The sequence below is a fragment of the Lactuca sativa genome, chromosome 7 (genome assembly GCF_002870075.4).
Source record: "Lactuca sativa cultivar Salinas chromosome 7, Lsat_Salinas_v11, whole genome shotgun sequence".
Lineage (NCBI taxonomy): Eukaryota > Viridiplantae > Streptophyta > Magnoliopsida > Asterales > Asteraceae > Lactuca > Lactuca sativa.
Window position 1 is genome coordinate 207,795,588 of NC_056629.2, and position 72,089 is coordinate 207,867,676.

Sequence of the window (72,089 nt, forward strand, 5' to 3'; positions counted from 1 at the left end):
ATCATTTTGAGACTTTTTTCATAGCAAACAGGCTGGAGAATTATTTAAATTGCTCATTGCGTACACTAGCTAAAGATCTTTGTTTCCCAACACCATTCTTGACACTAGCCATGTCTTGTGTCATTTTAATAAACAAAACCCTAATCGTTCCTTCTTCTAATTTTCAATTTCCGACCACTATTCTGGGTATCCTACGTCGTTAAAACACCCGTTGCGGTTGTGCCCATCCTTCCCACAAAAATCACAGTTCTCAACCTTGTCGTTTCCTCCTTTCTTTCTACTTCTAGGACCTATTTTGGCTTGTGACCAACTGTACGCATCACGCTTCATGTAGCCTCAAAATGCTGTTGTTTCACTGGTGGTTCTCTTTCTGTTCGAAACTGCCCGTTGTTGTTCATCCTCAACCACAAAGTGGTATGCTTCTCCAAAGGTGGGAACATATTTCATCTCCAATACTTGGGTTCTGATTGTGGATAATTAATTATCGATCCCAAGTAAGAACTCATATAATCTCTCATTGTCTCTCAATTCTATGAGTTTCTTATTGATTTCGCAGGTACAACTGGTGCAAGAGCACCTTCGCATGGAAAAAAATAAGCTTATCTCATCCCAAAGTGTTGGCATTGTTTTCAAAGAACCTAACCAAGACGGATTTCAAGGATGAAATCCAGTTTAAGTGGGGGAGAGTTGTAACATCTAGTTTCAAGAAGTTTCTTATTCCACGATTGTGGACAATAAGTGGATCAAGTAAAAGCCTCGGGCTTCAAAGGAATGGGGTATAAATATTATTGGATGATGATAATGTTCGATAAGTGTTTAAATCCTTGGTTTGTGTCTTGGGGTCGAAGGGTAAAATGGGAGAAGTTTTGTTTTAGACTTCTTTTATGAATTAATGATTTTAGTTAGATGTTTTTAAATGAAAAGTAATTAGATAAGGTTGTGGGGCTCGTTAATACCTTTTCGTTAATATAAAGAACATCTAAAACAATGTTGAAATGAAGAAGTTATGACTATTTGAAGTTGGAATTCAATTTGGTGAAAATTTGTTCTCATGAGATGAGAAGTAATTCTCATGACATGAGAGTCCTCATGAGGTGAGAATACCTTCTCACGACATGAGAAATGTGCTGCGCCAAGCCCATATATTTTTTACGGTTTTCAACATATTTATAGGTAAGGATTCATTTTTAGGGTATTTTCTTAGCGTCCATCATACCTAGAACCTCATGAAAGAAACCACAACCTCTATTTTCAAGGTTTGAGCCTCCGCTCTCCTCTCTCGTCTATTTTTGGAGTTTTTATGGTTTTGGAGCAATGTTTTCATGTAATATTGATCCTTGAAGCTTGGTAATTGAAGATCTCAACTTTCATCTACCTTCTAGACGTTTGTAAGTTTTAAGTTCCAAGCTTTATTACATTTCATCTTTCGATCTAAGTGTATTTGGTGTTTTTGTCCATTTTAATGAGTTTTGAGTGAGATTTGGGAATAAATTTTGCAACTTTATTACTCTCCAAGGTCGGAAGAACATTGTATGTTTCAGATATAGACTCAAACACCTTGTTGATCAGTTTAGAATATTTTTTAGACCTCATGGACTAGGAAAGTTTTGATCTTTTGCCTTCTCTTTCATCCATGCAAGTTATTTTGGTCATTTAGGCCATTTTGGTGTATTAAAGTTTTGATCTTGAAAGCTTGAGACATTATTACATATAAATTTGGAAATTTTATCCATCTAAACATCATATTGATTCAGATCTGAAGTTTGGAGACTTGGACTTAATGGATTTACTTGAGAAATATGCATTCTTGATCCTTTGAGACTTAAAGAGTAAATCTTGGTTGTTTAGACCATCCTAATGGATAAAGTTGGAAACTTTATCCATTATGAAGCTATTTAGGAACTAGATCTTAGATTATGGGCCTTGGTATGAAGAGATTAAGCACTTAATGAAGATTTTGGCCTTCTAAAGAGAAGTCACAATGTGACATAAGATGTGTCGTGACGTGACAAGGTCCTAAATCACGATTGTTTTTTCGTTTTCATTCCCACGACGTGACCACATAATGGTCACAACATGATGTTGACTTTGACTAAACTGAACGTTGACTTTTTGACAAATTTAACTTTTGGTCAAACTTGGGTAGAATGTTGTATTCAGCTAAGGATTTGTTTCATTTTGGCTTTAGGAAGCATAGGTTGGATGTTTTGTTGTAGAGGTAGCTATTGGTATTTACATTGAATGGTTTAGGTGAGTCTCCTCATAGTGTTAGTGGGTCGAAAGCACCAATTTCGACCCATGATTTATTATGATTAGGATGCTAGTTGTCTGTGTGACTATTGCATGTGTAGTATGTAGTACGTACACCGGGTGGGGCCCGATGCCAGGCGGGGCCTGATAGTATATTGTATGCTATTTATCTTAATGATTCTTGCATGTGTTTGTATGTATACCAGGTGAAGCCTATTGAATGCACTGGGCGGGGCCCGATGCTCGGCGGGGCCCAATGACAGGCGGGGCTCGATGTATTTATGTGTACATGATATGTATGGTCTGTGGTAATTTGGGGAACTCGCTAAGCTTTGTGCTTACAGGTTTATGTTAATGGCTTACGGTACTTTTGTTTTAAAATGAAGGGTTCGACTTGATCGCATTGCATCCCATGGAGGTTTATTCTGCACTGACTATTTAGTATTTTACTCTGATGTTTTGATAATACTTTTATTATGACTGACATTTGGATAATGAATGAATGTTTTGACTTATTTAAAATGAAATTTTTACTCGGAAAATTTAGGACGTTACAAATTGGTATCATAGCCTTAGTTTGACAGATAGGGGCACACTCTCGGGTGTTTCTGAACTCAAACTGAGGATTTCTAAAATCTTAAAAAAATGATTTTCCAAAAAGGTTTTTAAGAAAAATGGGTGTGATGCGTGCAATCAGCCGAGCTCAAGTAAGTATTTTCGAAAATACCCATACATGTGTTATGCTTATTGTTTTGGTATGAATATATGAGAATTGCATGCTAGATTAGGGCTAATGGTCTGCTTAGGGTTGCATGATAGAATGCTAAGAGGGATGCCTTTTATATGCTTGTTGGTTGAGCGTTCTGAACTGCATGCTAGTATGGATTTTAGATTGTTCGATAGAATGGTCTGATTAGGTGAGGCACTGGTTAAATTACTCGATGCTCGAATGCTGCTTGTTTTGTGCTTTTAGGGACCTTAAATAATATCGGCCAAATATTAAGAGAATACGTTAGGTTACATGTTGCGGAGATTATATAATTTTAGAATGTTAGGTTTAACTCTATTGCACGACTCTTGTTTGAGTCCAACTATTCTAGTGTGAGACCTTATAGCTGAAAATTTTTCTAGTACCTGTAACATGTAATTGTATTTGTGAGGTGCTTAGAAGGTATTAGAGGGAGTCTCTTATGCAACTGATGGCGGAGAGCAGTGTGAAGGGAACCCTAGGACAACCTAGGAAGCATGATAGAATGTGTTTGCATGAGCATTTTCGTAAAAGGAATCTGAGAAGGAGATTCAAGGAATCTTAGCAGTGTTTTCTCGTCTGAGTGTAGGTATATGTGGCTGGATTGGATGGTAGTGTACATGAGTAGTTACTTAGAGGATCTGGAATGATTCTTGAGGAAAGTAAGGATAGGTATGGAAGGTATTATTGAGCCCATACTACTGCAAGCACATGATCTGTACTCGAATCAAGGAAAACTCTGGGGATTCTAAGGAACTAGTTGACGGTAGATAGCATGGTATGACACCATGATTCATTGTAGTTTGTTCCCATCTTTATTGGCCTTTCGGTTATGGTTGTTCATACTGAGGATGGGTCAGAGGATTGTTTGGGCATTAGTGGCCATGTATTATTAGGTTCGAATGATGCAGACCTTGGTGAGTTAGTGGATTTGAGGACTCGATGGCCTTGCTCGAGGTGGTGCCCGATGAGTCACATGACTCAAGAATGAAGCAATTGTGATGACCGGCTCGAGGAATGCAGCCGGAGGCTAAGTGATTGCCAAATGGATTAGGATATCACTATCCACGACGGGGGTTATGTTCTTCTAGATTTCCGTGTTCATGGGAAAGAGAGAGCAAACATGTGATTTTCAGAGTTAGGATGTAAACCTAGCATGGGGGTAGATAGTTGCCGTTTTTAACAACATGTATAGCAGTGTGGGAATGCACAAGAGGATCCTTATGGTATGGTTTCCTTGAGATGAGATCAAGGGTCTGATTTCTTTGAATATAGTCAAGTCTGGTGCTAGTTGATTGTTTCATGTGATCAGGGAAGTGAATCGGGAATGACGACTTTTGTTGTCTCTGATGTATCCCAACAATGAGAATGATGCATCTTGTATTTATGAAAGATTCACACAATGAATTGATGATTAACTATTTGTAGACGAGGTGTGTGGTAGTCCATTTGTTTTTAGATATATATAATTGGTGTGATGAATGGACAAAATTATTGCTTGTGTATCTGCATGGGATTTTTGATGTTAGAGGCAGGTATGATTGGGGAGTTTCCAAGGTCTCCTTCTAACATTTGGAATCTCTTGGAGTTTGCTTGGTCTTTATCTGGAAGATCATTCTGTGTTGTGTTATACATTCCATGGTTTTGGGATGGTATGCATTTGGTTGAGCCGATGTGAGTTTTAGCTTGTTTGCAATGTCAGTTGGTGGTAGTTTGAACTCTAAGTGGGGGAGAACTGGGTATTTTGCTTGGAGGATCATCGATATATTAAATTTTATGGTTTCAGAAGAATGGGTCACAAATATTTGTCGGTCGCGAATGCGAGATTTTGGTTCATGATTTGGTGAAAATGGGGTGCATGCCAAGTTGCCATCATATATATGTGCTTAGGAATGTACGAGTTGTCTTCGCTATAGGAAGCTTTTGGACAAGGAACTCTTTGTAGCCAGTGATTCCTTCTGATAATTCCGATGAATAGAGCAAGAGGCGTTTGGGTTGCTCAGGTTGAGAATCGGTTGGTGAAGGATTTGTCAACTTGTTTTATAGATTGCTATCTATAGTCTAGACTGGGCAGATGTTGATCAGAAAATAAACTTCAGAGTTGGGTATGTTTAGTTCCACATGGTTTTTGTTCAGTAGTGTATTGGATCATTGGATTAGTTGTGAATGCATTCTTGATCGTTAGTCACTTGGTTCATCGTCAATAGCTGAGGTTCTTCTAAGGTTTCCAGCTATATCAGTGGAGGTCAATGGATGCGTGAACCTATCTTCAAATTCTGTACATTATAACTTTTTGTTTATGGGTTTAGGTACCCTCAAATGTTAGTTTGGAAGTATTGTTTATATCAAGATCGAGTTTGACAGTTGTCCTGGGTTATTGCGAGTTTGGACGTCGAAGCAGTATTGTTTAAGTTTTCAGGTGTGGCTTGGGATTTATGCAAAATCCAATTTTTGGCATGTCGTGTCCACAGGGTTGGTATTTGGATTGATCCGACCAGGGTTTTAGTAGCATTTTTGGATAACTTTGGAAGTTTTATCTAGCTAGTTACTTGTTGGTGGAGCCTGTTTAGTTTAAATCAAGATGTGGGATCATGTTTTAGTCATTCATGAGGATGATTCTGTTAACGATTGAGGTTCTCCATGTTGTTAGATCTACTAGTACTTCACCCTTTAGGTAACATTGTGAGGAAGAAGGAATACAGTAGATCTAGGGATTGGTTATGGGTTCTCTTGAAGATGGATATCATGGTAGTTCTTCGAGTATCACAAAGAGGGGTGTATATGTGGAATGAGTAAGATAACATGAGAACACTTGGTCCAAATTTATTAATATGGTTTTGTTATAGTTTATAGCTTCTGAATTGGAATAAGCGTACGACCTCCTATCTCATTCTCTGGTTATGTGCAACCATGTTTTCATCCGATTTTGCTTTAATAGCAAACTACACTATGAAGGTTATTATGCACGATAGAAGAGTGGGGACCGTGTTGTGTTTGGTTAGTGTTGATAGGGATGTTTATTGGGTTCCTGGATGTCAGTGGCTTGCTGGCTGAGTATCTTTAGGTCCCTGTGGTGCTGGTCGTGAGTCTTCAGGCTAGTAAAGGAATGACGACATGATCGGTGTAATATCGAGAGATTATCATTTTAGTGGTAACGAGGTGTTACGATGTATTGTGAACCAGTAGCTAGATGATTCATATGGGTGGGACTCGATAGTCATTTGATTGCGACTCTTAGGTCTCAGATCGTTAGTTTTATTGGCATGTTTAGGTGTTGGTACTTTGTTGGGAGTCGGGAGACTCAGTGAACAACTAGCTTGGAACATGCGGATTGTAGAAGTTGGTTGGGAGTATTAACTGTGCATCAGATGTCTCCTATTGAATGTTTAAATTATGAACCCTGTTGCTTGTAGGGTGTCTATTAGGAGTTGGGTGCCACTTTTGGGTATCGATTATGATATCTCAAGTTATGAGGTTCAGTTGAAATGTCTCAAGTGATTTTTTAGGTGGAGGTACATATGAGCTGATAAGGGATTTGGATGCAAAGTGAATTTCTTGGATGAACCATCATTATGCTCGTGGGAGCAGTGGGTTGATGATTACATGTCGGGAATTCAAGTGTGTATTTATGGTTTTTTAGCTTAATTTTTAGATTTGGGATTGTGGAAATTCACGATCGGTGTCTACGAGTACTCTTTCTGCATGATTTGGCAGTGTTCCTAGTCAGGGAACTAGGGGTAAGTACGATGAATGGATGATCATCAGACTTAGGGTATGGTTTCTGAAGGTTAGACTGACGAGTTCCTGTTATCAGGAAGTATATTGATGGAATTGGTTTATGGTTGTGGTTTTTAGAGTTTCCAGTTTGAGTCATTCTCACTAGAAATTTGGTCTTCATTTAGGGAGAGAAAGATGGACGTTGTGGTTGAGTGTTTTAAAGTTTTTGGCTTGTTTGTTGGCAGTTATGGGTTTCCGATTGGTCTCTTGAATTTTATTTATAATATGCATTGATTTCGAAGTGGTTTGTGTCTTGGAGTAGAAGGGTAAAATAGGAAACATGTTGTTTCTGAATTCTTTTATGAATTAAGGATTTAGTTGGATGTGTTTTAAGTTAAAAGTAATTATATAAGGTTGTGGGGCTCCTCAATACCTTTCTGTTCATCTAAAGAACGCCGGAAACGGGGTTGAAATGAAGAAGTTATGACTGTTTGAATTTTGAGTGAAATTTGGTGAAAATATGTTCTCATGAGATGAGAAATAATTCTCACGATGTGAGAGTCCGCAAGAGGAGAAAATATATTCTAATGACATGAGAACTGTGGAACCCAAAGCTCATAAATTTTGTAGGGTTTTCAAGGTAATTAAAGGTAAGGATTCATGTTTTAGGGTATTTTGTTAGACTCCATCATACCTAGAACCTCTTGAGTGAAACCCTAGCCTCTATTCTCAAGATTTGAGCCTCCCCTCTCCGCTATCATCTGTTTTGGAGTTTTTGATGGTTTTGGAGCAATGTTTTCATGCAAGATTGATCCTTGAAAGTTGGTAATTGAAGATCTCAACTTTCATCTACCTTCTAAACCTTTGTAAGTTAAGTTCCAAGATTTATTGCATTTCATCTTTGGATCTAAGTGTATTCGGTGTTTTGGTCCATTTTAATGAGTTTTGAGAGAGATTTGGGAACAAAGTTTGCAATTTTATTACTCTCCAAGGTCTGAGAAAGACACATTCTTGGTCCCTTTGAGACTTAAAGACTAGATCTTGGTTGTTTGGACCATCTTAATGGATAAAGTTGGAAATTTTATCCATTATGAAGCTATTTAGGAACTAGATCTAAGATTATGGGCCTTGGTCTGAAGAGATTAAGCACTTAATGAAGAGTTTGGCCTTCTGAAGAGAAGTCACAACGTGACATAAGATGTGTCATGATTTGACGATTTCATGAATCGCAATTGTTTTTTCGTTTGCATTCTCACGACGTCGCCAAGGAATGGTTATGATGTGACGTTGACTTTGACTATGTTGAATGTTGACTTTTTAACTAGTTTGACTTTTGGTCAAACTTGGGTAGACTTAAGTATCTGGCTAAGGATTTTTTTTTTTTTCAATTTGGCTTTAGGAAGCTTGCGTTAGATGTTTTGTTACTGATGTAGTTGTTAGGCTTCTGTTAAATGTTCATGTGAGTCTACTCATAGTGTTAGCTGGTCGAAGGCACCAATTCCGGCCCACGACTTATTATGATTAAGATGCTAGTTGTATGTGTGACTCTTGCATGTGTAGTATATATACCGGGTGGGGCCCGATGCAAGTCCGGTCCTAATGAGTATATTTTATGCTATTCGTATTAGTGATTCGTGCATGTTTTCCATGTGTTTGTATGTATACTGGGCGGGGCCCGATGCTATGTGTACATGATATGTATGGTAGGTGGTATTTTAGGGAACTCACTAAGCTTTGTGCTAATGGTTTTATGTTTATGGTTTCAAGTACTTCTGTTTTTAAATGAAGGGCTCCACTTGATCGCATTGCATCCCATGGAGATTTGTTCCGCATTAACTATTAATGATTTTACTCTAATGTTTTGATAATAATTTTATTTTCACCGATATTTGCATAATGAATGAATGATTTTGACTTATTTGAAATGACATTTTTACTCGGAAATTTTGGGACATTACAGAAGTAGAGAATTCAAGGTTTGGAGAGATCGTGAGTGTAGAGCAAGTTGTCGTTAGGTGTTTGTGTTGTCCTCACAATAAAAAGTTGATGGGTAAGGAACTTGTTGTGGCGAGTAGTTCCTTTGTAGGTAGCTCTACAAATATGGGTGGTGCGACGTTGCACCACTCTTTTGTGCATCGGATTTGGAGATCCTTGTTAGATCGTAGTATGGGTAGGTCATTTATAACCGAGAATGGGTAGTCATTGATGTTTTGAGTAGCTTCAGAGTTTGATAAGATTATTTCACGGGCTTTGTGTTCAGTATGTGTGGGGTCATCAGATGTTGTTCCTAACCCATTTTCAACCGTTGGTTGTTTCCCTATCAGTAGCAGTTGAGGTTATTCAAATGATTCAAGCTGTATCATCTAAGGGTGCACCTGAAGAGTCAAATCTTAGTCAAGTTCAGTAAAGTTTGTATCTTGGTCCACGTGAAGGTGTCCTCTCAATTCCTTGGTTGTGAAATTTTTGCTTCTTGTGGTTTGAGATCGTTGCTGGCCTTAGTTATTGGAAGATCGGATATCAGAGAAATGTTGTTCAGTTTTTCAAGTATCATGGTGGTTACACAAAGTGCGATTCTGGCAGGTCGTGTCGGTTGGGTTGGTATTCAGATTGTTTCAACCATAGCTTTGGTTACATTCCTGGATAATTGAGGTGTTCTCCTCCGATATTGGAAGTTTTATTTGTTATTTTTGCATTGGTGGGATCTCTGCAGCTTCATTAGGGTGTGGGATCTAGTTGTGGTCGTTAGAAGAATGTGTATGATAGAGGTAGAGGTTCATCGTTTCGTTTGATTCACAAGTACGTCGCCTTCTAGGTAAGGTTACGATTAAGAAGAAACACATTTGACTTGAGGAGCGTTGTGTTCTCTCCTGGGGAGTATGTCATTTTAGGTTTACAAGTTGATGTAGGCGCTTGGTGGTGTATTTTGTTCCCTTATTGTGTGCAGTCATGTTTTGTCTGACGATATGTCAGCGACAATTGGACTGTGGAAGAGTGTGTGTTTCTAGATGGTATGGCTCCTGTAGTTAGGCGAGTGTAGAGTGGGACGTTGACTGGGTTCCTACCGGCAGTGAGATGGTGGCAGTATGTCCTTAGACCTGTTAGGGGCGGGTCGGTAGTCTTCATGCTGTAGTAGGATGATGGCAAAAACGGTGAGGATCGGTGAGCTTCTCACCCCAATGGTTGGATGACATCACGGCATGCTATGGGTTATCGTGGGTTTCACATTTATGAAAGAGATCGATGGTTATGTAGCGTAGGCTCGTGTGTTGATTAGTTAAACGTGTCTCAGTGATCAATGTTTGAAGTAGTATAGTGGTGTCACTAGTGTCTCAGTGACCAGCACGTTAAGTTAGACTGATGCAGAGTGTTGACTTGCTAGGAAAAGCATGGTGGTATTTTGGCGGCTCGTTGCTAGGAGTCTTCCTATCGGAGTAACATTCTTTTTATGATGAGGCATCATGAGAATTATCTCCTTATATTACCTATGTCATAGTAGGCTATCTGCTATACTAGCCGAGTCTTAGTAGTTGAAGGTTGTTATGAGTATTTTCGGAATTATTGAAAACTCTAGGACTGTTGATAGTCCTCGGGACTGCTGATAATACCAGGGTTGCTGATAGCCAATAGATGTTAGATTAACATAGGGGTAGTAGTATGTTAGCCGGATTTCTAGCAGGCCGGTGATGCAGATGGTGATAAGTCTCTTGGCAGATGATGGTGCGCCTATGCAGATCTGGGAGCTTAGGCATCACACAAGTCTTAATATCGCCCATAGTTGTGCTTAGGGGATCAGTTGGTTGGTTATAATTTGTTAGGAAGTCAGGTGTGTATTCGAGGACCTACATCCTGTTATCTAATTTTGGAACGGGATGATCAAAACCGTTGCTATTCAGTTGACTTTATCTATGTCTAGATGCAGGGTCTTTGAACCAAGGGGGATGCACGGTCTAGTCTAGCTCTCACTTGTTTTATTTCGCTTGGATGTCATTAAGCGAGGGTGTTAGCTTCTATAGTTAGTATTGTTTCATGTCTTTTGCTATCAGTGGGACTTTATATAATTGGGGAGGTTTTGTTTTGGGTCAGACCTTTGAATTTTGGTTAGCATGGTTGATACTGAGGGGGGCCTTGTCCGCTGGAGAGACAGGCATGTTCCCGGAATTTTAATATTAGGGTGGGGGAGCCAATTTTTCTTGTTTCAGTTGATTGTGAGGTATTAATCCTAATTCTCTGTCAGGGGACGTGATTTTGACTCCCGGAAGTCTCTGCGTAGGTTTGGCGTACGTGCCTGGTTTTGAAAATTTTTGGGTTTTCTATTCGCTGATATGAGCATCCGGGGAGGCGATGGCTCGAGTAAGAAGTAGTTGGTTTGGGAAGATCCCTCGAGGAGATTTAGGAAGGGACAGTCTTAGAATGATTAATAAGGGCGGATTTTGAGGGCGAAATCTAATTTAAGTGGGGGAGAATTGTAACACTTGTATTCCAGATGGAACAAATTAGGTTTTAAGGAGTCAAAAGATTACTTTTATGGGAAGATCGAGTGTCACGACGTGACCATAGGGTGGTCACGATGTGATAATCCAATTTGAGAAACAGGTTTTTGGAATTGGTATCACGATGCGACACAAAGGTGGTCACGCTGTGAAGCCTACTACAGCCCAAGCCCATGATCTTTTAGGGTTTCCTTTGTATGTAAACCCCTTTAGGTCAATTTTAGGGTTTTAATGAGCCTCTATCACCCTCTAAACTCAGAAAAAACCTAACCCTAATTTCCTTGGTGGTTCTTGGCCTTTAGGTGCAATTTTTTAGCTTGAAGAAGAAGAGAAGAAGGTGTTTTGTTGATGGAGCCTGCAAGGAAACATCATCATCATCACCATCATCATCTCATATTGTTACTGGACCTTTTTAAGTAGGGATGAAAGTGGGTCCAAACCCGGACCGGATAGACCCGGACCCGGAAAACCCAAAACCGGTTAACGGGATTTTGTAGAACCTAAAACCGGACTGATATATAGGAACCGGTTCCGGTTCGGTTCCGAGTAAAGTGGGTCTAAAACTGAAAAACTCGGAAACATCAATACGGTTAGGTTAGAACCGAATAAAGTGGGTTTAGAACCGGAAAACCCGAATAACCCATAATTTTTGGTAATTACTTACTATTTAGTGGGTTGAACTTTAAAAATTTTCATATTGACATCCCGACTTCGGGGGACTGTAAGCCATTGAATATGAAACCAAAATTGACAAAATTATAGTCAAAAATCATGTACAAACTCTAAACAACACTCTGGAAAAAACCACATGTCAATCTGAATTTAAACGAATGAGATATACATGTGTTAACATTTTCACATAATTCAAAGTACAAAAATAAATAGCTGAAAAGTTGCAACTTTTTAGCTTTGATATCCCAACTTTGGGGGGCTGTAAGTTTTTGAATATTAAACCAAAAATGACAAAATTATAGTCTAAAATCATGTATAAACTCTAAAATACAATTTGGAAAAAACCTCATATCAATCCGACTTCAAACGAATTAGATATTAATGTTTTAAAAACTTTCACAGAATACAAAAAAGCTGAAAAAACTAAAAACTTCCAGCTTTGATATCTCAACTTTGAGGAACTCTAACTCAACGAATATAAAACTAAAAGTGACAAAATTATAGTCTAAAATCATGTACAAACTCTAAACTACACGTTGGAAAAAACCGTATGTCGATCCAACTTGAAACGAATGAGATATGCATTTTTTAAATGTTTAACAAAAAACCGGTTCCGACCCCTAAAAATGGTTCCGGTTCTTAACACCGGTTCCGGTACTTAGACCCGGTTTGCCCGGACTCGATGGACCTAAACCCGGATTACCCGAAACCCGGATAAAACCATTTTTTTAAACCCGGAATCGGATCCTGTTCTATATATTCCAGTTCTAACGGTTCCGGTTCCGTTCCGATTCTGGTTCCGGTCCGGTTTTTCGGTTTTAAATCTCATCCCTAATTGTAAGTGTCAAAGGCTCAAACTTTATTACCTTATGTTTCCAGATCTAGGATTTTGTCCCATTTTCTTCATATTTGAGCAAGTTTGAATGGAAGATGTCCATAAAGTTGGGCAAATTTGCGGATTTTAACGTTCCTTGAGTATTATAGAGTCCAAATCTATAAGTTGGTGGAGTATTGGGGTCCTGCATGGGAGTTATGGTGGTATCTCTTCATTTTTTACGTAGAATGGATAGAGTACATTAATGAGGCATGCATGGCCATAATGTAATCATTTTTATGGACCTTTGGAGTCCCTTTAAGCTTCTCGAAAAGTTAGGGTTGGAGACCTAATGGCTTAAGGACTCAAATCATTAACGAGATGGTTCAGACTGAAGTCACGACATGACACTAAGGGTGTCACGACATGACCAAGAAAGGAGTCCATGACTATTTTGTCTTATTATGCTCACGAAATGACAAAGGAATGTTCACGTCGTGATGTTTGCTAAATAAGTTGTCCGTAACGAGTTAGTTGAGTTGTAACGGAACAAGTTTAGGATCAGGCTGGGTGAGTTCTCACGATGTAACCAAGGGCTGGTCACGACGTGAGGCTTAATAGTTGAAGTTATTGGCCATTAAATTCCACCTTAAACGTTGATTTGTTGATGTGGGTTGACTTCTGGTCAAACTAAGAGTTTTGGAGTGTAGATGGAGAGGGTACTCTTTATTGTTATTAAATACCAGGTCGGATAAGTATTTGTTGGGTGGGAATTGTGGTGTTTAGCTGCTACTTGCGAGGTGAGTCTTCTCACTATACTTTCCTATATGGTAGTATATGCACGTTGACCAGATGGGTCTTAGTTTTTGTTTGTTGTTATATGTGGATTGAGTTGTTGTTAACTCCTGGACTGTTGATAGTCCCCAGGGTTGATGATAACCCGCGAGGTGTGCTGTTAAACCACTGGGCGTGCTGTTAGCCTAATGGGACTACTGATTGGCCCCAGGGTTGTAGATATCCCACAGTTTTTTATATTGTTGTGTTGTGTGATATTCAGGACTTCTGATAGTCTGAGGGCTACTGGTAAACCTTAGATGATTGTTATGCTATGTTGTATGTGGTATTTTGGGGAACTTAATAAGATTTGTGCTTATAGTTATGGATTAACTATTTTGCAAGTGTTTATCGGGTTGCGATGGTGGGACTATACACACACATCGATAGTTTTATGATTCGAGATTCCACATTGTCTTCATTAAAACTGGATGTTATATTATTTTAAAAATGAAAATTTTAGCCTGAGTTTTAAGGATGTTACATTTTGTAAAATCGATAATGTAGTATTATAACATGTATTCTTACTCTCCCTCCCCCCCCCCCCCCCCCCCCGACATAACTTTTAAAAACCCGTAAAAGTGGGGCGTGAACTCACCCTAGTAGCATGAATCGTGGTAGTAGGGTAGCTTCGGGACTCGGGAGCTCGGATACCTCTTACGAACTAAACGATGTAAAACAGAGGGAGAGAGATTTTTGGAGAGGTGTGTAGAAATACTTCTACAGACACTTCTGTTTTTAGAAAGGTTTTAGTCTGCACATTACACCTTTTCGCTGTGCATGCCGCTCAAAGTGTATCGTGGCTCCAATCGGGCGTTGCCACGTGTCACTCTTTTGCTGGTCCATGTAATCTGCAATATTTGCAAATCCGGCATCAGTGTGCATGCCGCGCACACAAAAATAAAGTTGAAAATTTCTTATTTCTTGAATATGAACTCCGATCTTTACCCTCTTTATACCCACACAATGTTGTTGACTAGTACTACAACTTTGGTTTAGGTTGTTTTGAAAAATTTTCACTTTCGCCTTTTGGCCTAACAGGGTATCCATAAATGATTTTACAAAAATCATAACTCCCCCATATAGGCTTCATTCTTGGCGTTCTTCATCTCAAAATTCTTATCTTGAGGAGTACTATGACTTTCCTTTTTGTGAAATTAGTCAAAACTTAACCAATCTCTTCGTACTATTTTTACATTGTAAAATTATTTACGCGATTGATTTTTATTTCTAGTAAAAACCATAAGTTCATCATAAAAAGTCAGATTTTTACGAAGTTTATATTTTTGGAATTACGTTGTCGTGTACTTCCCGAATATGTTAAACTGTCCTAATGATGACACAACTTTTTGGAATTACATTGGTATTAACATGAATTTCATTGAGAGGAATGATATGTGTGTCATCAGAGAGACACTTCTTGAGATTTGACACATGTAAGACTTCTTGCACGCTGCTGAGCTCATGGGGCAACTTGAGCTGGTAGGCTACTGGACCGAACCTTGCAAGGATCTCGAATGGTCCTTTGTACTTTAGGTTAAGCTTACCCGCTTTCCGAACCTTATGACTTGTAACAGCCCAGAATTTCAGGTATTTCTTTAAATCATTTTTGGGGCACATTTAGGAGGGGACTCGGCGAGTTGGTGCACGACTCGCCGAGTAGGGCCCTGGTCTGGGTCGCAGACGCGCGACTGGACTCGACGAGTCCAATAAGGGACTCGGCGAGTCGACGCTGTTCAGCTGAACCCTAGCCGTTTCGATTCTGAACCGTATATAATGATATTATGGCCGTCATGTCGTGTCTTTTGGCCGATTGAAGATCCCCTGGGAGTGTGTGAGCATCTGAAGCAAGAGAGAGGACTTGAGAAGGCTTGAAGAGATTGTTAGACAAGGAGGAGCAAGGTGGTGATCAAAGGAATTGAGTATTGGAGGTTTGGAGACACAGGAAACACGTTCCAGGTAATTTTCGGATCGAAATCTGTAACTTTTACGTTGTATGCGAGTTTAGGGTTTAGGAAACCCAATTAAGGGTTAGTTAGATTATATTGTTGTTATAAGTGTTTAAAAACCCCTGAAATAGTATATGTGAAAGTCCAGGAAGCCCTATATCTATATACTTCGAAATCATGCGAAATACAGGAGGCAGCGGGTTGACTGCATGGCGGGGACTCGCCGAGTCCAATGATCCGACTCGGCGAGTAGCTTGAAGGTTCACTAGGACTCGTCGAGTTGTTCTTCCGACTCGGCGAGTAGCTTGAAGATCTACTGGAACTCGTCGAGTCGTTCTTCAGACTCGGCGAGTGGTGTCAGGATGCCTATACTCGTCGAGTTACCCTTTGCACTCGACGAGTCCGGTCAAAATTGACCGTTGACCTGCATATATCTTAGAGGGGTCAGTTGTCTTGTTTGATAAGATCATTAACTAAGGCTGTGGTATTATAGGGAACCTGCGGACTAGCGGATTGTGTGCGAGTAGCTCGAGGAGGTTACAGCCTGCGTACTACGAGGTGAGTCTTCTCACTATACTTCACCCGGAAGGGTTTGACTGTTAGACCGGAAGGTCGCGTGTGTTATATTCATGCTATGTCTAGAGAGATAGATGCTTTATATGCGATGTGTGCTTATATGTGTTGTATGATTATACGGGCCGGAAGGCGAGACTTATGTGTTAGAAAGAACGGTATGATATATGTGCTTTATGTGTTAGAGTATTTATATTATGTGTTATATATGTGTATGGGCCGGAAGGCAGTTATCTTGTGGATCGAAAGATCCGGGCCGGAAGGCAATGTTATGTGGATCGAAAGATCCGGGCCGGAAGGCAATGTTATGTGGACCGATAGGTCCGGGCCGGAAGGCAATATTTTGTGGACCGAAAGGTCCGGGCCGGAAGGCGTATGTGGGTAAGTCGTATACTGGGGAACTCACTAAGCATTTATGCTTACTAGTTGTGTTTATGTTTTTTCAGGTACTAGTGATGACCGTGCGAAGGCGCCGGCGTGACACGTACACACTGCCACTGTTGGAGATCCTGGAGATTTATTATTTTTATTTTGAAATAAACTTGGAATAAACCCTTTTGTCGAATAATGATGTTTTATTTTTAACAAAAAAATTTATTTGAGAATTTGAGCTATTACAATTGGTATCAGAGCCTTGGTTTGAGGGATTCGGGTGTACTTTTGGGTGCAACTGAACTCAGACCGGGGATTTGAGGAAAAACTTTTTCTTAAAAATAATAAGGACATAACATTTTATAAAGGGCAAGGCGGTAAAAACAAGGGTGGAACAGTGTGTACGAGCAGCCAGCGTCCGAACGGTAAAGATCCCCAGAATACCTTACGATGTTATGTTATGCACTGAATTATGAATTGTTATGCATGCTAGAAGACTAGGTATACATGATAGGAATAGAATTGCCTGTTTTGTGATGCCTTAGTCTAGGGAGATTGCTTATATGAGATATTTGGTAGCGTGCAAGTAAATAGTACATACTAGAAGTAGAGTACCCGTTATTCGGGATTTGGGGAGGAAGATTTGGGACGAATACTGATACGGTGTGGTCGGTAGTATTGGGCCCGTACTACCGAAGGCACCGGATCAGTGGAAGACTCAAATAAGAATCCCTGGAAATCGGAGACTGGGTAGGGCGCGTATTGAGTACAATTGTACTTGGTGGAGTCTCTGATGATTTTATGTTGTATTTCAGAGACATCATGGTTGTCACACGCAATGGGGCGAGTTCGAGCGGTGCGAGTGACGAGGAGATTCGTCAGATTATTCAGTAAGAGGTAGCTGCGGCGGTCCGGGCTGAGATCCCGGAGATGTTTGGGTCTATTAAGACCACGTTGATGGAGGAGTTTGAGGAGCGGTGCGCCGCAATTTCTGAAGCTGCAGTTGCTGCCGCTACCGCAGCGGTGGCTGCTGCCAGGCCGCAAGGGGGTGATTCATTACCATTCAGGGAATTCAGCAACACGAAACCCCCTGAATTTGATGGGACGCAGGATCCGATTGCAGCCATGAGGTGGATCGCCGACATCGAGGGGTGCTTCTATACTTGCTCATGCCCGGAACACTTGAGGGTACGGTTCGCCTTGAACCAGCTCCGTCTGGGAGCGAAGGATTGGTGGAAGTTCGTGACGGTGAACTTCACTCAGGCAGAGATTACGGCAGTGACATGGGAGAGGTTTACGGAGATGTTCAGGGATGAGTACGTTCCCCCGGTAGAGAGGGAGCGGTTGATTCAGGAGTTCTTGACCCTTAAGCAGGGTACTGATTTCGTGGCAGTGATCACACGGAAGTTTCATGAGAGGGCAATGTTCTGCCCCGAGCTGGTATCTACGGAGCAGTCGCGGATGAGCCGCTATTTGGGTGTTTTGAAGAGGGAGATTCGGGAGTTTGTGTCAAACTCCACCTATCGCACTTTCACTGAGCTTCAGGCGAACGCCAGGAAGCGCGAGATTGAGTTGGAGACTCAAGCGAGGGAGGAAGCTGAGTCTCGGCAGGTGGATCGACGGCCGGCCCAGTCTCAGCCGGCAGCCAAGCGGATTAAGTTCGCTGATTCGAGGATGGGAGGTTCGAAGGGTCGCACTTGCGCGAAGTGCGGCAAAAGTCACGAGGGGGCGTGTCGAACTGGTGGTTGCTACAAGTGTGGCAAGGACGGACATATTGCCAGGGATTGCCCTAAGGGGTTTATGGTTTGTTTTCACTGCAACCAGACAGGCCATCGGAAGGCCGAGTGCCCGCAACTTCGTCAGGGAGCTACACCTACTACCCGGACTACTGAGACCCGACCGGTGAAGGTCGAGGCGCCGAGGGCTCGCGGGAGAGCCTTTCAGCTGACTGCGGAGGAGGTCCGCGCTGCGCCCGATGTTGTGGCAGGTATGTTATCTTTCATGTATTTAATTAAAGGTCGAAATGTTATGCTTATGTTAATATATGTGTAGGTACTTTCCTTGTGAACTCTATGCCTGCTCTAGTATTATTTGATTCGGGTGCGAGTAGATCGTTTGTATCGTTAGCTTTTAGTCAGCACATCGGCATTAGTCGTGAGCCGTTAAGTCGGCCTTTGAGCGTTTCCATTGCGGCTGAGAGGGTGATTTGTGCTACGGAGGTTTTTCGGGGATGTGTGCTAGAGATCTTCGGGGTCGCATTTCCGATTGACCTAATTCCTATTGCGATGGGTGATGTCTGTGTCATTGTAGGCATGGACTGGTTGAGCCGATTCAGCGCTGTCATCGACTGCGAGCGTCAGTTGGTGACTATACGAGACCCTAGTGGGGGAGTTCTTACGGTGTACGGCGAGGGTACCCGTTCGAGATCAGCTTTTTGTTCGGCTGCTAGGGCGAGGCAATGCCTACAGCGGGGATGTAACGGTTTCGTGGCATATGTGATGGATACGCGGGAGAGTTCCGAGAGACCGAAGACATTGCAGGAGGTTCCAGTGGTGCGCGAGTTTCCAGATGTTTTCCCCGAGGATTTGCCAGGAATACCTCCTGCGAGGCAAGTGGAGTTTGGTATCGACCTAGTTCCGGGGGCGGCACCTATTGCGAAGGTGCCTTATCGTCTTGCACCTCCAGAGATGCAAGAATTGTCCTCGCAACTTCAAGAGTTGTTGGGGAAGGGATTTATTCGGCCGAGTAGCTCGCCGTGGGGAGCACCGATTTTGTTCGTCAAGAAGAAGGATGGTTCACACCGGATGTGTATCGATTACCGGGAACTGAACAAGGTGACAGTTAAGAACCGCTATCCGTTACCAAGAATCGATGATCTATTCGATCAGTTGCAAGGGGCATCTTGGTTTTCCAAGATTGATTTGAGATCAGGGTACCATCAGGTAAGGGTGCGGGATGAGGACGTCCAGAAGACAGCCTTTAGGACGCGGTATGGGCATTACGAGTTCGTGGTGATGCCTTTTGGGCTCACCAATGCCCCAGCAGTGTTCATGGATCTCATGAACAGGGTATGCAGGCCGATGCTGGATCGGTCTGTGATTGTGTTCATCGACGACATTCTGGTGTATTCGCGGTCTAGGGAGCAGCATGAGGGACATTTGAGGGAGGTCCTCGAGGTACTGAGGTCGGAGAAGCTATATGCAAAATTCTCCAAATGTGACTTCTGGTTACGGGAGGTTCAATTTCTGGGGCACGTTGTAAATCAGGCAGGGATATTGGTCGATCCGGCCAAGGTGGAGGCGGTGATGAGATGGGAGGCACCAAAGTCACCTTCGGAGATCAGGAGTTTCCTTGGGTTGGCAGGGTACTATCGAAGGTTCATTAGGGACTTCTCCAAGATCGCAGTGCCACTTACCAAATTGACCCGGAAGGGTGTTACATTTTCATGGGGACCCGAGCAGCAGACTTCCTTCGAGACACTTCGTCAGAGACTGTGCGAAGCACCAGTATTAGCCCTTCCTGAAGGGATGGAGGATTTCGTCGTATATTGCGACGCATCGATTTCAGGACTGGGTGTAGTGTTGATGCAGAGGGGCCATGTGATAGCCTATGCATCGAGGCAGCTGAAGCCTCACGAAGCGAGATATCCCACGCATGACTTAGAGTTGGGGGCAGTAGTGTTCGCCCTCAAAATTTGGCGTCACTACCTGTACGGGGTTCGTTTCACCATATACACGGACCATAAGAGTTTGAAGTATTTGATGGATCAACCCAACCTAAACATGCGTCAGAGGAGATGGTTAGACGTGGTTAAGGATTATGACTGTGAGATCCTATACCACCCAGGCAAGGCTAATGTGGTAGCCGATGCATTGAGTCGTAGGGCGGAGGGTACTCCGTTGCGGGACGTATGTTTGAGATTGACGGTGGTGACTCCGGTATTAGATACTATTCGTGGGGCACAGGCCGAGGTTGTGAAGTCTGGGATGCAGAAACAGGAGCGGGTCGTCGGGTTAATTTCAGAGTTCGTTACGGATGGGCGGGGACTTCTGACATTTCAGGGTCGGATCTGGGTGCCATTCGTGGGCGGTACGCGTGTCATTTTGATGGAGGAGGCACATAGATCAAAATTCTCGATCCATCCCGGTGCTACGAAAATGTATCTGGATTTGAAAAAGGAGTACTGGTGGCCTTGCATGAAGAGAGACGTTGCGTGGTTCGTGGAGAGGTGTTTGACTTGCCGTAAAGTTAAGGCCGAGCACCAGAGACCGCACGGTAAGTTGCAACCCTTGGAGATCCCTGAGTGGAAGTGGGATCAGATCACGATGGATTTCATCACCAAATTGCCGAAAACTGCCAGGGGAGTCGATGCGATTTGGGTGATTGTGGATAGACTAACAAAGAGTGCACATTTCCTTGCCATTAGTGAAAGTTCATCAGCAGAGAAGTTGGCGGAGTTGTACGTGAGAGAGATAGTATCTCGGCATGGAGTGCCGACCTCGATTGTTTCGGACCGCGATGTACGTTTCACTTCCAGGTTCTGGAAGAAATTCCATGAGGAGTTGGGTACTAAACTGCATTTTAGTACCGCATACCATCCCCAGACCGACGGTCAAAGCGAGCGGTCGATCCAGACATTGGAAGATATGCTTAGAGCGTGTGTGTTAGACTTCGGGGGTAGCTGGGATGCGCATCTGCCGCTGGCTGAGTTTTCCTACAACAACAGCCATCATTCGAGCATTGGTATGCCACCTTTTGAGTTGTTGTATGGAAGGAGGTGTCGGACTCCCATTTGCTGGGGAGAAGTGGGACAGAGAGTAATGGGCAATACAGAGATCGTACTTCAAACGACTGAACAGATCCAACGGGTGAGGCAGAGGTTATTGACCGCCCAGAGCCGACAGAAGAGTTATGCGGACAGACGCCGGTCCGAGCTCGAATTCCAGGTCGGCGACTTCGTTCTCCTAAAGGTTTCTCCTTGGAAAGGGGTGATTCGGTTCAGGAAGAGGGGCAAATTGGGGCCCCGGTTCATAGGTCCATTTCGGGTAATTGCAAGGGTAGGTCGGGTAGCTTATCGGTTGGAGTTGCCAGCGGAGCTGAATCAGATTCACAATACCTTCCACGTATCGCAGCTGAGGAAGTGTATAGCCGATGAGGCAGCAGTGGTTCCGTTAGAAGATATCCAGGTAGATGCGAGTCTGAATTACGCCGAGAGACCAGTAGCTATCAGAGATCGGAAGATGAAGGTTCTTCGGAACAAGGAAATACCTCTGGTGTTAGTTCAGTGGCAACATCGGAAGGGATCGGAGATGACTTGGGAGCCGGAAAGAGAAATGCGGGAGCAACATCCGGAGTTATTCGCAGAATGAGAGACTTCGAGGGCGAAGTCTAGTTCTAGTGGGGGAGAGTTGTAACAGCCCGGAATTTCAGGTATTTCTTTAAATCATTTTTGGGGCACATTTAGGAGGGGACTCGGCGAGTTGGTGCACGACTCGCCGAGTAGGGCCCTGGTCTGGGTCGCAGACGCGCGACTGGACTCGACGAGTCCAATAAGGGACTCGGCGAGTCGACGCTGTTCAGCTGAACCCTAGCCGTTTCGATTCTGAACCGTATATAATGATATTATGGCCGTCATGTTGTGTCTTTTGGCCGATTGAAGATCCCCTGGGAGTGTGTGAGCATCTGAAGCAAGAGAGAGGACTTGAGAAGGCTTGAAGAGATTGTTAGACAAGGAGGAGCAAGGTGGTGATCAAAGGAATTGAGTATTGGAGGTTTGGAGACACAGGAAACACGTTCCAGGTAATTTTCGGATCGAAATCTGTAACTTTTACGTTGTATGCGAGTTTAGGGTTTAGGAAACCCAATTAAGGGTTAGTTAGATTATATTGTTGTTATAAGTGTTAAAAAACCCCTGAAATAGTATATGTGAAAGTCCAGGAAGCCCTATATCTATATACTTCGAAATCATGCGAAATACAGGAGGCAGCGGGTTGACTGCATGGCGGGGACTCGCCGAGTCCAATGATCCGACTCGGCGAGTAGCTTGAAGGTTCACTAGGACTCGTCGAGTTGTTCTTCCGACTCGGCGAGTAGCTTGAAGATCTACTGGAACTCGTCGAGTCGTTCTTCAGACTCGGCGAGTGGTGTCAGGATGCCTATACTCGTCGAGTTACCCTTTGCACTCGACGAGTCCGGTCAAAATTGACCGTTGACCTGCATATATCTTAGAGGGGTCAGTTGTCTTGTTTGATAAGATCATTAACTAAGGCTGTGGTATTATAGGGAACCTGCGGACTAGCGGATTGTGTGCGAGTAGCTCGAGGAGGTTACAGCCTGCGTACTACGAGGTGAGTCTTCTCACTATACTTCACCCGGAAGGGTTTGACTGTTAGACCGGAAGGTCGCGTGTGTTATATTCATGCTATGTCTAGAGAGATAGATGCTTTATATGCGATGTGTGCTTATATGTGTTGTATGATTATACGGGCCGGAAGGCGAGACTTATGTGTTAGAAAGAACGGTATGATATATGTGCTTTATGTGTTAGAGTATTTATATTATGTGTTATATATGTGTATGGGCCGGAAGGCAGTTATCTTGTGGATCGAAAGATCCGGGCCGGAAGGCAATGTTATGTGGATCGAAAGATCCGGGCCGGAAGGCAATGTTATGTGGACCGATAGGTCCGGGCCGGAAGGCAATATTTTGTGGACCGAAAGGTCCGGGCCGGAAGGCGTATGTGGGTAAGTCGTATACTGGGGAACTCACTAAGCATTTATGCTTACTAGTTGTGTTTATGTTTTTTCAGGTACTAGTGATGACCGTGGGAAGGCGCCGGCGTGACACGTACACACTGCCACTGTTGGAGATCCTGGAGATTTATTATTTTTATTTTGAAATAAACTTGGAATAAACCCTTTTGTCGAATAATGATGTTTTATTTTTAACAAAAAAATTTATTTGAGAATTTGAGCTGTTACATGACTCCTTTGGGATGAACATCGGACCCTAGAGAGTTTCTCTCACACTCATTCTAGAAGATGGTGCTGCAAATGGAATCAATTTCTTGGATTTTTTGGTTAGTTGGCAGTATATACTTTATAACTTTCAATTTAGGCCCCTTAAGTATGAGAAAATGACCCCATGACCCATGTATACATTTATGTATCACTTTCTTGCACTTTAGCCCCTTAAAGTTAACTTTAGCCATGTCAAAAGTAACTTAACAACAATACATAATGGAAAAATAACCTCGATAATGGAATGGAAAAGTTTGGGTCGTTACACTCAAACTCCAAGAGCATCCATGAATGGAACCAAAATCATCCAAAATGAGATCAAACTTGCATCTAGAAGAAAAAAGGTCAAGGTATGAACTTTATACCTCAAAAGACTCAGAAACTTGTAGAAGATGATGGATCCAAGCTATTTCCTTGTTTACTTGCATCACAATTGGGTTCCTCTTTCCTCAAGCTTCACCAAAATCCAAAGAACAAGCTTTCATTTAAGCAAACAAGCTCTCAATCATGCATGCATGCTAGGGTTTCGTGTTTGATGGTTAGAGTGTAACGCCCCATTTCTGGTATGTAATTTAATTAAAGTATCTTCATTGCTTAAGGGGTACTCGACGAGTCTGTAGCCCGACTCGTCGAGTAGAATCGAGATGATCATGCGATTTAAGTTGGCTACTCGGCGAGTCCATATGATGGGATTCGGTGAGTCTGCTTGTCTGGATGAAGCCCTAATTTCAAGGGTTTGTACCCTATTTAAACGTCATTATAGCCTCCCACCCCAACCTCCAGCACCTTTATAGCATTTCCCATGTAAACCCTAGCCCCCATTGTTGAGCTTGAGTGTGTTTGTGCTAGTTTGGAAGCTTTGAAAGAGAAGGAAGGAAAGAAAGTTCGTAGAAGAGGAAAGAGATCTAAGAGTTAGCTTCCATCTGTTTCTCATTCAGGTAATAAAGTTATTACCTTGTGTATTCCTCCATTAAACCCTCTTTTATGCTTGTTATGTCTCTTTTGGAGCCTTATATGATTCAAACTCGGGATATGGACACTCTTTTGGATGGAAACCTTAGATCTGGACGTTATTGAACTCTAAGAGCTTAATATAGCCACCTTTATGCAAACATGGCTTTGTTCCAAACCCTAAGTGCTTAGTATTTGATGATTTTGGTATTTTAGCCTCATTCTCTTGTGCATGCACGTAAGGTTGGAAACTTCATGTGTAAAACCAGTCCTAGAAGCTCAGATCTATGATTTGGAAGCACTGAAATCGACTAGAATCAATTGTATAGTATTAGCATGCATGAGACTCGACGAGTTGTTCTTAGGACTCGACGAGTTGGTTCATGCTCAAGAACAGACTCGATGGGTTGTTCATACGAATCGACGAGTCACAGACTGGACGTGTTCATATGATGAAGGAGAACTCGATGAGTTGTTCATACAATTCGATGAGCCGGATGAAGTTAGACTCGATGTTAGCATCGAAGAAGAACTCGTCGAGTCTTTTTCAAACTCGACGAGTAGAAGCAGGTAGAGGGCAAGGCCCTAGTTAGTTCTGGACTTCGGTCCGATGCCGAGGGCAAGGCCCTGGTTAGTACTGGACTTCGATCCGATGCAGAGGGCAAGGCCCTGGTTAGTTTCGGACTCCAGTCCGATGCAGTGGGCAAGGCCCAATATGTGTTTATATGCTGTTGTATGGTATGTGGTAGTTTGGGGGGAGATCACTAAGCTTCGTGCTTACAGTTTCAGTTTTGGGTTTCAGGTACTTCCGCTAGCAAAGGGAGGAGCTCGGGTTGATGGCATTGCACCCACCATAGCTTCAGTTTTATCCTGAGAGTTTTATGCAGATATTTTGTTATAATTGATACAACTTTGTTTTGACACAGTTACTATGAATTTTGAGTACTCATTCGATGGTTCTTATTATATATGACATTCGATGATGTAATTTTTAGTAATATTAAACAAAAAAATTTGGGTCGTATTTTGGGTCTTTACGTAGAGGCTAAGGAGGATGACCTAATCCATGAGTTTAAGCCTTTAAATATGAAAGAAACCCTAAATTTCATGGGCTTGGGTTACAACGTTCACCATGTCGTGGCCATCGTGGCTATCCTCTTGCCATGTTGTGGCGACCAATTAAAACTTGTTCTTCATTAGGCAACGTACCACATCGTGGTCGTCAGCCTACTACGCCGTGGTACGCCTGGGCTAACAAACCCAAAATATGATTTAAGCCCAACAACACTCTAAGCCCAAAGTTTTAATACCAAGCCCAAGAATCTTATTCCTTAAGGTCCAAAATTGATTCTTTAGGACTTAAGACCTTTATCAAATCAATTACCGCCCGAACCTTCAAGTTAAGATTATATCAAAACAAGATGTTACAAAACCATTTCCAAGTAGCTTTAGTCTCAACATTTATGACAACCCACGCGATAGGGTGGATGTGGTTATTCACATCTCTACCCACTGCTGCAAGAAGCTCACCCTTAAAAATGTCTTTAAGGAAGCATCCATCTATCCCTATCACCTTTCTACATCCTTTTGTTAACCACCCCTAACATCTTTGAAACAGACTTAGTACTTTGAAAAATATGGGTTCATTATACCAATCAATGTACATAATGAATCTTTTATTTTTTTTGGCTTCCATACCAACCTCAATGAACTCTTTGTAATCTCCTTAATTTGAATAACCCCTAACCCTTCACTCAACCATTCATCTGGTAGACTGTAGTAAATGTCCTTGCATCTGGTCTTCATAAGTTTTTCAAGGAAAGTTATAAATTCTAAGAAGACCATCCCACTGAAGTCGAGTTCCCGTACCGAATCCCTGTCTGGTTGAAATACACAAGTAGGTTGGGGACAAAAGAAACATTATAGTAGACATCTTGTGAAGAACCCTTTGTCATTATAGCTGAAGAAATGAAGGGGGTGTTAATTCACTTTTGAAGAACCCTTTATGATTTTGGAGTGTTGTATCGAGCCCTAATCGAACGTAATGAATGAATGGGGGGCAATTGAGCCCTAAATAGGATTTAATACCCACATAATATCAATAAAAGCTACATAATGTCAATAAAAAGCCACATATTTTATTTTAATGTCACGTAATATAAATTAATGCCACTGTTAAAGTATGGTCCATTAACATGACCCATAAATTAAGACTTAACGCGCCAATCTTACTTGGCGCTCACCTGTCAGCCTTGTCTAGCGCCCGTGTCTGGCCCTCCCTCGCCTAGCGCTCGCATGACGACCGCAGGAGACGTTACCCAGCTCCTTACTAGCTGGGCCTAAGTTGGGTTGGCCAAAGGTCTAGCCTAACCCTCTCCCTTGACCTAATTGTCCCCCATAAATAGAACTTAATCTCCTCTAGAGAGGAAGAGCTTCCCTTGGACCTTTCTTGGGAACTAAACCCTAGAGCATCAGCCTCCACGATGCCGAAACACACACCCCACACACCATGATGGTTCTCTCTAGTTAGGGAGAGCCATCTCTTCTCTACCAACCGATCTAACTTGAACGTCGGAGCTTGCTCCCGGGGCACAGTCCCTAGGGCAACGCTAAAGACTTTGATGTGATGTTTGCTTAGGTATCTTGCTGGAAACTCGTTGACGACACCACCTCCAGATCTCTGATCCGGATCCAACACAGAAGACCCGACGGCCTGAGCATATGTTGCAACATTTGGCACTATCCGTGGGAGTCGAACCCACGGCCACGTAATTCATTTGGAGCCATAAACCTAAGATTACCGGTCATATTACCTTAATTTGAACAGGTCAAAAAATTCGATTGATAAATCTATACGAAAAGACATTGTTACCTAAATGTGGACAAAGGCTAAAGCACGTTACCTTTCTACGTCATTAACCATAGATAAAAACTAGAACCAAATCAACTGTATGATGTATATCGCTAGTTTAAATAGACACATATGCATAAATGCTAAAAAAAGTAAGATATTCACGACATAATCTAGAATTAAAAGACCAACTTCAAAGAGTTGACTGAGAGTACAAGAATTTATATATAAGCTAAAGATAAAAAAAAATACGAAGAAACGAGCGTGTATGCAAGAAAAGTAAATGACATGAGCACCCGTTGGGCATAAAAAGAGCTTGATCTTAAAGGCTGTTTCAGATCATCTCCATCTCGCACAACAAAAAAAAGCCTCCATTCATCACCTTTGTAATCAATCTGAGAATGCGCACAAATATTTCAACAAAGGTCTTTTAATGAACCTCAAGTGAATTTTGCTTCTGTTATCCCCTCTTGACTTTTCATGGCAAATCTTTTTCTTTCATTCACATTATTTTCCCTGATGACATGTCTCTTGTATGTCTAGTAGAATTATATTTTCCGTAAAGAGTGATCCTATGGCAAGTCGGTGTTGCGTGGTGGCCCGCCAAATATAGGCCTCATGTAAGTGTCATCAAACCTCCTCCAGTATGAGTGAATTGTGTAAACAGGCCTTTCTATTAGCATTGATATGTTCTCCTTTGCTCTAGATAGATTTTCAGAAGCTGATTCTTCAAAAGAAAGCAATGGAAGTGTCATATCCTCTTTTAAAGATCTAGTTCGGTCGATGTTGCTTGTGTTAGGAGGAAGTAGGTAGCTAATAAGAGGTTTTGTCAAGAAACCAAACACCTGAAATACAACAACACGTAAATCGCTCCAGAAGAATACTTTATCATGTGTGTAATTACCAATATACTTACAATAGTACTGAATAGCACTACCACAATGGTAGTGGTGATCATTGTGGCATCAATCGGATCCAGTGTCACACCAGAGAGTGTAAACTAGAAAAGAAAACAAATCAATTTGCACGAAGGATAGTTATTAGACTAAAATGACAACTCCAAAGTGCAAATGGATCAATGAAAAAGAAGTACCTGTTTAAATGCCAAAGCCACAGAGACAGCACCTCTCATCAGACCAGCCCACCATATTACTACCTAATTAAACCAAATAGCATATGATAACCTACTTCATCATAGGAAGGTATAGTTTATTCTTCATTCAATCAGAAGTAATGTTTAAACTCGAAAAAGTATTTGAAGCTAAGAGAAATTAATTTCACATAATGCACAAGTCCAATGAATAGGTTAAGTTACCTGGTGTTTTGCTGTAATCTTTGATGAACCATCCCCGACTCGATTCATGTAATTAGAAATAATAGAGAGGGGAAACACAAAAGCAGCACGTCCAACCAATATTAACAACATCACACTGCTATACATGCCAATTGAAGCCCCAAAACTGCATCAAGAAATAGTCGGGTATGCAAGTTATAAATAGGATAATGTGTAAAGTTAATTGGAAAACCAATATATATATATATATATATATATATATATATATACACACCTTAATATGCTCATTTTCCATTGCTCATAGTCCAGAGCATCCATTCCCACATACAGGAATATGAATGTTTCTGCAATAAAAGACATGGCTGCAAAAGTATGCCTGCAATTGTACAAGTCCCAAAAGAATTTATCAAGAAAGAGGACGACACATATTAACAAAACTTATGCGCACAAGTTGAAGTATTCATAAACATACTTGGTAGTGATTCTGGAGCTTTCTGTTACGTTATGCCATGCATAGTGTGACATCAAAACTCCAGCAAAGAAGACAGTCAGAATCCCACTGAGTTCAAATAGCTGCACAAAAACAAAGAAAAAAAGAAACTGGCCTTAAATTAATGATTATTCTATGTATTCATGTGAAGCGCATATTGAGAGCTTCTCACTATATATACCCCTATGCATCATTACCTCTGCCAACATGTAGGACAAATATGCAATTAAAATCATCAAAGCGATTTCACGAACACTTGAATGCCTGTAAAAGCAAAGCAATCAAACTACAATTATTGATAATATACCAATCTAATTCAGGCGTTCCAGGTTTCTCCAACTAATTAAGCTTTTATTTTTCACAGCATACAGCGTACGAGTATTAACCTGCCAAAGCCCAATCCTCGAAGAATATATGATGTCAATAGCCCAGCCTGCACAAGACAAAACAAGGTGTGAAACAGGTTCCAACTGTATACACAAATGGAGATGGGGTCAAACTCACTAAGATAAGACTTATGATGATAATGCTTTTGAAAATATTTATTTTCTGAAGAGATTACATGATTTATCATGCTACATTTATTAAAATAAAAAAGATATCATAATTCTGGAAGGACAAGAATCCATTGTTAGACATCTTTATTCACAGTTTGAAATAGTGATCCTTCATCCTTGTTAAGCATTAATCCAGAAATGAATTCGATGCATAAATGATCAATTCGATCATGGATATTAATCCAGAAACCAAAGGGGCAAGGGGAATCAGAAAGAAGAGAAAGGTCAAAGAGATGACAGGCCTCTTCTACAACAAACAACATAAGCAAAGGGGGAAGGGTACGTACGTGTTAAGATTTAAGAATCAGATGAGAGAGAAGACAAGTTTAAATGAACTATATATTCATATCTCTTTGCCTTCATGCATCAATTATATTATATTATATTATATATATATATATATATATATATATATATATATATATATATATATATATATATATATAGGGATGGCTAGTTAAACAAAGAGTTAAGAAAGTGGTAATTAATTAAGAAGAAATTTGAGTTACCGTGACTCCAAGAATGGTGCTGGTGGAGAACAAATAGAAGAAATCAAGCAAGATGCGAAGAGCAGCCTTGCCACCGAGTGTATCTGCATTGATCTTCTGAACCGCATTGAACAGAACAACGGATGTCGCATCATTCACTACTCCTTCACCAAAAACCAGACTGTATAGCAAAGGAGTCTCATCTTGGTGCAAAACCTGTGCATATATATATTAATAGTATTAATTAAATTAATAACCAACTAAGAAGCAACAAGCTCTGCTTATTTGTTCACCAACGTACGTACCTGTAACGTACATACAGTATCTGTAGATGAGAAAATGGTCCCTACACCTATAAATTAAAGTTAAGTTATTCAGTCAAACATTAGCTCCGATCCCAGGAGGTTAACTTTAATGTGATGAAAGACCAAGACATATATATGTCATACTAAGATACTCGCTGATTGTCAAACCCTTGAGCCCAAATTTCGGAAACACCCACCAGCAACCTATATAGGTTGAAACAATCACATTCAACTTCAATTTTGATGCAATCATTTACTGTTTATATGAACACGGCAATTTTTTTTGATAAAAAGATTATATTTACCAGCGGCGACGATCGATGTTGATATGAAAACACCAGTGACTCCGAACAGCATAATCGGCAAAAAGTTTTGGAAAAACTTTTTCTTCTTGACCTGAAATCTGTGGAAAGTAGAAAACGTAGCTCCAAAAGTAAATGAAGAAACACAAGGGAGGGAGGATGGATGTAAATTAATCCAACAAGCTACTGGGGCTTACCCGGCATTGAAAATAATGGGTGGGAGTAGATAAATGAAGAAGAGCTGTTCATCGAACCTCAGAAAATGACTGCTTTTCCAGTTGCTTATGATTAAGATGATTGTCCCAACAACACACCCCTGTTTAGTTGAACAAGAACACAAATGATTTAGAAATTATAGAAAAAAAAAACAAAGATGACGATATCGGAGCATGGGAATATATATACGATGATGATGGCGGTGATGGACTCATTAACCCAACGATTCTCGTCAAGCAAGTGGCCGATTACCAAGCACAGACAGAGCACGGCAACGAACAAGGTGATGGGGACGACCTGAGTATCGAGGTTCAGGTTGACGTCCATTTTTATCGATAAACGTACTAGGATCACGATCACCTCTTGTTATCCTGCTGCTCCTGTAGACGTAGACGAAGAGTTTTGTATGACAAGGATACACGTGTTATTCTTTTATGTCTCAGTAGTGTTTAGTGTTTATAGTTGTTTGTCTCTTTCTCTCCCTTCCTCCCTCCCCCCGTATAAAACAAAACACTAGTATATAAATTTGTTTTAATTTCATAAGCTGAAAGAGTTTTATGAGGCTACCAATCCTTCGAATTATTATATTAAAGATGTGTTTGAGTAGAGCGTTTGAAAGTTTGTTTGAAAGTTTATAGTTTTGAACATTTAATAAAATGTTTGGTGTTAAACAAAATGCTACCAATTAACATTTATCTAGCTAGTTTTTCCAAATACGCCATAAACGTTACTGATTATTATATCTATATTAATAGTTTTCACCGATAAAAAATTTTAAAATACGTTGTAAAATATTTATTATATCCCTATTAATAGTTTTCACAAACAATAAATTTTTTAAAACACTTTGTAAAATAATACTTTTATTTTACTAATTTCTAAAAATTTTGTTTATTTTCGTAGTATACAAAATTTATTTTTCTTAACTAAATTTTGTTCGTTAACTTAAAAAATATTAATTTCTTTCGTGTTTATTTTTATATATGTGTTGGTATAAATTCAAGGTGATCAACGTTTTTATGAAAAATTAGAAATTTTGTTCGTTATGTAAAAAAACTTATTTGCTTTATATATATATATATATATATATATATATATATATATATATATATATATATATATATATATATATATATATATATATATATATTAAAAGAGAAACCTGATTACATCATTTTCAACAATCATGTCCATTAATTGACTTTCTTTTATAGTTTTTTACCATTGGATCAATTTGATGATGTCATTCTCATAATGTTAATATGGTTTTTTTTAAATCCTTGCAGAATGTTGATTAAGGAAATAATTATTTTTTCGAGTTTCGACATTTATGATTAAAATGTTAATTAAGGAAATATTATATTTAAATCATTCAAAATCATTGAACCTTATAAAGTTCAAAACCATCATTTAATCAAATCCAATTAAATATGCATCTAATTCATCTATTTTAGACAATTATTTGAATTTAATATAAAATCACGTCTCCAATTTTTCAATTATCTCTTGAAAATCATTAATCGGCTCTCATTCCTTATTATCTTCATTCTCCACCAATATCATATAATTCCAAGCTTTATAATACTAAATAATAGATAAACATATTGTCTCCAATTTAAAGTAGATTTTAAATGATTGTGTTTCTCATTGTCCGCGTTTTGAAAATTATAAATAATTCTCACATTTCTCATTTGCTCCTTCACATGTCTGTTCTTATATCAATGCGCTATAGAAATTGAACAAAACAATACATCAACTGTAGCACCTAGTTCCTGGTATGTATTTTGTTTAAGTATTTGTGCATTTTTGGCCTTGGACTCGGCGAGTTGAAGGACCAACTCGCCGAGTAGAAGCGGGACGAGACGCGGGGTTTAAGTGATGGACTCAGCGAGTCGGTTCCTGGACTCGACGAGTAGGCTCTGTCTGGACAAAAACCCTAATCTGAGGGTTTGCACCCTATTTAAACAACCTTATGCAGCCCCCATCGCCCCTTTATGCTTCCAGAAATCCCTCATAGCAAACCCTAGCCGTTTTTGAGAAGAACTAAGACATTTTTTGGTGGATCTTGCTAGTTGTGACCATAAGGAGAAAGAGAAAGACTTGTGGAAACAAGTAAAGACCAAGGGAACCCGAGTTTGTGCACCATCTACAGCTCATTGAAGGTAAAAAGTTGTAATCTTGCTCATTTATTTGTTAGATCCCTCTTTGAGGTGATTTAGGGCTTTTATAAGTCATTTTTGGTGGCCAACCATGTTTGCAAACATGGTTGGGGGTTTGAGCTTCTGAATCACGTCATTAAAGGAGTCACAAGACATATTTAGGTTGCTTTTGCACCCATGAAAGGTCCCATGCACCATAGGAGCTTGTTTTATGTCTTTTGAGCTCATTGTCCCATGCATGCACGTAAAGTTTGTAACTTTACATGCTAGATTGATTTTAGGGGCTTGGATCTATCATTTGGTCAAGCGTTGTACATCAGAAATCAAGGATTTAGACTATAGACATGAATCACTCGGCGAGTCCATTCTTGGGACTCGGCGAGTCCAAGACTTTGAGTCCCATATCTGTTGGGGGTCAAAAGAGCTCAGTGGGGTGTTAGAAAGGTTGTAGCAGGACAGAAAGAATGACTCAACACTTTGGACTTAGTTTAAGAGCTGGAGTTCATGGGATTTGACGAGTGCTAGAACGAACTCGGCGAGTCCAAGGCAATCTTCTTAAGGACGAAGATGAACTCGGCGATTTGTTCATCAACTCGGCGAGTCGAGGATAGAACTTGTTCTTCAGTTGAAGGTGAACTCAGTGAGTTGTTCATCAACTCAGCGAGTCGGATGAGTTTCATGAAATTTTCATGTGAGGGTGGAACTCGTCGAGTTGACGGCCCAACTCGACGAGTCGGGCCATGGATAAGGACGAGTAAAGGGCGAGGGACTCGGCGAGTTGACGACTCAACTCGGCGAGTCGGGTCAACTTGAAGTTGACTTTAACTAGACTTGGACTGACCCTGTTTGGGGTGGTACTTGCTGTGTATTGACTTGAAGGTTGTCGTGTAGGGATCTAAGAGTCGAAGGGAGTCGACTAGTGTGCCGAGGATAATTCAAAAACTGCATGACATTAAGGTGAGTTACCTTCCAGTAGGGGTGGGTCTAAGGCCTAATAGAGGTCCGTAGGACCCAAGGGTAGGTCAGTACCTGGAAATGCCTGACTGTATGTCTATGTCTGTTGATTGTATGCTAGTGATAAGGGGTGAAATAGTCCCCAGTTACCGGTTGAAAGATACCAATGTTGATTACCGGTTGCAAGATATCGGTGTTGGTTACTGGTTGCAAGATGCCGATGTTGGTTACCGGTTGAAAGATACCGATGAAGATTACCGGTTGAAAGATACCGACGATATTGTATGGTGTGTGGTGTGATGGGGGAACTCACTAAGCTTCGTGCTTACAATTTTGGTTTTGGTTTTAGGTACCTCTTCGTCGAAGGGGGAGGAGTCGGCGATGTAGCAACGCATCACATACACACATGGTTTCTGCATTGAACTTCTGGGATTGTACTCTGATTTTTATTACTTTTGATGTGATGATTTGAGACGTAACATTATGATTTTGCAAGGTGTTGTTTTATCGACAGTGTTTTGGTAAAATGTTTTAAATTCAAAAATGAATTTTTTTGGGCTTGAATTTTGGGATGTTACAAGTTGGTATCAGAGCCCTGGTTTGAGGGATTTGGACACACCCTCGGGAGTGTCTGGACTCAAACTGAGGGACTAAAATATTTTTACAAGGAAAATGGTTTTCTAAAATCTAAACGGAAGGATTTTGAGAAAGACTAAGTGTGTGATGCGTGCGACCGGCCGGGCTCAAGTAAGTTTTCCCCAAGATACCCATACTTGCTATGTTATGCTATATGGTTCTGATTTGGAAAACTGCATGCTAGAATAGGACTAAGGATCTAGGAGGATGCCTTGTATGCCTGATATATGATTATGAGAATTGTATGCTGGTTAGGGATAAGGGTCTAGGGAGGATGGCTTATATGTCTGTTGTATGAGCTGTATACTAGGACTGTTTAGTCAACAGTAGGATGGGTTGAGTAGGTCAGGCCTAATTTTTGGTTACCTAATACACGAATGCTGCTTGCTTTGTGCTATGGGGGTTCTGGCCATCTTGAACTAACTAAGGAACAGATATTTAACAGTATCCACAAGCTAGTTAGGGGGAGGTGGTGGGGACTCCTAGTGCAGTTGATGGTGGAGGGTAGGTCGGAGAGTGCCCTAGGGAGGCCTAGGATGAGGTCGGTGGAAAGGGTATCGGTAAAAGGGACTTGGCGAAGTCGAAGCAATCCTTGAGGAAAGCACGGGTAGATGTGGAAGGTAGTATGGGGCCGTACTACTGAAAGCAGAGGACCCGTACCCGAATCAAGGAAGGCTGAGACAGAACCAGGAACCTTGGGAGTGTGTTAGACCTCTGGAGAGTATGTATGATCCTGACATTTTATGCGTGTATTTTCAGCATGGTGACTACGCAACATGGAGCAGGAGGTTCCGGATCAGGATCAGGATCAGGCTCGGGTGCAGGATCCGAGCAGGCTGATGACGGGCTGCACGAGTTCATCACGTCTAAGATCACGAGAGGCATTCTTGAGTCGAACCCTGTCATTTTCGGGTCGATCAAGGAAGGGATTATGGAGCTGATGGAGGATCGCCATCGAGCATTCAGGGGTGATATGGCGTCTAGCCAGGCGGGTACACACACGCTGTCCTTCAAGGACTTTTGAGGGAGCGGTGCGCCAGATTTCCATGGGGCGAAGGACCCCATTGCTACCAGACGATGGATTGTAGACATTGAGTCTGCACAACTGACTAGTTTCTATCCCGAGGGATCGAAGGTGAGGTATGTAGCAGGATGTTTGAGGGACAGGGCCAGAGATTGGTGGGAGTCGGTTGGTGACTCTCTGGGAGCCTCGGCTGTTGAGGCTATGGCATGGCCGGATTTTGTTACCCGATTCAGGGTTGAGTTCGCACCTGCGGTGGAGCTTCAGCAGTTGGCCATGGAGTTCCTGGATATCAGACAGACGACTGAGACAGTGGCGGAGATCACCGCCAAGTTCCGAGAGAGGGCGCTATTGGTGCCCCAGTATGCGGGAGATGAGGACATAAGGAGGACCCGCTACCATGATATGCTACGAGCTGACATTCGGGAGCATGTTAGTTTCTCAGCTTGCCCTACCCTGGATTCCATGATTGCAAGGGCTAGGGAGAGGGAGATTGATTTGGAGTACATTCGGAAGAGGAAGGCAGTGGAGGGGCTGACGATGGGGGCTTCGGGGAAGGAGCCCAAGGGATCCGATGGTAGGCCAAAAGACCAATCAGGGCGGGACCACTATGGGTAATGCGGTCGGACACACGAGGGAGCTTGTCACACTAGGTCGGGTTCTGGCTGCTATAAGTGTGGCAAGGTTAGGCATTTTGGCAGAGATTGTACTACCCCTAATCTTGAGATTCAGATATCTGACCTGATTTGCTTTCATTGCAATTAGAAGGGCCATAAAAAGGCCAATTGCCCTAGATTGACAGCAGCAGCAGCGCCGACGGTGGTGCCAACTTCAGCGACAGCACGAGTTGTGGATGGCCAGAAGGCCAAGGTGGAGGCTCTAGTGGTTCGGAGCCGCGCATTTCAGCTGACTGCCGAGGAGGCACGAGCTGCACCCGATGTGGTGACGGGTATGATTTCTTATTTTATGCTTTTATGATATGTCGCTGTGGTTTTGATATATTATGTGTTTTGCTTAGGATCGTTCCATGTGAACGGTATCCCAGTTCAGGTGTTGTTTGATTCGGGTGCCACTCGATCATTTGTCTCTCTTGTGCTCAGCAAGAAGTTTCCGGAGTCTTCGGTCATGTTGGATTGCCCTCTAGAGGTCAAGATTACGGACGACTGGTCAGCACGAGCGTCAAAGGTTTACCGGGATTGTGTTTTGAGGCTGTTCGAGGAATGTTACCTGGTGGACTTGGTTCCCATACCTTTACGGGGGAACAAGGTTATTATTGGTATGGATTTGCTGAGCCCTAATGGGGCAGTGATTGACTGCGTGCAACAGTCGTTACGGATTAGGACCCCAAGTGGGGGAGAGCTGGTGGTTTAGGGTGAAGGGCCACAACGAGGACCGGTTTTATGTTCGGCAGCGAGGGCTAGGCGCTACCTCCAGCAGGGTTGCGCAGGTTATGCCGCTTATGTTATGGATACCCAGGAGGCGGGCAGGACGACGGTGGGCGATGTGCCCGTGGTACGAGAGTTCGTGGACATATTCCCCGAGGAGTTTCCTGGGATACCTCCGGAGCGACAGGTGGAGTTCAGGATCGACTTAGTCCCTGGTGCAGCTCCGATAGCCAAGGCACCATATCGGTAGGCTCCTCCTGCGATGCAGGAGTTTTCTTTACAACTGCAGGAGTTGTTAGACAAGGGATTCACTAGACCGAGTAGTTGTCACACCCCCAAACCAGAACGGCAGAATCGTTCGAGCGCGGATGACTTCATGTAGTATCGAAACAGTTGAATACATAGTAAAGAAAGTAACACAACGATCATATATAAAATTTGAAAGTTTACATTATAGAAAGTACTTGTTTCAAAAGAAATTACAATATGATGTCATACTGAAATTAAACTAACGCCGCAGCGTCTGTAACGCCCGTGTTTCTAGGCTTGCCATTTTTAGCAATGTAATAGTCTGGGTTAACCTTTGTAACCCCAATTTGAAATAATAAAATGTATTATTTGTGAATTATGTGAATTATGTGATTTATGTGTGTGTTCTTAATTATTATAATTTAATGAATTAAGAATAAAATAAGTGTCAAAATTAAAGTGTGAGATAAGCCCGATATCTTTGCATAAAGTTGTAGTGGTTGAAACAAGGATTCCGGAGATATAAGGAATGCCAAAATCCGAGTTATAACAAAGAAGTTATGACCTGTCGAAGTTTCGCAGCAGAACCGGCATGACGCCGAGTGACGTAAAACATGAATTTAAGATAGAGCGATATTTAGCCTTAGCGATCTAAACGAAAGTCGTAGATTTCGTTAAACCGAGAGCGTGCATAAAAGGAACGCCCAAATCTGACTTCGTATGAAGAAGTTATGATTTTCTGAAGTTTCGACGTGGCAGTGTGCAGCCCGAATACTCGATTTGAGATCGAACGATTTCTAGCCGAAACAATCTAAATGAGAATCGAAGATCTCGTTGTTAGTAGCGAAACGATGAAAAGATAGGCGAGAACGGACGTCGGACGAAGAAGTTATGATTTTATAACGAAGTTTCCTGTCCAAGCCTTCTAAAAATAATTAATAAAAATAAAAGTCAAAATTAGCCGACGGAGTCTAAACGAAAGTTGTAGAGCGTAGTCTCACCTTCGCGTGGATATAAAGAACGTTGAAAAGGGAGTTCGTATGAAGGAGATATGAATTTTTGAAGTTTAATAAATATTTAATATTTATTTTTATTTTACTCCGATATTATCCGAAGAAGGATGAGGCAGTCTATCCGAAGTACGCAGCGCGTACTGCTGTACGCCCCGCGTATAGCGAGGTGCGCTCGAGTAGTCCGAAGTCGTAAGCAATGACGTAGAGGGCCCGACGACGTAAGCGTTGACGACCACCGAGGCGTACGCCCCGCGTAGCCTCGTACGCCCCGCGTACGTGCGAGGGTTCAGCACCTATAAAAGGAGGTCCGAAGCAGCCGAGTTTTCTTTTACAAATTCTTCATCTTCTCTCATCTTTTGCCTCGATTTGCGTGCCGATTATACCCCGAAGCCCCGGTATTATTCCCGAGCCCCGAAGCGAGATCCGAAGCCCCGAGAATCCCGAAGAGCGTTATTCCCGAGCCGAAGCCCTGCCCGCGAGGAGCCGGTTTTTGTGAAGATCTTCCAGATCTACGGAGAGACGCTACTTCTATAAGCCGTAGTACTGTCGGATCATCTTCTGATCAAGTGAGTGTGTAGTTATTTTCTCTCCAACGCAATATTATGAAGTATTTAATATAAAATACGTGCTATATGTATATATTTTGTGGTTATATGTGTGAATGTATATTCTCTATGAAATACGTGTTATGTGTGTATGCCTCATCTGTTATGTGGAATATGTATTGATTAAAGCATGCTATACAGGTTTTTAAACAGTGTATAAAAATGTATATTTTTATCTACTAATATGTTGGGTAGAACATGGGTAGATAATTGGTGTGTAATAAACAGATGAGAGGCCTCGGTGTTATTGGTGTTATTCTAGTCATTCAGCAGAGTATGGATGACGACCACGGACTATTCTAGACTGTCCTGTGGAACACTAGCAGGCTCATTACCTGTAGGTGTTGTGAACGACGTGTTCACCGGTGTACTCTATCCCCCACATGGTTGCCTTTAGGACACTTATTGTTGAGGAAGCCCCTCTGCAGTAATGTCCGTCCCGATGAAAATCCTGAAATAAGTTCCTTATAATAGACGTTATTTTTAGGAACGTAAGGTGAGGATAACGGGAATGGGTAATCGGGTTTATTGTTGATTGATGAAATTAAATATAATTATTGTGGGTTTGAAAACCCTATATGCTCACCAGGCTCCCAAGCCTGACCCACTCAGTTTAATTGTATTACAGGAAGTGGCGCAAGAGCTTAAGATGGGCGAATCATCAAGTCATTTTTGTTTACAAGTCTGCATATGTATATATTTGTTGAATGACTTGTAATGTAATCGTTTATGCTTTGTGATCTGTATCGGAACATGACATCCCGACTTTTGATTATGAAATGAAATCATATTTCTATATGAAATGTTTTGATAAATATCTATCTTATCATGTTTTGTTTTTGGGAACAAATTCCGCATCTCTTTTAAAAAATCAAATGGATTTACTCTGAAAATGTTTTAAAAAGCATAAATGAAATCGGTCTTTTCTGGCCGAGATTTTGGGGATGTCACAGTTGGTATCAGAGCATTACTTTAAGCGAACTAGGAATTTGTAGGATTTCTAGACTTAAACTTAGTATGCTAAGTGGAGATTTTAAGGTGTGTGTCTGATAAATTTTAGACACGAGCACTAGTTTATTTTAGGAAGGTTTCCTAAAATGCTTTTATGTGCTAAATGTTATATGTTGCCATATATGATATTGTTTGTTCGGATCTACGGTTTGTTGCCAACCGGATCTGAAGGTTTATGTGTTTAGGATTCTAAGCGTATGTATACGATATTAGAACTAGCATGTAATCGTTTGGAGTAATAAGGTGAAATTATTCGGTGTGTAGATCAAAAATGGTGAGAACAAGAAGCGGAGTTGGAAATGCTGATGAAAACAGGAATCAACCGCCTGTAATTCAACAAGTACCTGTCGTAGCTGATGCACCTGAGCCGATAACAATGGCTGGTGTACAAATGATGATTCAAATGATGTTGGATCGTCTGATGGAAGAAACAAGACGCCTGCTTAGGCAGAATCGTGAAGAACCGTCAATTCAAGCGGAAGAGCCCGAGGAGAATGGAGGGCAGTCTGAAGGAGAAAACTTTAGTGGAATCATTGGTCAAGACGAACAACCAGTGGTTAGACGCAATAACCAGTATGGAGGAAATGATGGTCGTGGGTGCAAGTATAAGGATTTCATGGCATCCAAACCACCATGTCTATCCGGAAGCCCGACGCCGGTGCAAGTTATGGACTGGGTCTCCGAAATGGAGACTATGTTTGAAAGTTGCGAATGCAGCAACAGGCAGAAGACCGCTCTTGCGATCCCTCTGCTAAAATCTGGTGTGTTGAGCTGGTGGAAGCTGTTAGCTGACTCTATGCCCAAGGGAGAAGCAAGCAAAATGTCTTGGGAAGACTTTGTGGAACAACTAAAAATGCAATACTGCTCCGAGCAGGACCTTCTGGAAATCAGTAATGAATTTCAGAATTTGAAGAAAGGGAAATTAAGCGTTACTGAATACGCTGCAAGTTTCACGGAAAAGATGAAGTTTATCCCATATTTGGTGCCTACAGAACTCTCTAAGGTCAACAAGTTTGCCCTTGGACTACCAGCGGACTATGGTCCAATGGTTAAGCAAGTAACCACATTAAAAGCCGCCATCTGGGCTGCTAGAAATGTTGAGACCCAGATCAGGGAAAAAGGTCTGGAAAGGTCAGAGGTTGGCGAGAAAAGGAAAATCGATGGATTTTCAGGGTCCAGCAAGAAAAGTAAATTCTCGAAGTCTAGTTCGAGGGGAAGCGGAGGAAAGGTAGAAGCGAAATGGTGCGACAAGTGCAAGAAGAAGCATTATGGGAAGTGTGGCGGGGAAACCACATGCTTCAAATGTGGAAAGCTAGGGCATTATGCCAATGACTGCACCTTCACCAAGAATGTTTGTTATGGTTGTGGTGAAGAGGGGCACATCTCAAGAGATTGTCCGAAAAAGAAGGAAGTAGCAAGACCCAACATTCCGCCAAAGCCAAAGGCGAGAGCATTCCAGATGACACTGGAAGCTGCTAAAGATGAAGCTGATGTCGCTTCAGGTACCTTTCTCGTTAACAAATTGCCTGCCCAAATTTTATTTGATTCTGGAGCCAACTACTCCTTTATATCGCATAAATTTGGTAGAAAACTAGCTTTTCCTGTTGATAGACTAGATAATGCTTTATTAGTCGAAGTTGCTAGTGGAAAGTTTGTACCTGTTAGCTATCGTATGAAAAACATCTTAATTGACTTGAACGGGAATAAGTTCCACGAGGAATTATTGCCTATCGAACTTAACGGTTTCGACATCGTTTTGGGAATGGATTGGCTTAGCGCCAATGATGCTGAAATTTTATGCAAGAAGAAAATAGTGAAAGTGAATCCACCTGGGAATGAATCGTTTATGGTGTACGGAGATAAACGCAGAGTAAACTCTGGAATCATTTCTCTAATGAAAGCCAGAAAATGTTTGACCAAGGGGTGTAAATCATACTTAGCATTTGTGATCGATGCTAAGAAGGAAAAGAAGGTGATACAAAATATTCCTGTTGTGTGTGATTATCCGGAAGTATTTCCCGAAGATCTTCCTGGATTACCGCCCGATCGACAAGTAGAATTTCGTATCGACTTGTTGCCTGGAACAACGCCAATTGCAAAAGCACCTTATCGATTAGCACCGACGGAGATGAAGGAGCTAATGATGCAACTTCAGGAGTTATTGGACAAAGGTTTCATTAGACCTAGTTCATCACCCTGGGGAGCTCCGGTGTTATTCGTAAAGAAAAAAGATGGAAGCATGAGGATGTGCATTGATTACCGAGAGCTGAATAAGGCAACAATAAAGAATCGATATCCGTTGCCGAGGATTGATGACCTATTCGATCAACTACAAGGTTCAAGTTATTTCTCAAAGATCGACTTGAGGTCAGGATATCATCAGCTGAAAGTAAGGGAGCAGGATGTAGAGAAAACTGCATTCAGAACGCGATGTGGACACTACGAGTTCTTGGTTATGTCGTTTGGACTAACCAATGCTCCGGCAGCATTCATGGATTTAATGAATAGGGTTTGTAATCCGTTCCTTGATAAATCTGTGATAGTATTCATAGATGACATTCTGATTTATTCGAAAAGCCAGGAGGAGCATGGCAGACACTTGCGAGAAGTGTTGGAAGTTTTGAAGAAGGAGAAGCTGTATGCAAAGTTCTCCAAATGTGATTTTTGGATTCGTGAAGTCCAATTCTTGGGTCACGTAGTCAACCAAGAAGGGATAATGGTTGATCCAGCGAAGATCGAAGCTGTGATGAAGTGGGAACAACCGAAAAGTCCCACGGAGATCCGAAGCTTTTTAGGATTAGCCGGATATTACCGAAGGTTCATCCAAGGCTTTTCTTCGATCGCTAGTCCATTAACAGCTTTGACCCACAAATGAGCTACTTATGCTTGGAGTGATAAGCATAAAGAAGCATTCGAGAAACTAAAGAAGAAACTATGCGAGGCACCGATACTTTCTCTACCCGATGGAGTTGAAGACTTCGCTGTTTATAGCGATGCGTCTGGGGTTGGATTGGGCTGTGTTTTAACCCAAAGAGATAAGGTGATCGCATATGCATCTCGACAATTGAAAGAGCATGAAAAGAACTACCCGACTCATGATTTAGAGTTGGCAGCGGTAGTTTTCGCACTGAAAATATGGAGGCATTACCTCTATGGCACAAAGTGCAAACTTTTCACTGATCATAAGAGTCTCCAATATCTTTTTGGTCAGAAAGAATTAAATATGAGGCAACGACGCTGGTTGGAATTACTTAAGGACTACGACTGTGAGATACTTTACCACCCCGGTAAGGCCAATGTTGTTGCTGATGCTCTCAGTCGGAAAGTCAATCTTGAAAGGAGAAGGCCAAGAGCGTTGAGAATTGAAGTTGTCTCGACTATTTTGGAAAGTATCAAGAAAGCTCAAAGCGAAGCTTCTGAGAAGAATGACCGAAAGGAGGAACATTTGGGCAAAACGTTGGTGTTCGGCATAAACAGTCACGGACTAAAGGTGTTCCAAGATCGGATTTGGATACCGAAGACAGGAGGAGTCAGGGATCTTCTGATGGAAGAAGCTCACAAAACCATGTACTCGATTCATCCCGGTAGCACAAAAATGTATAGGGACCTGAAACCCTATTATTGGTGGCCGACGATGAAGATCGACATTGCGAAGTATGTGGCCGAGTGTGTGACCTGTGCAAGAGTCAAGGCACAACATCAGAAACCATACGAGAGTTTAGAACCATTACCTGTGCCTATGGGTAAGTGGGAAGACATTGCTATGGATTTTGTCACTAAACTACCCAGAACAAAAAGTGGTCACGACATGATTTGGGTGGTCGTTGATCGATTCACTAAGAGTGTGCATTTCATAGCAGCCAATGAAAAATGGTCTATGGAAAAGTTTGCGAATTCTTACGTAAAGGAAATTGTGAGGCTTCACGGTGTTCCGTTAACGATTGTGTCGGATCGTGATAGTTGTTTCACCTCACGATTTTGGAAAAGTCTACAAGAGGAATTGGGTACCAAGTTGTGTTTAAGTACAGCTTACCATCCGCAGACTGATGGTCAGAGTGAAAGAACGATACAAACACTTGAAGATATGCTGAGAGCGTGTACCTTGGAATTCCTAGGTAATTGGGATGAACATTTACCTTTGGTAGAATTTTCCTATAATAATAGTTTTCACTCGAGCATAAAGATGGCACCTTATCAAGCATTGTATGGACAGAAGTGTCGTACGCCGTCTTGTTGGCTTGAGGCTGGGGAAAAGCAGTTTATGGGACCGGAGATAGTCCATCAAACGGCTGAAAAGTTGAGGATAATTAGGGAAAGAATGTTAGCAGCTCAGGACCGTCAAAAGAGCTATGCTAACAAAAAGCGAAGACCGATGACTTTTGAAGTTGGAGATTCGGTTTTGCTTAAAGTCTCGCCGTGGAAGGGACTTATAAGATTTGGTAAAAGGGGAAAGTTAAGTCCAAGGTTTATTGGACCGTTTAAAGTTCTTCAGAGGATTGGGAACGAAGCTTACAAGCTCGAACTACCAGAAGAACTGAATGGAATTCATAACACTTTTCATGTGTGTTACTTGAGGAAGTTCACGGGAGAAGTTCCCGACATAATTCCACTTTCGGAGTTGAGGATCGATGAGAACAAAAGGTTGATTGAGAAACCGGAGGCAATCGTTGACCGAAATACTAAGAAGTTGCGACGTAAGATGGTTGAGTTAGTGCTTGTCCGATGGAAACACACGAATGGGCCAATTCTCACCTGGGAAACGGAGAGTGACATGATGAGTCGCTATCCGCATTTGTTTGCTGGTGTGTGATTCCGAGGACGGAATCATTCAAAGGTGGAGAGAATTGTAACGCCCGTGTTTCTAGGCTTGCCATTTTTAGCAATGTAATAGTCTAGGTTAACCTTTGTAACCCCAATTTGAAATAATAAAATGTATTATTTGTGAATTATGTGAATTATGTGATTTATGTGTGTGTTCTTAATTATTATAATTTAATGAATTAAGAATAAAATAAGTGTCAAAATTAAAGTGTGAGATAAGCCCGATATCTTTGCATAAAGTTGTAGTGGTTGAAACAAGGATTCCGGAGATATAAGGAATGCCAAAATTCGAGTTATAACAAAGAAGTTATGACCTGTCGAAGTTTCGCGGCAGAACCGGCACGACGCCGAGTGACGTAAAACATGAATTTAAGATAGAGCGATATTTAGCCTTAGCGATCTAAACGAAAGTCGTAGATTTCGTTAAACCGAGAGCGTGCGTAAAAGGAACGCCCAAATCTAACTTCGTATGAAGAAGTTATGATTTTCTGAAGTTTCGACGTGGCAGTATGCAGCCTGAATACTCGATTTGAGATCGAGCGATTTCTAGCCGAAACAATCTAAATGAGAATCGAAGATCTCGTTGTTAGTATCGAAACGATGAAAAGATAGTCGAGAACGGACGTCAGACAAAGAAGTTATGATTTTATAACGAAGTTTCCTGTCCAAGCCTTCTAAAAATAATTAATAAAAATAGAAGTCAAAATTAGCCGACGGAGTCTAAACGAAAGTTGTAGAGCGTAGTCTCACCTTCGCGTGGATATAAAGAACGTTGAAAAGGGAGTTCGTATGAAGGAGATATGAATTTTTGAAGTTTAATAAATATTTAATATTTATTTTTATTTTACTCCGATATTATCCGAAGAAGGATGAGGCGGTCTATCCGAAGTACGCAGCGCGTACTGCTGTACGCCCCGCGTATAGCGAGGTGCACTCGAGTAGTCCGAAGTCGTAAGCAATGACGTAGAGGGCCCGACGACGTAAGCGCTGACGACCACCGAGGCGTACGCCCCGCGTACGTGTGAGGGTTCAGCACCTATAAAAGGAGGTCCGAAGCAGCCGAGTTTTCTTTTACAAATTCTTCATCTTCTCTCATCTTTTGCCTCGATTTGCGTGCCGATTATACCCCGAAGCCCCGGTATTATTCCAGAGCCCCGAAGCGAGATCCGAAGCCCCGAGAATCCCGAAGAGCGTTATTCCCGAGCCGAAGCCCTGCCCGCGAGGAGCCGGTTTTTGTGAAGATCTTCCAGATCTACGGAGAGACGCTACTTCTATAAGCCGTAGTACTGTCGGATCATCTTCTGATCAAGTGAGTGTGTAGTTATTTTCTCTCCAACGCAATATTATGAAGTATTTAATATAAAATACGTGCTATGTGTATATATTTTGTGGTTATATGTGTGAATGTATATTCTCTATGAAATACGTGTTATGTGTGTATGCCTCATCTGTTATGTGGAATATGTATTGATTAAAGCATGCTATACAGGTTTTTAAACAGTGTATAAAAATGTATATTTTTATCTACTAATATGTTGGGTAGAACATGGGTAGATAATTGGTGTGTAATAAACAAATGAGAGGCCTCGGTGTTATTGGTGTTATTCTAGTCATTCAGCAGAGTATGGATGACGACCACGGACTATTCTAGACTGTCCTGTGGAACACTAGCAGGCTCATTACCTGTAGGTGTTGTGAACGACGTGTTCACCTGTGTACTCTATCCCCCACATGGTTACCTTTAGGACACTTATTGTTGAGGAAGCCCCTCTGCAGTAATGTCCGTCCCGATGAAAATCCTGAAATAAGTTCCTTATAATAGACGTTATATTTAGGAACGTAAGGTGAGGATAACGGGAATGGGTAATCGGGTTTATTGTTGATTGATGAAATTAAATATAATTATTGTGGGTTTGAAAACCCTATATGCTCACCAGGCTCCCAAGCCTGACCCACTCAGTTTAATTGTATTACAGGAAGTGGCGCAAGAGCTTAAGATGGGCGAATCATCAAGTCATTTTTGTTTACAAGTCTGCATATGTATATATTTGTTGAATGACTTGTAATGTAATCGTTTATGCTTTGTGATCTGTATCGGAACATGACATCCCGACTTTTGATTATGAAATGAAATCATATTTCTATATGAAATGTTTTGATAAATATCTATCTTATCATGTTTTGTTTTTGGGAACAAATTCCGCATCTCTTTTAAAAAATCAAATGGATTTACTCTGAAAATGTTTTAAAAAGCATAAATGAAATCGGTCTTTTCTGGCCGAGATTTTGGGGATGTCACAGCGTCCCTTCTTCAAAAGCTGTAGTTTACCTGTATTATTGAATCCCTGAGAAATACAAGTAGTTTTGAAAGAGTAGGTCAACATTTAAGCTGGTGAGTTCATAAGTATTTAGTGACAATGTTTGTATGAAATAGAATAAAATGGTTTATACATGTTTAAATGTTCCTAGAAAATCCCATATTTTCTACTATAGTAGATGGTAGTTTTATTGTTCCAAAACTGTAATGCAATAGTGCTTTTCATGTCTAAAATAGTAGGTTTATGTATAAATCGCTAAGGCATTTGAAAAACCCCATAAATCAATGTGTTTTTAATACTCCAAGTTAGTCTTATAACCGTACTATTTGACCAGGATGCCTATAACAACGTTCTTTAGGCATTGGAAACTTATGACGTTTGTCACCCCAGGCCTGTCGGCCTAGCTATAGCTAACAACTTAGGCGCGGGATTGTCAATCCCGTATAGATCTAGACACAAGTATCATGCTCCCCTTACAAGGGATTGTGGTATATAATACAGGACTTAAAATGCATACTCGAAAGTACTTGAAATGTCTCACAAAACTTAGTATAAAACAGATTTACGTATGAAAATGTCCATTTGTTCTTGTGTATGAAAATATCTCTTTGATATAGTGTTTCTAGTATGTAAATGTTCATGATTTTCTCGTAAACTATACCTATTATAGTTTTTCAAAGTGTGTGTTTCGTTCGTATAGTAAACCCTAGTGTAACGTTCACTTGTTATGTAAAGTATAACATTTATAGTGACATAAATGATCACATATACTTAAAGTATAAATAACGTGTTTGATTCGTGGATATATATAAACATATTTTATTTCCAAAAGACAAGATGTTATCGAGAATATATATTGCATACGAAAGTTCTCGTGTAGTAGTTGTGAATCACATATGATTTACTTGATAAAAATAGTATATAGTGAAACTTTATGTTACACACGAGAAGAACCGTGTGTTTTTACTTGTATTTCCCCCCTTAAAAGTGTATAAAAAGCATTGATAAAACATTTGAAAGTGTAGTTTATAGGGGTATGTGTTGGATTAGTGTCTAAGTCCATAACTATTTTGGTATGCACTTGACCCGATGGTGCATGGTCCTTTTGGGTTGCCTTCACCAAAGCAACTTGATTGGAGAAATAAATAGAAAGAGAGGTTATTATGATTTATTAATATGTTATAAGAGTAATATATTAAAGGAGAAATCATATTTGTTTAATTAATATTGGTAAATAATTAATTAAGAATTAATTTTGTGATCAAGTGTAATTAATTAAACTAGAGGGGCTGAATTGTAATTATGTGACAGTTACAAAATATGGTAATGGTTATCCTAAATATGGGTTGAACGAATTCAAGGAGATAAGGATCCTTGAAATCGTCCAAAGGATAAAGGATAAGGGTTTTCAAGGCTTATCTTATGGTTACTTGGTGGGCAAGCAACTAGATAAGGATAAGGACTAAAACCCTAATCTCTACACCTATATAAAGACCCCTAAGGCTCATGAATTCGTCCATGCCTTCCCAAGAGGTCCTAGAGACGAATTCTTATACCTCTCCTCTCTCCTTATACCTTCTCCATTTGCTCTTGGTGTTTGTAAGCCATTAGAGGAGTGACACTTGTGACTCTAAGCCTTCCAAAGTCAATTCAAGGAGGAATTGGGATTGTTATTGCTACATAACAATCAAGGTAATATCCTAAACCTAATTATATGTTAATATCGATTTCCATATGCTAGAATTAGGGTTTATAGTCTTGGATTCAAAGCATATACAATAGAGAAACCTAGATCCAAGCATTAGGGTTTGTATGAGCACATAGGATGTCTTATGACCAAAACCCATCAGTATGAACTCACTTGATTGATTGGAGAAAGCAAGATGAAAATCGAATATAACTTCGACTTGGAAAAGTTGATTTTTCTCGAGATTCTCGGGAGTCTCAGGAGTATAGAACCTTCCTTCGGAACTTGAGTGTGAAAACCGGGGCTTCAGGAGCTTAACCGCAGAGTTTCGGCACAAGAGATAGAAGAATGGAGCACCTAAACCCGACACCCCAAAAGTTCTATTTATAGGGCACATTTTTGGGTGCCATGTAGTGGCAAAGGGTTGGCCACGTCGTGGTGGTCAAATCTTATCTCCTTCCATTGATTGGACGCCCTCAGTCACTTGTCGGGTCGCGGAAAACTGTGCCACGTCGTGGCAGACCTAACAACCTTGGATTTTGGGCCTCGAACTTTTAAAATCCGTAACTTTCGCCTAAAAGTTCCATTTTCGACGTTCTTTAAATGCTCGCGTAGGTGAGAATATACTCTATAACTCTCGTTTAGACTTCATCGGCAAATTTTGACTTTATTTTTAATTATTAATTTTTAACGGGCCGGGACACGAAAATTCCGTTAAAAATCCATAAATTCTTCATCAGATGTCCGTTTTCGTCAGACTTTTCACCGTTGCGCTACTATTGTTGAGACCTTTGATTCTCATTTAGGTTGTTTCGGCCAAAAGTCTCTCGATCTCTATTTCGAGTTTTTAGTTGTCTACTGCTATATCCGGATCTTGGAAAAATCATAACTTCCTCATACGAAGTCAGATTTGGACGTTCTTTTTATGTGCGCTCACGGTTTAATGATATCTACAACTTTCATTTAGATACTTAAGGCTAAAAACTATTGTATTGAAACTTCGTATTTTTCATTTAATTGGTGTTGTCGGTTTTGTCGGAAATCTTAGAATGGTCATAACTTCTTCGTTATAACTTGGATTTTAGTGTTCTTAGTATTTCTGTAAACCTTGACACAATATCTAACATAGTAGGTAACCCAATAGAGACTTTTGTACATTTTATTTTCAAAGTTAATTTCATTATTTCAAAAGTGGTTACAATACTTGACTTTTTAGGTCATTACATAGAGTCGAAATGTCAGGTTGTCACATCATTCCCCCATTAGAGGGAATTTCGTCCCGAAATTTAATGTAAGAAAAACACTTGCGGATTAGGGAAAAAGATGTGGGTACTTGTGTTTCATCTGATCTTCGCATTCTCAGGTGTATTCAGGTCCTCGCTTTGCATTCCAGCGGACCTTCACAATAGGGATGCGACTTTGTTTTATTCTTTTAATTTCCCTATCCATGATTTCAATTGGTTCTTCTATAAAGTGGAGACTCTCGTTGATTTCGATTTCATCTAGAGGGACCACGAGGGTCTCATCGGACAAACATTTCTTCAAGTTTGACACATGAAAGGTAGGGTGTACGTTATTAAGTTCCTGTGGTAGACGAAGTTTGTAGGCTACCGGGCCGATCCTTGAAAGGATCTAGAATTGTCCGATATACCTTGGGTTTAGTTTCCCATGTCTTCCAAAATGTATTAGTTCTATCCAGGGCGAGACCTTCAATAGCACTTGGTCCCCAACCTGAAATTCCAAGGGCTTCCGTCTTTTGTCTGCATAACTCTTTTGTCTGTCTTTTGAAGCCTTTAGTCGTTCCCGAATTTGTACAATCTTCTCAGTTGTTTCTCTTATGATTTTTGGGCAAGTGAGAGTGTTTTCGGGTACTTGTCCCTTGGCTAGTTGCGTGTCACCCACTTTAACCCAGCACAGTGGTGATCTGCACTTTCGGCCATCGAGAGCTTCGAATGGAGCAACTTTAATGCTGGAGTGATAGCTATTGCTGTATGAAAATTCGACTAGTGGTAAATGTGTATCCCATGCTTTACAAAAATCGATTACACAAGCTCTTAGCATATCTTCCATGGTTTGTATGGTCCTCTCACTTTGACCGTCGGTTTGTGGATGGTAAGCAGTACTCATGTCGAGCCTCGTTCCTAGAGATTTTTGTAACGAGTGCCAGAATCGCGAGGTGAACCTACTATCTCTGTTGGAGATAATGGATATTAGTACGCCATGTACTCATACAATCTCTCGGATGTAGGTTCGAGCTAGCTTCTCTATCTTGTCGGTTTCTTTTATTGGCAGGAAGTGTGCGGATTTTGTTAATGTATTGACGATTACCCAGATGGTGTCTAGTCCACCTGCTGTCTTGGGTAGTTTGGTTATGAAATCCATGGTTATTCGCTCCCACTTCCACTCGGGTATTTCAAGCTGTTGTAGTAATCATGAGGGCTTTTGGTACTCTACCTTGACTTTGGCGCAAGTCAGACACTTGCCCACATAGGTAGCGATCTCCGCTTTCATGTTTGGCCACCAATACAGTTTCTTGAGGTCTAAATACATCTTGTCTGAACCTGGATGTATGGAGTGTCGAGTCTTATGCGCCTCGTTCATGACCACGTCTCTGAATCCACCAAACATCGGTGTCCATATCCGCTCCATGAAGTAACGAACTCCGTCACCCTTGACTTCAAGATTCTTGTCCGTTCCTCTTAAGGCTTCACTTGCCACGTTCTCTGTTTTTAAGCTTCCCTCTGGGCTTCCTTGATTTGTGTGGACATATGTGAATGGATCGTCATGGTTAAGGATTTCACTCGGCGACCTGAGTATTCTTTTCGACTAAGAGCATCAGCTACTACATTCGCTTTTCCTGGGTGATAGCGAATCTCGCATTCGTAGTCATTCAGTAGTTCAACCCATCATATATGCCTCATGTTGAGTTCTTTTTGGCTGAGAATGTGCTGAAGGCTCTTATGATCAGTGAAGATCGTGCATTTCGTGCCATAAAGATAGTGTCTCCAGATCTTTAGCGCGAAAACGACTGCTCCTAGTTCAAGATCGTGGGTAGTGTAGTTGACTTCATGCGTCTTGAGTTATCTTGAGGCGTAAGCGATGACCTTACCTCGTTGTATTAGTACACATCCAAGACCTTGATTAGATGCATCACAGTAGACCACGAAGTCTTCTGTTCCTTCTGGCAAGGACAATATAGGTGCGCTGCATAGTGCTTGCTTCAGTGTTTGGAATGCAGCGTCTTGTTTCCTTCCCAATTGAAAGTTACACCCTTCTGCGTCAGGGTGGTGAGCGGTTTAGCAATCTTCGAGAAGTTTTGTATAAATCTACGGTAATAGCCAGCAACGCCCAAGAATTGTCGAATTTCCGTTGGGGTTCTTGGAGCTGACCAGTTCTTGATTGCTTTGACTTTGGAAGGGTCCACGTGTATTCCGTCTTTGCTAACCACGTGACCTAGGAAATCTACCTTCCGAATCCAAAATTCGCACTTGGAGAATTTTGCGTATAGCTTCTCTTTTCTTAGCGTTTCCAAGACTTGTCGGAGGTGTTGAATGTGATCCTCTTTAGTCTTCGAATAGATGACTATGTCATCTATGAATACGATCACAAACTTGTCTAGAAACGAATGACACACCCGGTTCATTAAGTCCATGAACACTGCTGGTGCGTTTGTTAATCCAAAGGGCATCACTACAAACTCGTAGTGACCATAACGAGTTTGAAAAGCTGTTTTGGGAACATCTCCTTCCAAGACTCGTAGTTGGTGATACCCGGATCTTAAGTCGATCTTTGAGAAATAACTCGCTCCCTGGAGTTGGTCGAATAAGTCGTCGATGCGTGGTAGTGGGTATCGGTTCTTGATAGTAAGCTTGTTAAGTTCCCAGTAATGAATGCACATGCGAAAAGATCCATCCTTCTTCTTAACGAACAAGACTGGTGCTCCCCAAGGTGAGAAGCTCGGCCTGATGAATCCTTTGTTGAGTAGTTCATTTAATTGGCTAGATAACTCATGCATCTTTTCCGGTGCTAGAGAGTATGGTGACTTAGCTACTAGTGTAGCTCCGGGAATTAAGTTGATTCTGAACTCGACTTGACGTTCCGGTGGAACTCCGGGAAGATCTTCAGGGAAAACATCGGCAAAGTTGTAGAGTTCCGGAATGTCCTTGATGTCTTTCGTTTCTTTTTCCTTGTCTACCACATGGGCTATGAAGGCATGATACTCCTTACGTAGATATTTCTGGTCTTTGACACAAGAGATGATTTGTAAATTTGTACTGGGCTTGTCACCATAAATAACAAGAGTTTCGCCATTTGGCAGATTCAGGCGAACGACCCTTTCGTGACAAAGTATATCGGCATGGTGTGGGCTTAACCAATCCATACTGATGATGATATCAAAGCTCTTTATAGTGATCGACATTAGATCAATTTGAAATGAATGTTCGTTTAGAGTTAGTGTGCAGCCTATGTACATATCGTTCATGCTTTCTGTTCTACCGTTTGCCATTTCTACTGTAAATATCTTATTGAGTGATTTAGGGTTCTGTTTTAGTACGTGCTTGAATTTATGACTCACGAAGCTCCTATCCGCACCACAATCAAAGAGTATGCATCCATAAACGTTATTGAGGAGAAACGTACCCGTAACCACCGTAGGATTAGCTATCGCTTCATTCTGCCCTATTGCTAGCACTCGTCGCGTACCGCCCACATTCCTTGCCTTAGGACAGTCTCTTTTGTAATGCCCAGCTTCACCACACCCGTAACATGCATGACCCACACCGACTCCTTGGGCTTGGGTGATCAGTTGTGTTGGTGCTCTACAGAAACTGGCTGTATGCCCTTTCTTGTTTCAATTGTTACAGTGCACCTCCTGGCAATTTCCATTGTGGTGGAAATTGCATTTGGCACACTTCGGCAGGTTTCCAGCATATGGCTTTGCTGGTGTAGTGATAATTGGAGCAGCAGTGGGCGCAATAGCAGCATGGACTACCACAATCTGTTGTTTCTTGGAAGGTTCCTGTGAAGGCTGACTCTTCCTTTTGTTCCAGAACTTCTTCTTCTTGTTGTTGTTGTTGGTATTGTTGTTGTTGTTGTTAATGCTTCCTCTGGGTTACTCCGAAGCGGTAGTTGCAAAGCCTTGACAGACCCCATGGTCGACGAGGGCTTGTGCCAACTGTTTGGAACTATCGAAGGTGATTGGTTTGGAAGCTAGTACACTTCCTTGAATCTGGGGGGACAGTCCCCAGATGTACCTCTCTGTTTTCTTGCTCTCTAGAGCAACCATCCGTGGGCAAAGGATTGCCAAATCACTAAACCTATTGGTATAGGTCGTGATGTATGAGCCTACCATGGTAAGGCCCCAAAGTTCATGTTCGAGCTTTTGTAATTCGCCCCGTGGACAGTACTCTTGCAGTAATATTTGTTTTAGATTCTCCCAGCCCATAGAGTTAGCCACTACTAGCGTTAGTGAATCGACAAGGCCATTCCACCATGTCAGAGCTCTCTCAAAGAAAGTACAGGCAGGGAACTTCACTTTGTTCCCTTCTGAACAAGAACAAATCTCGAAAACTGCTTCAGTTTTCTATATCCACTGTGATAGAGCCATTATCCCTCCGGCCCCATTAAAAGTAATGGGTTTGCTATTCATGAAATCCTTGTATGTACAATCCCCTGAATGACCTGGACGTTGGCCATTCGTAGAACTATTTACTCCCCCACCAGAACCATTGTTACTCATTTGGGCCATTACCACCGTCACTACAACTGTTACAGCAACTATCAATGCGGCATTTTCCGTCGACGAAGGCGGTGGTGGTGGAGGTATCGTGCCCGGCCTGGGTCTTAGGTTTGGACGAGGAGGCATCGCGCTGCCAAGAAATAAAATTTAAAGATTATAAGGTTTGGTGGTTGAGAGTTGAATGATAATGAGTTAACTATCTTTAATAGTTCGAGAATTTGGTTTGACCAACACAGGGCTTTGAGTTTGATTCACCAATGGAGTTTGAATAACAATAAACAAGCTCATGAACTCGAATGAAATGCACAAAATTAACACACAAAAAAGGTATGCCCTATATATATTAAACATATGGTTGTGTTACATCCGAAGTTAGAAAATTTTGACCTTTCTAAAGGTCTCTGATTACAAGAAGTTAAAGAAGGTAAGACTTTTAGCCGATGGTCCTATTCTATATCAAAATTTGGGAGTTAGGCGAACACTACTTGCTGCGCGGATTATGCTTGGAGCTTGACTCCGCATCCGATTGCTTTACTTCCATAAGATGCCTATCGAAGGCGGCTTGTTGTTCCCTTATCTCAGAGAGGGCTGCAATCAGTTGTGCTTGGAACGTGTCGGTTCGGAGTTGGGCATTATCACATGCCCTGTCCAGTCGACGGATGTCGGAAGTTTGAACTTGTACTTCCACGTTGACTTCACGAATCTGGTTAGCTTGAACCCCGGATTGATAGGACTGCTTAGCTAGCTTGCCCAACATGACTGGGAGTGTTCGATCGGCTGAACCTCCGCCGCTGACATTGTAGAAGTCTCAAAACATGCCGTAGGGAGGACGCACTCCTTGCTGTTGACTCCAATGGTGGAGGTGACTTCCCTAAACGGGAGTGGGTCCCTGAAAGTTTTTCTTAACTGCGGGAGGTTGAGTGACTGGTGGTTTGATTACCTCTGGTTCTGAGTCTGTCCCAGAGTCATCCCCTTCATCCAACTCGATAGGTTCTTCATCCTCTTTGGGGTCCTCCTCTACCCATCCACCATTGCCCTGATTCGGGTAGTAGGGATCCCCTGGTGGATAGAATCCAGCCATTTGACTATACGAGAATAGGGTTCTAAGAATTGAACAGAATTTGAAACATGTAAAACTAAACATGTCGATTAAACTATTGCATGTACCAAATACTCCTGTAGTACTAAACTATTGCAAAGTTCCAGGAGAGGGCGCTATTGGTGCCCCAGTATGCGGGAGATGAGGACATGAGGAGGACCTGCTACCATGATATACTACGAGCTGACATTCGGGAGCATGTTAGTTTCTCAGCTTTCCCTACCCTGGATTCCATGATTGCCAGGGATAGGGAGAGGGAGATTGATCTGGAGTACATCCGGAAGAGGAAGGCAGTGGAGGGGCTGATGACAGGGGCTTCAGGGAAGAAGCGCAAGGGATCCGATGGTAGGCCGAAAGGCCATTCATGGCGGGACCGCTGTTGGAAATGCGGTCGGACACACGAGGGAACTTGTTGCCATAGGTCTGGTTCTGGCTGCTATAAGTGTGGCAAGGTTGGGCATTTTGGCAGAGATTGTACTGCCCCTACTCCTGAGATTCAGATATCTGACCTGATTTGCTTTCATTGTAATTAGAAGGGCCATAAAAAGGCCAATTGCCCAAGATTGACAGCAGCAGCAGCGCCGACGGTGGTGCCAACTTCAGCGACAGCACGAGTTGTGGATGGCCAGAAGGCCATGGTGGAGGCTCTAGTGGTTCGGAACCGCACATTTCAGCTGACTGCCGAGGAGGCACGAGCTGCACCCGATGTGGTAACGGGTATGATTTCTTATTTTAAGCTTTTATGATAACCGTGTGTTTTTACTTGTATTCCCCCCCCCCTTAAAAGTGTATAAAAAGCATTGATAAAACATTTGAAAGTGTAGTTTATAGGGGTATGAACTCACTTGATTAATTGGAGAAAGCGACATGAAAATCGAACATAACTTCGACTTGGAAAAGTTGATTTTTCTCGGGATTCTCGGGAGTCTCGGGAGTATAGAACCTTCCTTCGGAACTTGAGTGTGAAAATCGGGTCTTCAGGAGCTTAACCGCAGAGTTTCGGCACGAGAGATAGAAGAATGGAGCACCTAAACCCGGCACCCCAAGAGTTCTATTTATAGGGCACATTTTTGGGTGCCACGTCGTGGCAAAGGGTTGGCCACGTCGTGGTGGTCAAATGTTATCTCCTTCCGTTGATTGGACGCCCTCAATCACTTGCTGGGTCATGGCAAACTGTGCCACGTCGTGGCAGACCTAAGAGCCTCGGATTTTGGGCCTCAAACTTGTAAAATCCGTAACTTTCGCGTACGAGCTCTGTTTTCGACGTTCTTTATATGCTCACGTAGGTGAGAATATACTCTACATTTCTCGTTTAGACTTCATCGGAAAATTTTGACTTTATTTTTAGTTATTTATTTTTAACGGGTCGGGACACGAAAAGTCCGTTAAAAATCCATAACTTCTTCATCAGATGTCCGTTTTCGTCAGACTTTTCACCGTTTTGCTACTATTGTTGAGACCTTCGATTCTTATTTAGGTTGTTTCATCCAAAAGTCTCTTGATCTCTATTTCGAGTTTTTAGCTGTCTACTATTATATCCGGATCTTGGAAAAATCATAACTTCCTTATACGTAGTCAGATTTGGACGTTCTTTTTATGTACGCTCACGGTTTAATGATATCTACAACTTTCATTTAGATACATAAGGCTAAAAAATATTGTATTGAAACTTCGCGTTTTTCGTTTAATCGGTGTTGTCGGTTTTGACGGAAATCTTAGAATAGTCATAACTTCTTCGTTATAACTCGGATTTTAGTGTTCTTAGTATTTCAATAAACCTTGACACAATATCTAACATAGTAGGTAACCCAATAGAGAATTTTGTACATTTTTTTTTCAAAGTTAATTTCATTATTTCAAAAGTGGTTACAATACTTGACTTTTTAGGTCATTACATACAGTCGAAATATCGGGTTGTGACAGTAGTTGTCCCTGGTGAGCCTCGATTCTGTTTGTGAAGAAGAAGGACGGGTCGCATATCGGATGTGTATAGATTATCGGGAGCTGAATATGGTAACGGTGAAGAACCGTTACCCACTCCCGAGGATTGATGACCTCTTTGACCAGCTACAGGGAGCATCTTGGTTCTCCAAGATTGATTTGCGATCAGGGTATCATCAGATGAGGGTCAGAGAGGAGGATGTACAGAAGACTGCGTTTCGGACGCTCTATCGCCACTATGAGTTTGTGGTGATGCCTTTTGGGATCACCAATGCTCCTGCCGCGTTCATGGACCTCATGAACCGCGTGTGTAGACCGATGTTTGACCGGTCGGTGATAGTGTTTATTGATGATATATGTGTTTACTCCAAGACGCGAGAGCAGGATGAGGAGCATCTGTGAGAGGTTTTGGAGACTTTGAGGAGGGAGAGCTTGTATGCCAAGTTCTCCAAGTGTGAGTTCTGGTTGCTGATGTGCACAAAAGTACCCACTAATTTTAATATTTAAAACCTAACAAACTTAGACTAACTATGCACTTATAGGCAGTGTACCTAGTCAGATTACAGTATAGCTTAGGTAAGTCGGGTGTCGATCACAGGGAACGGTGGATTAATTTAATATATTTAATTATAGGTTATAGGTCACACGAAAAGAATAAAGAAATAAATTTCAAACTAACAATTAATTAACTACTCTCGATAAACTAACAGGAAAACAAATCTCTTCAGGTACTTTGGTTTAGACAAATTACACCTTGAAAACATAGACAATTGCATACACAAATTCATTTATTCATGCTCACCGATTCCTAAAATGATTAGATTCGCGTTCACTGTAACTAATCCTTTAGCAAACAAGTCAATTTAAATAGTGATCAGTTGATTATCCAATTAGGGTTTAGGTTGTAACCCTTAAGGAGTCTACTGATGGGTTTTGGTCATAAGACATCCAATGTGCTCATACAAACCCTAATGCTTGGATCTAGGTTTCTCTATTGTACATGCTTTGAATCCAAGACTATAAACCCTAATTCTAGCATATGGAAATCAATATTAACATATAATTAGGTTTAAGATATTACCTTGATTGTTATGTAGCAATAACAATCCCAATTCCTCCTTTGAATTGACTTTGGAAGGCTTAGAGTCACAAGTGTCACTCCTCTAATGGTTCACAAACACCATAAGCAAGAGGATGAAGAGGAGAGAGAATAGAGGCTGCCCAAAACGTGTTCTAACCCTAGAAAAGAAGTTCCCCACGTTTTTGAGTCATAAGGGTCTTATATATAGTAAGGCTATTAGGGTTATCTAACAAGGAAACCCTAATTTGGATGCTTAAGCCCTAAGCAACCCATGGAGCCCTTTCTTAAAGCCTTGGACGACTTCATATGGGCTTCCCCATTAGAATTCGTCCACCTTATAATAAAAGGCATTTCATGGCCCAAATTGCAATTATCTTATAATTACAATTCCAGTCCCTAAGTTTAATTAATCTCTTTTAGTCACAAAACTAATTACCAATTAATTATTGACTAATATTAATTAAACAATATGATTTCTCCTTTAATATATTATTCTCATAATATATTAATAAATCATATTTAATCCTTTCTCTTCATAATTCATCCTATCAAGTTGCTTTGGTGAAGGCAACCCAAAAGGACCATGCACCATCGGGTCAAGTACATACCAAAATAGTTATGGACTTAGACACTAATCCAACAGTCTCCCACTTGGATAAGTCTAACAACTATTCTGCGTATGACTTCAGATCCTGATCTGCAATCGTAGCTTTCCAAAGCCGCTGTCAACTCTGATCTTATCAGATACGTGTGTCCTTAGATAAGGGATCATATATTCCTCCATTCTAGATATCATATGAGATATAATTTCAAATCATTCTCTTTGTACTATATCTCGATTTCTGATTTATGACGACAGACTAATTGAACAAATCAAATTAGCCCTAGCCCGGCTGAGCATTTACGTTTGTCATCACTAAACCATCGAGGGCCCCAAAGATATTGCTTTTATCCTACTTTGATTAAAAGGAACGGATAAACTTTGATTCAATGCTTGCTTGCACTCACTCACCGAATCACACACAACAATATGTTTTATAACACCAAGTTACTAGTGCGTTTACATATTATCAATGTGCAACCAAGATACAACTCACACATCTCAGTTTCAAGAATATAAGATGTTATCGTCTCACCAATCACTCGTGATACAATCCATGGAGTGATCCAAGTGAGCGTGGGTCTAATCCAATGCTCAAATCACATTCATAAGCACTCATGAACGTTGCAGCAAACATTTGCTTATGTCTAATATTCTTTTAGACAATCCACAGACCAATTCACGACAGTCTTCATTCATATCTACTTCCAACATATGAACAATTGTGGCCTGTTTGAATAATTCGATTATTCTTAATAAACTCAATTATTCTGGAAGTCAAAACATGCAAAGTGAAACACAAGAATAATACTAATCCCATATGGCCTCAACCCTTTGAGCATAAGAAAAACACATTTTATTTATCACCATATTGATTACTCATTATTTGTCGTTTCGGTTAATCAACTTCTTACTTGAATTACAACACTTGTCCCATGCTCCTAGCATGCACACAATGTTTACTTATGGTTCTTACTTTATGAAATAGATCAAATTGAACACATTTCCAATCTTTCTCATTTCACATCTCCAAATCCTTTTTCCATAAGTTAAAGAATATCAAATTCTTGCTGCTTATAGAATATGCTAGATTCTAACATTCTATGCAACTTATCCTTTCGTAATGTCACTGCACCAAAGTCACAAAGACTATTCCCAATGATATGACAAAGTCCTCTATCGGGGATTGTTACAAGACAATTCCATAGACGTGATGTCTCTCACTCAAAGTACATTCTTTGAACATCCTTTTGCATAGAAGTTTCTAATCTAGTCATAGATTTCTCAATATTCAATTCCCAATATGGACACACTTCCATATGTTCCATATGACAAATCATTCTTAATAGAATCTTATCTATTCGTAATGATGTCGATATGGTCCATCCAATATGGAAACATTTCCATATTTTCAATATTATACTTCCAACTAATCACAAGCGACCAATCCTTGTCGAACTTTGGATTGTCCTTTGATAGTTGTTTAATTATTTTAGTCAAAACCGATTCTAGTCCCTTTTCCCTCTAATGCGCTCGACATTTGGAAAATTTTAGAATGGTCAAACATTAAAGCATTTGCAATCGATCCTATACCCGAAGCGTATGGGACACGACGCATAATGTTTTATTTGCTATGTTCTTAAAATTCGAATTGTGAAGAGGGATGCCGTAATCATAATCGAAATTTTAAGAACACACTTTGTACCTTTGACTAAATTTTATTAACATTTATCAACCTAAACCTTTAGATTTGAAATGAAGCATAATATTTTCTCCCTTAATTATAGCAAAACAACTCTTCAACTATTGCGACTTTGCAAGGTATGACTCTTGTTTTCTATAATTAATATTGCTAACCTTGCAATACTTTCGTTAATAATCATACAATCATAACTTTTATGCTCCCACTATCATGATGATTATTATAAAACATAACACTTATGCTCCCACTAGCTTCGACGTGTATTCATAAACATCTTAACTTTCAGAAAACCAATGCTTATTGAATTTCTTAAGTTCATGTTCCTAATGCTTAGTGCTTTGATAATCTTTTATCAAGGCTTTTTGAACTTATACACCTTTTCCTTCGATAGTTCATATGTGTGTCTAAATAATTAAGACTAATTGCCAAACCTCATAATTCAAATTATGGAAAGGGATACCGTAACCATAATTGAATTCGAGAATGCAATTTTTCAATCACTATCTTCTTAAAATCTCTCTTAGTGAAAGCATTTCCTCACAATCATTTTCATGAAGGAGGAAATCTTATGACACTTAGATTTGAGCGGTGTATGTGTTCCTATCCATGTGAATTTGTTAAAACTAAAGTTTACGACAAATTCAAACTCATATGGACCGAACTTTCTTAATCTTGATTTCTTGCCTTTATGGTAGCACAGCTGCCCACCATGTCTTCCAAGTAGTTAAGCAGCTCACCCTTTCCTATCAATGTACCTTTCATTGATTAAGGTGCTTTGCCTTTTATGCGTTCAAAATGAGAACTCATAGAACTTACATGCATAATTAACTTAATTGGAACAGCACAGAATCAAAATATTGTCAACACGATAGGTTGTAAACCTCAACTCGTGTGCTAGTGATGATCGTTAAGGTTTATTTGATTTGTTCTTGAAACCTTTCAAGACCATTAAGGCTCCCACTGACTCCCTGACATATAAGATTCTTTTGTAGCTTTTATCAAAAACACTTCATAAATTGGTCCTAGTCGGTCTTTGTCTTATTCAAGACATCACAACTTTCCACATTTGATGAATGTTGTAAACCTTTAATACTTTTCACTCATTGTCACAATCTTAACTTTAAGACTTGTTATTGAAACGAAGTATGATTGACTTATTGATTTAACCATTTCTTCAATTCTTGATTCCTCTTCTTAGACATACAATTGTACTAAGACTCACTTAGAGGATCAATTGAGATATGGTTCTTAATCATTAAGACCTATCATAAAGGTACTCTCCCTTCTTTTTAGAATGGAGAAACTTTTATCTTTCTGCCTACTTGATTCTTCTTATTCGTTCTGCTATTGATCTAAACCCTTTAATCAATTCAGAATTACACTTAATCTTCTAAGTATAATCATATTTACTAAGCCTCTAGTAAATCATGACGAATATCTTTGTTACTCTTATGGTGGACTTGATCAATACGTAACTTTGTGTACTCGATCTCCTAGTCCTTCACTTGACTCTTTGTCAACGAATTAGTCTAATTTCCAAATACGAAATTTCTCATTCATCGTGCAATCAAGTTGCATGATTCCAAATTTCTGTCCAATTGAAACTTTGGCGATGAGAAACTCTCCCTATTTGGTAAATTCTCGACTTTCCATAAATAAGAACCAAATCCATTATTGCTAATAATAGAAACATTTTAACATCAATTTTTCATACACGCCATTGCAAGGATAAATAAATAAAATTTAAAATCAAAATTTATTTTATTGCGGAAAAAATTTGTCCTTACAATGCAACTCATTGAAAAACTTATGCTAATACATCTTTCTTAGCAATCTAATTCTAACTCTAAGTAGTAGCTCAAGAATCTAATCTTTGAGAAATGCGATCAAAATCCATTCCTTCACGGTTAGATTCTGCTCACTTCTTCCCTTAAGCTTCCTTTCTTTTCTTCGATCCTACAAAACATGAATTGTAATCTTATCACATTATGTATTAAGAATCTAGAATAGAAGCTTAAAAGAGTTAGTTAATGGATTTTACCTATCTTAGAGCCATACATTTTGACTCTCCCATCTCTTAGATCTCTTAGGTAAATGGGGCAGCTTCGTCTCCAATGCCCCTTCTCTTGGCAATAAAAGCAAATCGACTCTTTTGGAACAAGACATGGAACTATTTCAGACATCGCCTTTCTCTTATGATCAAACTTTTCGATCATAGCATGTCTTTCGTTGCCATTGTCTATATCCATAGAGGTCTCGAAGGCAGATTCACCAATCAACTTTGCTTTTCTATTGCACCAAATCATTGCAGATTCAGTAGCAATAAGCATATAGGTGAGATCTATAAGGGTCACGTCGTAGTTCATCATATAGTACTCTCTTACGAACTCACTATATGAGTTGGGAAGTGACTGAAGAACCCAATCAACAGCCATTTCCTCACAAACAACGGATCCCGACATTTTTAACCTTTAAATGTGTGACTTCATCCCTAGGACGTGTGCACACACGGACTTTCCTTCTTTATGTTTACTTGCCAAAAGGGCTTGAGTGATCTTGAACTTTTCAAGCCTTTGAACTTGTGGGTTATGGAGAATAATTGGAGGAGGTAGAGGAAGTGAAGCATGATTTCTTGTTCCTCGATCGAATCGTGGAATATCATCTTCATGTGGAATGCTTGTTCCACGGGATTTGAGAAGACCATAGTTGTCAAACTTTGACATCTACAATACGGGAGAAAACGAATTCAAGTTAGTTGATTGATTGAGTCCTTAGTAAATCACCCAAATGAGATACTAAGGCTAGGACCCAACACAATATTCTACAACTCGGGAGAGGGATGCCGTAACCCTAATTGTAGAATATTTGAAGGTAAGTGAATGACGATTTTCTAATTTCCACCATGAAAAACGAAAAGAAATTTAAGTTTTAAATCTATGAAAACTCCTAGATCCTTTGAGATTCATTGAACTTTCAATGGCATGTTTAAATCTCGATATGCCCCTCTTGTTTGTGACTGGGATGCCGAGGATCACAAAGCGGGTGTGAATAACCATGCAAACTTACATGGTGCCCTCACATGTTCAGTCACCTATTCGATGTGCCGGTAAACCACACACGCTCCACCGAACTATGACAAACATTGAGTCACCCTTTGCTACCTTTGCATAGACCCATTTAGTGTGCCGGTTAACCACACACGCTCCACTAACGTCTTCGCAAGGGCACAAAGTGTAATTTCATGGAATTGCATCAATTCACTTTTGCCTAAGTAACTAAGATTGGGAATTTTATGAAAACATTTAGTTACTTTTATACTTCATTATACTTATAATGGAAGGTTTTTGTCCCATCCTACCCGTTCAGCTAACGACCCTCCACTAGTCAAGAGTGCGGTGGGTAAGAGTGGATACCCATTCAATAGCCATTTTATAGGCAATTTCCTTAAACACCCCTTATAGACTAGCTTCGTGAATGAGGCCTACTAACGGTAAGACTATATAATGTTAGACTTTTAATGTTATATATAGTATAGGGTGTATTTTACACTTTTAAAATACTAGGTGGTCTAATTTTAACAATTATACCTTTAATTCAATTAAATTGTAAACCTAAACATTTGTGGATTTATTAAACTTCTTTTAATTATACACTTTAATTGATTAATAAAACCATAAGGGTGTGATTTGAACTTTTTCAAAACTATACTAGAGTTTTAGAATTTAACATTCCTAATTAAACTTTTAATCAACTTTTAAATTCCAAAACTTGAGGGCAAGTTTTGAAACATTTCAACACATTACGGTTTAGAATTTAAATATACATCAAAATTAAACTATTTAATGAAAATTTAAATTCCAAAACTTGAGGGCAAGTTTTGAAACCTTTTTCAAAACATTAGGGTTTTAACTATTTAAATTTCAAAACAACAAAACTTTTGGGTTCAAATTTAAAATATAAAACCTAAAGGGATTAATTTGAAACTATTCCAAACATTGTCAAGAATATTCTAGATCACATAATTCAAATAAGGCAATTAACTATAATTGGTGGTTATCTAATTAGATCTAGTTCAAATTCTTGCAAGATAATGATCAAATAATTTCCATAACTTAACATATATCAAATAAGGTAACAATTATCTAATTAGATGACCAAAATCTTTTATTTTGACAAGGATAATCATAAGGGATTAACAAAATTCGAATTTTATTAAGTTTAAACAATTATGGCAATTATCCTAAGTCATAACAGGTAAAAATCCCGAAAATCCGCCTGTCTGACGAGTTGACTCGTCGAGTCAGCCTTGGACTCGTCGAGTTTGCATGGACTCGGCGAGTTCAGCCATGGACTCGGCGAGTCCAGCCTCCAGAATCCAAAAAATCGAATTTTCCAGTTATATCAAGCATCAATACAATAGAAACCAATCTAGGCTCTGATACCACTAATGGGTTTTGGTCATAAGACATCCAATGTGCTCATACAAACCCTAATGCTTGGATCTAGGTTTCTCTATTGTACATGCTTTGAATCCAAGACTATAAACCCTAATTCTAGCATATGGAAATAAATATTAACATATAATTAGGTTTAAGATATTACCTTGATTGTTATGTAGCAATAACAATCCCAATTCCTCCTGTGAATGACTTTGGAAGGCTTAGAGTCACAAGTGTCACTCCTCTAATGGTTCACAAACACCATAAGCAAGAGGATGAAGAGGAGAGAGGATGGAGGCTGCCCAAAACGTGTTCTAACCCTAGAAAAGAAGTTCCCCACGTTTTTGAGTCATAAGGGTCTTATATATAGTAAGGCTATTAGGGTTATCTAACAAGGAAACCCTAATTTGGATGCTTAAGCCCTAAGCAACCCATGGAGCCCTTTCTTAAAGCCTTGGACGACTTCATATGGGCTTCCCCATTAGAATTCGTCTACCTTATAATAAAAGGCATTTCATGGCCCAAATTGCAATTATCTTATAATTACAATTCCAGTCCCTAAGTTTAATTAATCTCTTTTAGTCACAAAACTAATTACCAATTAATTATTGACTAATATTAATTAAACAATATGATTTCTCCTTTAATATATTATTCTCATAATATCTTAATAAATCATATTTAATCCTTTCTCTTCATAATTCATCCTATCAAGTTGCTTTGGTGAAGGCAACCCAAAAGGACCATGCACCATCGAGTCAAGTACATACCAAAATAGTTATGGACTTAGACACTAATCCAACATCTACAAGTATAAATAGACCCCATGGCATAAGGAAATCAGCACCTCTCCTAAAGCAAGAGAACCCTGGCCGATTTCCTCCCCTCTCCTCTCTCCTAAATCATCTTCCTTGCTATTGGTGTTTGTAAGCCATTAGAGGAGTGACATTTGTGACTCTAGAAGCTCCAAGACCTCAAGATCAACAAGGAACTCAAAGGTATGATTCTAGATCTGTTTCAATGTTGTTATTTAACCTAATTAGTCATTAGAAGTCTTGGATTCAAAGCATGTTTATTAGAAAGCCTAGATCCAAGCATTAGGGTTTTGCATGCGCACATAGGAAAGTTCTTATGGCTAAAACCCATCAATTATGTCGTTGTTACTAGTCGATAGTACGGTGCAATTTATCACATAATGCCTTAATATAAATCCGGTTTAAGGTACTTAGTACAACAGTAGTTCTTATAGCGCTACGATTTAGTACTACATTAATTTTCCCTGTACAGATATTTAGTGATCTTTTCACTTAAACTATAAATGTAAAAACTATATTTTGATAATGATAGTTATACTTGGGAAAATTACACACTTTTACAAGAAACGAACATATAGAACCGTTAAGTCTTGGTAGAAGACTACATAGAGATCAGTTAAGTCTTGGTAGAAGACTCCCTGTTATAATAGTAGGAATCATAGGGATTTCTAGGGTTTTTCAAACGTCTACAGTTGTTTTACATACATTCTCAATACTTACAGTTCATATACAAATTCTTACATATAAATTCTTACATACAAATACTTACATACAAATTAAGACACTAAATACTTATGATCTCACCAGCTTCAAAGCTGATACTCGCTTTCAAAATTACTTGTATCCTCAGGTCATCATAGACAGGTACCGATGCAAGGAGAAAGGAAGATGGAGCTTGTTCAAGACTTATCTTTCATTTTGATTTATGCTTTAGTGTTTATCAAAATTTGACAGAATACATTTGTATAATAATTATATTATTAATGCAATGGATGATGTTGTTGCTTGTTTACTACTTTACACTGTTGTTGATATTATACATGACGTCCTCCGCCCCAGAACGTTTCCGCCGTTCCTGGTTTTGGGGTGTGACAGATTGGTATCAGAGCATTGTTTATAGTGAATTAAGTATATCAACCCCTAAAAGATATACTAACTATAAATACATAAGGGATTAAAAATACTTTGACCAAGAGTTTATACTTTAAATAATAAAATATTAATAAAGTATACGTGCCTGCATTCATACTAAAATCAGTTTCACTAGGACAGTACAAAAGAATTACGATTGTTGGGCAACACAAGTGGGCTTAGAGACATATGGTCAAAACTGGGAAGATATAGCCTGATCACCTATATTATCCGAGGGTTGACTAGCATGTGCCTAAGTTTAAGTGTGTGGTTGCAACAATGCTAAAATCTTACCAACCCTACTACAATGAGAACAATAGAACATAACATTAAAATTAAAATACTATAGGAGTATTTGGTGTTACTATAAGTACTTTATACTTGAGAACTAAAACGGGATCTTCATTACTAAGTTGATAGTTGCTAAGTGGATACACTGAGGCTATATGTAATTAGGATGTTATAGACTTAGAATCCATGATAATTTTGCCCTACCCCTATTCTGTGTGAATTTGGAATTAAGGTCACTTATTCGAAAGTCTATCCTGTTTAGATTACACATAGCCGGTATGCACTTCACAAATAGTGATGTAACTAATGAAGGTCTTCTAAATAATTATCTAGATAGTTCGTCTAATAATTATTCTCTTACCCTAAATTCTCGCATAGAAAACATAGTTGGACTCCATCCCCTTGGCAACCAGTATCTTCCGAATGAAGTCATAGCTGGTTGGTTTGGAGAAGAACCAAAGAATGATCATCCTGTTCCCCTTGAATGATTACCATGATGAAGACCTTTCGTACGATGCTAACTCCGAAACAGAGGTTGAGAACTTACCCCGAGCAACTCCCTTTCCAATTCCTAACCCTTGTCCGACTTTTCATGGCCTGAACCTGAGTGAGTGGAATGCTTGGAAACATGGAGCCAAGGACAAGATCAGTCTATGCCATTTGATGGCGACCGAAGCTTTTACGACTTGAGCAATGGGGGCTCAGCAGATAGAGTCTTGCCAATCTTGGTCCGCAGAGTGGCTCGAAATGAGATTCAAGGCAGGACAGCCCTACATCAGATTACCGAAGTTGTCGCTAATGCGAGAATGCATACCCTCCGCACCATTCGTCTAGAAGATGCTCGCGAGAGATCAGAGAGAAACCATGAAACCCTGCTGCAAGTACTGGCTGAATCACGAGCCGAAGTCATAGAGCTCCGAGTACGCCAGAGGGTGTACGAAAGACACCTACTTGACGTGGAACGTCAATTGGCTGAACTGAGAGTTCACCAGAAAGATGACCGTCGCCGGTAGTAGACGCTTTACTTTATTTCCCTTATAAAAAGGAATCGTGTTTTTATGTATATGCCTGATGTGGCATTATCTATGAAATTATCTTGTACCGTAAGTACTTTAGTTAGGTCTTTATGCTGTCAGGAACTATCTTCTGTGGATATGATGTAAGACCTTTACAAGGTCATTTTCCAGAATCTTTACATCGTGAATATCAAAAATATTGACAGCTGGCTAACTTTTGTGTCATTCTTCATTCAAGTACTCTTATCATTCTTTCATTAGAGTCTATCTGAATCATGCTTTAGTCAAGTCATTGGACTATAGCAAGTTAGATCCGGAGACATTTCCAAGTCTCTTTCAGTGGTTGGATCTTGTTATTCACCAACCCACGATACCTCGGCTCGAACGACAAACGTCTTGAGACCATTCTATGAACTTACTTCTACTCATTACGAGGACTGCATCATAGGGATGTAGGTCAAACCTTCGCGAACATACTTCCATTCCATACTAGGACTACATCATAGGGATGTAGGTCAAACTTTTGAGAACATAGTCGTACTCTTTACATGAACAATCTAAGTACATCAGGGGTCAACCAGTATCGCTCACAAAATCCTTATCTTTCGTGTTACAGAATCATGACATCATCCGGAAGCAATCAGTCGAACAGGGAAACCTCCGCTTTTCCTATGGACGCCGCTACCTTTCAAACAACAGTTACAGCTTCCGTGGTGGCTGCCGTAACCGCGATCCTTGCACACCGTAGCGCTAACAGCACAGCCAATGTTGCTGATGGGAATGAAGTTTCAAATCATGGTATCCATCCAGGAGGTCGCCAAACAGTAACAGTCACAGGTTCACAAAGCCGAAAAATAGAAAACAAGAAACGAAAGCGTCAAGCCCGGAAAGAACGCAAGAGATACCAAAAGCTGGCCATACAACAACAGCAAGTGGAAACCCCTGCCGTTCCCGTACCGAGCAGGCCTTATGAGGGAAAACTCCCAAAGTGTGATAGGTGTAGTTTCAATCATCATGGGGCTTGCCATGAGATGCAGTGTTGCAATTGCCTAAACATAAGGCACCATGCTCGTGACTGTGGAGCATCGGCGCGACCCATCACTCAAGTCCCTTTCATCGGGACTAACCATGCACACAAGATTAGTTATAACGCCGAATGATTTAAGAAGCAATTTTCAAAGTGGACTAACGAAGAAGGCACTCGTGTCCACATAACATTGGCTAAACACCGCAATCCCGTCACCAAAGCTAGCACTACTAGAAAAAAGGCCTTTTACGACGCTCATTGCGCGTCGTAAAAGGCTCAGACGACGCGCAAATGCGTGTCAAGGAAGGCCCTGTCATAAAGAGAGACGACGCGCTTTTGCGCGTCGTCTATAGACGACGCGCATTTACGACGCTCATTTACGACGCGCAATTACGACGCGCGTTTACGACACGCAATGCGTATCAAGGAAGGCCCTGTCATAAAGGAAGATGACACGCATTCGCGTGTCGTAACCTTACGACGCGCGTGTTAATGACATGCAATGCGTATCAAGAAAGCCCCTGTCAAGAAAGGCCATGTCATAAATGAAGATGACACACATTTTTGCGTCTCGTAAATTTAAATGTTTAAAAAAAATAAATTTATATATTTATTAATTTTTAAATTAAATTTGCATTTAATTTCTCATAATAGAAATAAAATACCATATACAAAAAATACAATCCATTGCATAATATAAAATAAAATTTCATACTCAAAAAATAAAATAAATTACACAAATTGTAATGTCATACAAAGAATCGTTCAAATGTTAAACAAAAATAATACATTGCTACATGGGTTATACATTCCTATAAAACTAACAAATAATCATACAACTCTGTTTCTTACTGGAAAGGAATGTCAAACATGATTACAAGTCTCCCTTAATCTTGATTACTCACCTACTTAAGTAGAATGTTGTTGTTGAGAAGGTTAACTAGCAACAGAGAAAAACACAACACCTCTCCCACAATCACAACATCATTTACAGAGAAAGGGTTGTCAATTACTTTCATTAAGACTTTCATTCAATCACAAAAATATTAAATAAAAGGGTGAAACAGTAACTTACTTTTGATAAGTTGATCTCCCTTAGAGCAAACACAGCTAAAGCATTGAACAAGACCCTATTTCCCTCTTCTTTTAAAGTTTCCAGAATGTTTAGAATGCTCTCCTTACCTTGTTATTTCAAGTGTCAGGGGGAAAAAAAAAGTCCTCACTTTTGGTTCCCTATCAGATGCAGCATCAAGAACAGAGAACATGATCTCACCAAACATAATCAATAATCAGATTGAATTATATATTATGAGTAAGTAATAAAGTACATGTAACACAATAAAGTATTATTAAGGAACTTATGAGTTCAAATATTATTTTTTACACTCAGATGCCAAAATATTTTATGTTATTCTTCTACAAGTTAAGAACCAACTCAAACATGAAAGATAATAGTCCATCTGGCAACTTTTGATGACATGGCAAATGAAATTTCTCAGAGATAGAATAATAACTGTACTATTAAAATGATGGCAACCACAACAGGTGGTCCAATAACTACAGCCAAAAACATGCCTTTAATCATGTCTGGAAAGAAAAGAAAGATTGTTTGCTGCAATCATAAATCCCATGTGTTACAAACTTATATCCAAATTTAAATTAAATAAAAAGAGAAAACTGTAAAAACAAATTATATCCAAGGTAATACACCATACAACAAAATAGCAAAGTCCATCAGTATTGTTACAAACCCATGAAGGAAGTGGAAGTTATTGGAAAAAAAACATATGATTTGAGGCCTGTTCTCCATTCTTCCTAATAAGATAAATTGAGAAGCATTTTTTAAAAAAACACCATTTTCTTAATTATTAGAACACATTAGGAAAGCTTTATACTCTTTGATTTAAGAAGCTAAGTAAACTATAAGAAATCCACAACAAAAAGAAACTATAAGAAATCCACAACAAAAAGATTTGAAACTTACCTGTCCAGTAAGAAGAGGGGTATCAGCAACAAGCTTGAAAGCAACAGGCCTTGGAGTATGCACATGCCAAGCCTGCAAATAAAAGGTGCATCAAATATAAAAGAGAATAGGGAAACTGATATTAAAAACAAGAACTTTGATCATTAGAATAAAAGAGAGAGAGAAAAATAGAGAGGGAAGAAATGGAAGGAATGACTCATTCCATTCCATTCCATTCTATATTCCAACCTTTACCTTGTTTTCTTATCATTATCAGTTGTATCTGCACCTCTTTCATTTCCTGCAAGATTTATAAACGAAGAATGGCATGTGATTGTGAAGATTCCTCATTTGCATCTGTTGTCCCTGTGATTGTAAATTAGTAAAAGCATAATATAAAAAACTGAAGTAGAGAAGTGACTTGTGTACTTGATAATATATTTCTCATTTAGGAAAAACGGCTTGAAACAACCTGTTCTTCAATAGGAGTAA

General features: G+C 40.4%; 1 protein-coding gene across 2 annotated transcripts; it reads right to left on the reverse strand.

Annotated features, from left to right (window-relative positions):
* Positions 1-27,387: 27,387 nt before the first annotated feature.
* LOC111892386 (sodium/hydrogen exchanger 4) lies at positions 27,388-31,292 on the reverse strand. 2 transcript variants are annotated; one of them, XM_052765444.1, is made up of 14 exons: positions 31,082-31,290; positions 30,874-30,992; positions 30,680-30,777; positions 30,519-30,578; positions 30,375-30,421; positions 30,091-30,285; positions 29,411-29,457; positions 29,222-29,288; positions 29,007-29,107; positions 28,809-28,910; positions 28,556-28,700; positions 28,334-28,396; positions 28,157-28,240; positions 27,388-28,085 (listed from the first exon to the last, which is right to left on the reverse strand). In XM_052765444.1, the coding sequence occupies exons 1-14, from the start codon at positions 31,217-31,219 to the stop codon at positions 27,813-27,815; spliced, it is 1,539 nt and encodes a 512-aa protein (XP_052621404.1). In that variant the 5' UTR covers positions 31,220-31,290; the 3' UTR covers positions 27,388-27,812. The 2 variants fall into 2 exon arrangements, with proteins under 2 accessions (XP_052621404.1, XP_052621405.1); XM_052765445.1 differs by lacking the exons at positions 27,388-28,085; positions 28,157-28,240 and having other exon boundaries at positions 28,338-28,424; positions 31,082-31,292.
* Positions 31,293-72,089: the final 40,797 nt, after the last annotated feature.

Excerpts from the sequence above, each read along its gene's own strand:
- LOC111892386 (XM_052765444.1), bottom strand. The coding sequence starts at position 31,219 with ATGGACGTCAACCTGAACCTCGATACTCAGGTCGTCCCCATCACCTTG. Across the intron at positions 30,993-31,081 it reads CCATCACCGCCATCATCATC|GGGTGTGTTGTTGGGACAAT; the intron begins GTATATATATTC and ends TCAACTAAACAG. Across the intron at positions 30,579-30,679 it reads AACATCGATCGTCGCCGCTG|GTTGCTGGTGGGTGTTTCCG; the intron begins GTAAATATAATC and ends CAACCTATATAG.